The following is a 71882-nucleotide window of genomic DNA, read 5'->3' as shown; positions in this document are numbered from 1 at the left end:
ATAAATCTTCTGCTGTTAATTTGCCACTTTTAAAACTTCTATCAGATTTAGGTCAAAGGGAAGTTTTTTTTAATTATAATTCAGACCACTTCGATAAAATAATATAAATTCATAGCTCTACCACAGCAGGTCATTAGGTGTGTTCCAGAGCTGTCGTATAAGTTGCAGCAAGGATTCTGAAAAAACTACAGTGCTCAGAGTTGTAGTGGACAGGGGGCTGCAAGACAGGAAAATAAAAAAGTAAAACTTACCTGGTTCTAAAGCGTATCAGTGATAAAAACGAGCATTTTCTTTTCTTGTCTTTTCCTGAGATTCAGTTTTGCACTTGGAAATTGCAGCTATACAGAAAATCTTACAAATATTTACTGACTCCAATACCAACAAAAAAAAGGTTGGTGAAAAACTGGATCCTGAAGATATGAAAAGGACTGCTATGATCCTGTATCTGAGTTGGGGCTAGATTTTGATAGCAATATCTATAGTGCAATTATGTTACAACACATTTTACCTCCCAGTGGTTTTCACTGAGTACAGATCAAGATAAAGAATGAGGATGGTGAAGTTACTGCGGTAAGCTTGTTTGAAGGGGGTGTAAAGGAACAAGGATGTGATTGCACCACCTCTTTCTCAATTAGCATTTTTCTCCAGAAACGGGTGAGAGCGTGATGTGCTCTTAAAGTGTAGCTTGGAAACCAAACTACCTCATGCTTTTCTGGAGTCTGGTATGGTGCTGCATCATCAAGAGCCCAGTGCGCCGGAGCCCAATGCTTTCACAGGTATGCTTCTGCTCTCTGTCTTGCTTCCCTGAGCAAGAAGGGCAACGTGAGATTGCTCTTTCCATTTTACAGGGACTCTGAATTGGAGATGGCTGAACAAAATATGTGTATGCATATATACAGTGAGTCAAATAGCTACATCAATGCAAATGCAGTTTTCCATAGCTGCTGGGCATACAAGAATGTATGGAGTTCTATATTTCAAGGTGTCTTTTCTCTTGAATTGGAATCAAGAAGATGGGACAAAAATCTGCCTAAACTGTTCCTTCTGAAGTAATGGAGGAAGATACATTTTGTGTCCATATTTTGAATATATTTTATCATCCAAGTTAATCTTAGATCAAAAAAAGGAAAAAAAAATTTGAAACAATCAAAAAAAGAACTAAAATGTATTAAGAGAAGAATCTAGTCTTTAAAAACAAACAAACAAACAACAAAAAAAACCCCAAAAAACAAAAAAACCAAAACCAATAATGCAATGAAGCTGAACAGTTATAGATGAGGAGTTGTAAGATAAAGAGTGCAGAAGCTCTAGAAGAAAATTTCTTGAGATCTGTAGCATTTTTTCTCCTTTACTCTTAAAGAATGACAAAATTAAGTATTAAGTCTTTTACATTCTGCACTCTTAGGTATACGCTATCATGGATGCATCCAACAGATGTATGGTGTTCAGAGAATACCGTAACCATGTTTGAAGTCTTGGTCTTGTATCTGGGTGGTATAAATGTTGTGATACTTTTTCACTTTAGTCCACACTCCTCCAGCAAACCTGTTGCCCAAAGCCCTAGATTAATGGCCTCAAATAGCCCTTTTCTGTAGGCATAATAACAAAAAGTAAAGCCTGTTTGTTCAGGAAATGGAGCTGGTCTTAGACCCTTCGGCTGTATCTTTACTAGTAAATTAATATGCTCAGGGATGTTTACTAGACATTAAAACCACCAAAAAGCACAGAACTGCGCACATCTCTGCTAGCAAAACCTCTGCTTCCTTCAGAGATTGCCTGTTGCAGATGGACTGTTGAACACAATAACTCCTGAAGGGTACTGAAGAGGCAGGCTGGTGGGAGCAGGGCACAAAGCATGTGGGGACCATCCTAATAGTTTGATGTTACGGATGACCATGTGCCAGTGCTATTTAATTTACTGGAAAAGCAGAGAGTATGTTGTAAAAATACAAGTCACCATCTCCCACAAATCTATATTTTTGAGCGTTGAGATGGAAAGAAGGGAGGAACTCCATCTGTGTATTACTGACATCACTTACTACTGCTAATCACATTGCTTGTTCAGATACCATGGTTTTGAGGATCGTATTTGCAGTATAGACACACAAAGTAAGTTTTTTAAATCCCCTAGTTTTATCTGTCTCCCTGTGCTTTAATTTTCATGAGTCCATGTAACACATCTTTCTGCAGTACCAACTGGACTTCTGTATAATGTAAGAAAGTTAGACTTCTTTAAATAGTCTTGCTTGCTTACCTCTCATGCCAAATTTTCAAAGGGAATAGTTTCCATTACCTCCTTCCCAAGACTTTTAGTATTCTGCTATTTTTATTAAAAAAAAACCCTTTAATTTCGCCCTAAAGAACATAGAGGAAAAGTTTTAACTGATTTATTTTTCATAGTAATAATAATAATTTTAGTAATAGGCAAAGCAGCTTATTTTTTGTGAATCTTGCCAGCAGATTTACAGCAAGGGGATGTTTTACCCAGACTTACAGATACAGTACATGCATGTAATGACATCACTGGTAATTACATAAGAGATGGTATAATATGTGCATAACAAATATTTTAATTTAGGGGAATTTGTAGAGTTTCTTTTATGAAATTAAACAATTTCATTTGTATATAGTCATAAACAGTTGTAAACAAAAAGGTAGTTATTGTAGTAGGAACTTAGGCAGCCTAACTCTCCTGGCCAATTCACTCCTTCAGTTCCCCTCTACCAGGAGAAGGAGTTTTTTAGTGAGCACTTCCTTCCAAATAATCCTTAATTGGAATCACTGATTTTGTTTGGTTGTATTTGTCATTCAGTTTGAAGTGCCAAGGGGTTTCTAGCTAGCCAGTATCTTGGTCAGTTTGCCCTTCAGCCTCTTTTACATGTTGCTTGCACAGCCCCTGTATTGAGTTTCTCCCTCTTTCTAGACTCCAGAGTCTTCCCCATCTTTTCTGTAACGTGTCTTCTCACTTGTCCAGATGGCACCTTTCTGCCTGTTCCTTAGCAGGGATTCACCCCCACGAAGCTCCTGCCCACGGGAGCTCCCTTGGGCATTTTACAGAGGTGGTCTAAGGAAGGCTTGTTATCAGGGACCCACCTCAGGCTGCACCCTACAGCCCTCTTGGTTTTACCACTGGAGGGATGGGATAATCCTGGTGCAAAGGGGATGAGTCCCATGCTCCCTTGAGGGCCCAGCTTTCCCCAGGAAAGGCTTCTTGCTTAGAGAAAGTGGCTTTCTGATTGTTGTGGTCAGCACAAGATCTCTGCACACTGAAATGTGACTTCACTTGCAATATAACTGAAAACAACTGTTAGCCAGCTATGCATAGAAAAACAGATGACCCAGTACCTCCTCTGTATGCCTTACTGTTGGGCAAGGAGTGTAGGAGTTTTTTAATGAAAGGGTATATGTGTGATTAAATTGTAAACAATTAAGAGCATGATGAGAAACAATTTCTCCCTAGTATTATACCTCACTAATTTTCATTGTATAGCATTGGCAGATGTGGCACATTGTATGAAGGAAAAAACATTGTGCTTTTCAGTGTCTCTTAGAATATTTTAAACACATACATAATAGCCATCGTAATTTGAAAAATATTTGCGGGAATCTTGCTTTTACTTAGTAAAGTAATGTGTACTTGTACCTGTGTTTTGAGAGTGTTTTGCCTATTTCTTTTGAGCCAATTTATAATAATTAGCAAGTTTATAAAAAGTATCATCATTATCTTCCAAAAAGTTCACAAAGAAACAATCATTTATATTCTGCAGACGTAGAAACTAAGGCACAGAAAAGTTAAAAAAAACTCGGCTAAAGTCTAAGGTAGGATTTCTGGCAGAAGTGAAAATCAAGACAACGCTGATTTGAAGCTATTGCATCATCTTCATAGACTGAAGTTTGTATTTCAGGGATTTCAAATTCTGAGTTATTTTCCACTTATTTACAAATACCAGGAGTTTTTAATAGCAACATGCAAAAATGCCACTATATAAGAGTATAAGTATCACTTACGTTGGGCGGGTATCCAGTAGGAAGGAACCATATATCTAAATTCCCAATTCTGAACAAATAAAAGAGGGCCTCTGAAATTTGTTCAGAGGGACCTGGAAAAGAGCATAACATAGCTCCAGGAAGACAAGTCTGAGAAAATATTTCATTTGCACTTGACCCTATTCACAGCCTTTCATACCATTAATTTCTTTGGGGTTTTTTTGTTTGTTTGGTTGGGTTTTTTTGGCAAAGTTTCAGATGACAGAAGCACGCAACAGATAAGAGAAACCTCTGCTGCCCATTTTTGTCCATGAAGGGAAAAATAGAGAAAGAGGAGCAGCTGAGAAAAAGGTAGATTTTACTCTCTAACTTTTTGCATTTAACCTTCTTAGAATACTAGAGCTCTGCTGGGGCATTTCAGCCTGGTTTAAACACGGATGGAACTTTCTGCTAGTCAGAAAGCTGGTTTTAGTCTTGAAAATTCTTGTAGGTGAATCTTATTTTGGTCATATGTGATACAATTTTTTCTCTCTAAGGCTGATTGGTAATAAAGGTAAGGAACTGCAAAAGCTGAGCTTTTGCAGTAAAGTATCAACCTTGACAGTAGTTCTTTTTGGAGATCATGTCGCAAAACTCAGGTCATCTTTGAACTGTGAATTATATTCCATAGTGTTTAGTATATATGACAATATCTAGACTTCTAGTGGTTCTAGCAAACAGATCTAAAAAGTGGTATAGGTTTGTGTCTTTTTTTTTTGGGGGGGGGGATAGAGAGAGATTATTCTATTAATTAGATCAGTTAATATAGCTGGAAAGACACTGACAGACTCTTCTACGTGCAATTCCTTCATCAGGTCTGTCTGTGTAGAGAAACAACATGTTGGGCCAGTTTCCTAAAGTGAGCCTCTGTAGTAAATGCACATACTTTGAAGAAACATGGTAGTTTGTACGTTGTGGGCAAAACTTACAGAAAATCCTTCCAAAAATGGGTTTGTTCACTTTACTTGGATATGAAAAGTTTCTAGATGAATCTAGTTGTTAAAAAATGGGGGAAATAAAATGTCAAGTTGGTGTCAATACAGATTTTTTACAGAAAAAGGGATAACGCAAATAGATTTGGTTGTGAAATAAACCTGCATTAAAATATGAGATCTGCTCATATTTAAGTATGTGCAAGATCCTATCATCATGCTGGTCATCTGGTCTCCTTATTTCAAAATTAACATGCTCTAAGTTCACAAGTTAGCTAGGTGCATTTTAGGGAAAATACAGGAATTTCATTTTATAGAGAAAAGATAAGTAGCTTATGAAAAAATAGTAATTTAGTATTGTATGTTCAGTTCATAATTCCTTCAACTTGTTCCTTTTCATCTAAATTGTTCCTTGTGCTTAACAGTTATTATTTTGAGCTCTTTATGAAATTTAGAACAGTGGGTATTCACTTGCTGTTATTTCACTTTCCTGGATGGAACAGAGCAGAAGTTGAGTATATTTAGGATTTACTTGCTTATTATTTTAGAGAAGGTGTATAGCATGACTTTATCCTTCAACAGAACAAATGTCATGTAGACAGCATTCATTTGGGACATATTTGAAGAACAGTTGCACCCTTTTAACATCAATTCATTAGCTGGATAACTTACATGAAAGGAATACTGCTTAATGGAGATAAAGCATTAACAATAGTTTCATATAATCCTTGATTTAATACCACCTAATGTTTCTGAAACACCTTCTTAGAGATGTATGCTTTTACTGTTAAAGGGGAAAAAGCTACTAGTCAGGCTATTTTCAGTTACAACATGGGTGAAAAACTTGAAATGGAGAAGCTGTTCTTTTAAAAGCTTGATTCTTAATAGTCTTTTTACCTTCCAATTAGTATAACAAAAGAATGGCCTCTGAGTTCTTATCCTGGCTTTTCACTAGTGTCACCAAGATATTGATTCTTTCAGATAGAAACAGTCATTATCTTGAGAGAGATAAAATGATCAATTAATTTCAATAATATAGGTCAAATTTATACTTATATATAATTCAAAATTAATACCTAGATATTTCTTCAAAATATGAACTATTACCTACATCTTTATTGAAGTTTTTGCTCAGAATGCTGCTCCCATCAAAGTCAGTGCTAATTTTAATATTACAGTTCTTCAGAAAAGAATGAATCAACAAGCACGTTTTAATTTTCAGAGCTGTTTAGCACTTGTCAGTTGTATTAAAGTACACTGGACACTGAGATGCTCAGAGCTCTTGAAAAATCAAATAATTAGAGGTTATACATCCTATGATGCAAATTATAATGGTCATTTCTTTAATACAGTCAAATCCCATTGTCTTATTTGTGTAAGTAGACACATTGAAATCCTGAAGCAATTGAAAAAGTCATCTTACCTTCCTTTCCTGGAAGGGATAATAGATATAAATAGACAAGCACAGATACTTTATACTAGAGTTCATCGTGTTACTGCAAATGATAATGACTAGATGTTGCTATGTACTTTTGTATAATGCTTACATTCTTTTAATTTTGTTACTTAAAATGTTTCATATTGTGAACATGCAGCTGAAAGATATTTAAAACTTTGCAACAAGGACTGTTTATTTGAACTGTGTTTGTACTGAGGAATTCTCACTCTGTTTGGGATCTGATTGTATAAATACTCTGTTGAGAAGAACATACATTAGAATTGGGGTTTTATTATTAATATTAGGTGGCCATTTTCTTTCTAGTTTTTAAATATTGGGCTCACTGCATCTGAAGCTTTCTGGATCAAATCTGTATTAATCAGATTTTAAACCTGTTATATGAAAACTTTGATTTTTTTTTTTTTTTTTCTTTTTTTGTCCTGCTTGATTCTTTGGTTCAGATTGATTGTATATTAAGCACACTGGGTTTTTAGTACAAGGTTAAGTATTTTGTATATCTTCATGAAGTGGCACAAAAATGTGTAATAGTAAGGAATTAAATATGTTTCCATATTTTTCTTTAATATTTGCTTAATTAACTATCTGAGTGTATAATATACTCGCATAAATATATTGTATTCTACTCCTTGAACAAATGAAAGTCAAAGACATTTCAAGTGCCTGCCAAAATACGTTTTTAACTTTTGGTCTCATACTTCATCCTGTCATCCAAGTTTGCGCAGTAAATAATTTAATTTTAAATTCATTATACATTTTTCATATTAAAATGAGTTCTAAGACTTGTATTTAAATATTGATGGTTAGTATTTGGTGGGAGTTAAAATGTTTCTGATTTTATTTCTTATACCTCAGCATTTCCCATACATTTTTGTTTCATTGTATTTATTCAATGCTTTCATATACTGATACAGACAGTCCCTGAATATGGAATGAGCTATATCTCTTCACTTATCTCAGTCTGTAGTCTGATATACACGAAACTGAACCTTAAATTACATATAGTATTCAAAATACTAAATTTGGATGAAAGTGCTAAATGAGTTTTTCTTCTCTTCATCAAACTACCCAGAGGTATGTTAGTCACTCAAAACCAGCAATTCTTAGCTTTGTTCTTAAATCTCAACTGTTGTCTAAATTCTGTGTGAGTTACCCTTTGCTTATGTCACGGTTCACTGAAAGGACTTTTAAAAACATGTGTGAGCATCTGTGGCAAAAATCTTGGCCTACCTTTCCAAGTTTGCTTGACAAAAGAAAACTGTTCATATGGAGATTTTTTTTTTCTTTTCTATATTAGTTTCCAACCTAAATGTCATTATAGCCTCCTATAGTAGTTTTCCACAATAGACGTGTTCTGCTCAGCCTACCTAGTTTCAGAAACTGTTTCTGTTAAATTTAGATCACTTTAATGCTCTCACCCTCTTCTATGCTCTACATACTTCTGAAGATCCAAGTACGGTTTGGATTCAGAAGACCAAATAACATGGTTTACAACAAAAATTGCTATAAATATTGCTTCACAAATTTACCAGTCTGGATATCTTCTGTCTTTCCTCTTGTTCTTCATGACAGACAATGACTCTGTTTATGCTAGGATTTCTTAATCAGTAAAGGAAGACATATGGTTTTATCAGTGTAGTTTAATTATTCCCCACACAAGCAAAACAACCTGTATTAGTAGAAGCATTGTTTTGCTGGTATAAACTCTGTGTATACCAGGAGAACCAGCTGGTAGTTATGCTGTGCATGGCAGGAACCTCTTCACAAATCAAATTCACATGCCAGCAGGCTTAAAAATTAATTCCTTTAAACTAATCTTCACACGCTAAGAATGGTCCTGTTGACTTTGCTGGAACTGCTTGAATGCTCATGACACGTAAACTAAAGTGCACTAAGAGTAGAGCTCTTGATTTGAATTCAGTGTGAGGTTTGCCACTGATCTCAGTAAGGTAAGGATATCACCTCAGCTGTTTGCAGGGTCAAAGCCTTGCTTTTCATGAAGTGGAAATGGCATTATACCTTCTTTTATGAAATAATTAGAGAGAGATAAATCAAACCCATTTCCCATTACTAATTTCCCCAATGACTACCACAGCTTTTCCTGTGGTTACTAATATTGATGTGATTACTGTCACAGGAAGGAAATAGAAGGATCATATATGAGGCAACACAAACAGAAACCTATTAGGAGGATTGATATGGATGAATTTATAATCTCCTGCTATTTATTGTGTCTCTCTCTTGATACTCACAATATATCATCATACTGGGTGCTACTGAAAGGCATTTAAAGAACAATGCAATCATCAGGTACAGTCAACATGGGTTCATGAAGGGAGAGTCCTGTTTAACTAATTTGATATCCTTCTATGATAAGGTCACCTGCCTAATGGATGAAGGGAAGGCAGTGGATGTGTTTTTTCTGGATTTTAGTAAGGCTTTTGATACTGTTCCTCACAGCATCCTTCTGGACAAGTTGTCCAACTGTGGGATGAGCAGGTACACAGTGCGCTGGGTGAAGAACTGGCTGAAGGGCAGGGCTCAAAGGGTTGTAGTGAATGGGGCTACATCTGGCTGGCGACCAGCCACCAGCGGTGTTCCTCAGGGCTCAATCCTAGGGTCAGTTCTGTTCAAAATATTTATCAACGATCTGGATGCAGGAGTTGAATGCACCATTAGCAAGTTTGCTGATGATACCCAACTGGGAGGTGCTGTTGATTCTCTAGTGGGATCTTGGATAGATTGGAGCATTGGGTAATCATCAGTGGCATGAAATTTAACAAGACCAAATGCCAGATTCTGCACCTGGGACAGAGTAATGCTGGACACAAGTATAAATTGGGAGAGGAGTGGCTGGAGAGCAGCCCCGCAGAAAGGGATCTGGGGGTGCTGGTTGACAGCAGGCTCAATATGAGTCAGCAGTGTGCCCTGGCAGCCAGGAGGGCAAACTGCATCCTAGGGTGTGTCAAACACAGTATAACCAACTGGTCAAAAGAGATGATTATCCCTCTGTATTTAGAGTTGGTGCATCCTCACCTTGAGTATTGTGTATAGTTCTGGGCTCCACAATTGAAGAAGGATGTTAAGGTGCTTAAATGCATCCAGAGGAGGGCAACAAAGCTGGTGAAAGGGCTGGAAGGCATGTCCTATGAGGAGAGGCTAAGGACTCTGGGTTTGTCTAGTTTGGAGAAAAGGAGGCTGAGGGGTGACCTCATTGCTCTCTGCAGCTTCCTGAGGAGAAGTGGAGAGGGAGGTGCTGAGCTCTTCTCCCTGGTATCCAGTGATAGGACGCGTGGGAATGGTTCAAAGCTGGGCCAGGGGAGGTTTAGACTGGACATTAGGAAGCATTTCTTTACAGAGAGGGTGGTCAAACACTGGAACAGGCTTCCTGGAGAGGTGGTCGATGCCCCAAGCCTGTCAGTGTTTAAGAGGCATTTGGACAATGTCCTTACTAACATGCTTTAACTTTTGGTCAGCCCTGAAGTGGTCAGGCAGTTGGATTAGATGATCACTGTAGGTCCCTTCCAACTGAACTATTCTACATAATGTATTGCAAAGCCAGAAGATGATCAGAATAGTTGTGCAGAGTGGAGGCTTTAGCCATAACTCACTCAAATGAATTGAAAGATCATTTCAGATCATTAATATAGTCTTAAGTGTGTGTTGTCAGAGTGGCCTGGAGATGCTTTATTGACTCTATACACTTAGTTTTCATGCTGCTTTGGGTTCATCTCTTATTTTCCTAAATATTGTTACCAATCATATTTTAGGATTGTATATGTCACTTTGGGACTTGTATATGATCCTTTTGGTCAGAGCTTTCTTGGTATTACACGTGTTTGAAGCACTCAGCATAGTGATTCCTGGAGTCCTGAGATGTTTTTGGTAACTTTTCCTGGTTGAACAAACCTGTTGGCTTCCAGCTGCTACTGCAACATATGTATGATATGAGTTAAATTCATCAATGTGTAGGTTATAAATTACTATTTTGAAAAATATTTTAATAAAGAAACTTGAGAGTGTGGACAGTTTTGGTACTATGGTCCTAGTGACCAGAGACACATCAGACTTGGCTCCACGGCTGGCACCATGGTTCACAGTCGGGCCAGGTGGCAGAGCACTGCCCTGTCTTTCCTGTTTGTGGTTTCAGGTTTGGCAACAGACTGTGAAAATAACCTAGTGGTATAGGGTATGCTCCATCACTCTACCTGGAAAGCCTCGCTTTTGTAGCACAGGTCAAAGTAAATAAAAGGCCAAACAATTTCAGTGATGAGGTAGAGAAAGGAGATTGCAATGCAGTCAAGATTGTGATAGGCACCTAAAAAAATGCCACTGTTGTTAGGAATTGGGGTTGACTAATCAGAATTGAGCTGAAGGCAAATAAGACTATAGCACTTTCCAACGTTTTATCAATTTTTTTAAAGATTAAACTCATGTATTTTTCTACTTTCTGATTTTCTCAGTTGTTAATTTTTGCTTTCTAGTAATTTTATCAAATGATGAAAATTGGTTATTTTAAAAGCATATATATCTGCAAAATACATTAAAAAATACTACTATTTGTCAGGACTGAGACTTTTTTGTAAAAAATCAGTGCATAATTTTGGTTCCTACAATAATTTAAATCTCATAGAGGAAACAACCAATGGAAGAAAATACAGAATCAAATGCAGGCTCTAAAAACATTTGCCAGTACACTTTCTAATGGTATTTAAACATAATTTTGTATATTTAATTTTTCACATAATTAACAGCAAAATAATTTGACTTGCAATGGAAATGAGATTTCAAAATTGCAAAGTTTCTTTCAAAAAGGCACACGTTGAATAACTGCACACATGTTAAACATATTTCCACTCTTAAGTTTGTAAGTTGAAGCTATTTCTGTCAAATCAATGAAGATGCTAATTTTTTTTTTGCTTGTTTAAATGGTGGTTATAGACTCTCTTACTCGCTTCAGGCCCCGCTGTCGCCGTGATTTAATTCTGTTCCATTTGTGAGCTCTGCTCAGCGTTGCTGAGATGCAGATGACCTTCAGTCTCTGCTCTGCCTGCAGCTGCAGGCCCGTTGTACCCCCACCGCCCATGCGCCTCACTCACGGGAGCAGTGGGGCTCTCCCTGCCACCGACCAGGTTGCTCTCGAGGCCGGTGGGACCGGGGTCGCGCTCATCAGCTGTTCCTACCCACGCCCGCGGTCGGCGGCCCGCAGGGAGACCGGCACCTGGCCGTAGGCCGCGCACGGACCTTCCAGCGGCCAGCTAGGGCCTCGCGGCGCCCGCCCAGGCTGATTCGTACGACCGCGCCCTGGGCTCGCGTCTCGTTTTCAGTGACCCGTTTCGACACTACAGCGCTCAGCCCAGGCCGCAGCGGCTTGTACCACCAGCCGAGGCTGCCGCTGCTATCCGAGTGCCCGCCTCCTCCTCAGGCCGCTCTCCTGAGCGCTGGTGCCGATAAGAGTGACGCTGTAGAGTTGTGCCGCCAGCACGGCGGCGCTGGAGACTCCCGCGGGCGGGGCGCGCTCTGGGGATTCCCCCGCCGCCCCTCGCGGAACGTTCGGGATCGTTCTCGTGACGTCACGGCAGGGGGGCTCCCGCCAAGCAGGGTGGGGTCACCCCCTCGGTGGTGGCCGGGAAGCTCCGCCCCGGACGCCTGCGGGCTCGCGCGGCCGATCTTGTGAGGCTTGGGCGCGCAGAGGATTGCGGTTCGGAGCAGCGCCATTTTGGGAGTGAGAGGAGCGGGGGGTGGGGGTGTGCGCGCGCGCGCGCGCGCGTCATTCTCGCGTCCGGGGCTTCCACGGTTCTTGGGGGACGGGAGGGGGCAGCCACCACTAGGGGTAATCTGGTGGTGGAGGGCCGAGGGCGCCAGGGCCAGAGGCGTGAGAAGGGCCGCCCTGTTTCTTCCCCCGCCGCGGGGCGAGGCCCGTAATTGGGGAGGGCAAGGGGAGCTGCCCCCGGTGCAGCGGCCGGCGGTGGCTGCTGCTGCGTGGGGGTGGCGCAGCGCGGCCGGTGAGTGCCTGAACGCGGGCCGCGGCCCCCTTGGAAGTCAGGGTAAGCGCCCAGTGCGGGCCGGTGGAGCCCTTCCCGGGGCCCGCTGCGGCGCCGCAACAAAAGGTCTGGTTGAGGCCGGGAAGCTGGGGGTCTGCCTGCGCACTTCACAGGCAGGCGGCCCCGAAAGCGGCGAGGCTTCCCCAGGGCCGCGCTGGGGGGTTCCCCAGGTGGCTCCCGCCGCTCCCCTAGGCTTGTTCTGTGCTTAAGCTCGGTGCTCCTGGCCCAGGTTAGCGCCTTCCTCCCCAGGTGCTTCCTGCAGATCTATTTATCTTTCCCAATAAAATGAGACATGCTCCTTTCCGGTTGTTTTTTATTTTCGGAAATTAGAGACGGGAAAACGTTTTCGCTGATAGGCTGTGTTCTCCGTTAAATATGCCTGCTGCTTTCTCCAGAATGTGAGTGAATGTTTAACTGAGGCTTCTGTACTTGGGTTTGGCTGTCTGATTGTATGTGTATTTGCTTTTTAAGATTAAGATTTATGTACTTGTCTAACGCCAATTCAGATTTCAAAAGGGAAAACTGATTGTTCTGGTTCTTTTTCCCGTAGGCAATTTGAGTTACAAAGAGAGTCCTGGATATTTGGAGCCTTTTGCTTCAGCTGGTAGGGAGGAAAAAAGCGGGAAACCGTCCTGCACCAGTTGCTTCTTGTGAAAGGGGAGAAATATTGGACACTGATCTGGGATTATTTATCCAAGTGCTTCCTCCTGAAAAAGCTTCTGAAACAATCATTAGGCATCTGAGAAGTGAATTGGAAGTTTGAAGTCATGAGCTTTTTCTTTCTAGCAGTGCAGAGCATCTCACCCTTGGATGCTTTTGTCCACATGGCATGGATATATGGCTAAATTTATCAAATTCTGAATACTTCGGCTGCTAAGATAAAGCGCTGTTTTGCTTTTAGTTACTTTTTTTTCTTCCAAGCAACATTCTGTGTGAGTCATAGGCGTAACCAGTTTTGCTAACTGGCTCCAGGTTAAATGCAGCCTGAGTCACTGTGTAGACATTGCTGAAAAGTTTCATGGCAGATATTTTTACCCTTATTTTATTTTTTAGATTTTCTGATATACCCTTCTGTCATTTTGCAATGAAACATATTTTCTAAATGAAGTGTCTAATATAAATTTGTTTATAATTTTTTCTTTTATATTTTATTTAATATTTTGCCAATGAGCAATGTGGTGGTATCCAGATAACTGTTTACAAATGCCTCTGTTACCCGAAGCTAGGAAATGTTCCTCAGTTCAGATGTGAAATTTGGTTTTTTGGCTTCACAGTTTGTGGTGTAAAAAGTGTATTTATTTCACCTGTAGCTGATGCTTCTTATAGTGAAATGTACATGGAATAGACAAGAGAAGAAGCTGTCAGAGAGAAAAAAAAAAAAAGAGCTTAAGGCAGAGACTTGGCAAATTTTGGAAATAGCCTTGCGGAATCTGTAAGCAAGAAGGATGGGTAGCTGATTTCTGTGAGGTCAAATCTATGTCAAACAGCTACGAATGTAGTACTGATAAGAACTCTGGATATTATCTCAAGGAAAACAAACTGGAAAAATATAAGTCGTGCAGTACTAATACCTTGTGCAGTCCTCTTGGATTAGGTAAGTGTTGTAGTGTTCATAAATCAATTTACACTTGAATAAACGTTTTATCAGTGGAATGGTTAAACCAGTAACATTTACTGTCTAGAGGATGTTGAGTTGTTTTTTGTTAGGTTTTTTTTTGTTTTGGTTTGGGTTTTTTTTTGAGAACATTGAAATGAGCTTGCAGAATCTAATTTCTACTTGCCATTTTTAATTAATGGAATATTTTTAAGAATTTGAATACATGTATTGCTACAAAGAGAAATTTGTAAGTATGAGTGTGATTTTTCTGGGAGGTTAAAAAATATGTACATCTAGACTGAATCTGTAGGTAACTTATCCTTCATGTTAATACTGTAATCTCAACAATGAGCTGTTATACTTATTGAACAAGTCTGCTGGATGGCTTGTGCATCTCGGTCTTTCCATTTGCATTAGACACTTTTGCAGCATGAAGGTACTGATAATGTAGCATTGCTTTTTTTTATTTCCTCCCACTGTTCTTTGTCACTTATGGAAGCCAAATAATAATAATTTGGTAATAAATTTACCAAAATTAATTTACTGCCTGTGCAAACTGGCTTTTTAATGTGTTGATATTTTAAGCTTGGGTTCAGAGTAATTTCCTATTCTGTAATGGGAATGAATGAGTCTGATTTGAAAGTATACCATAACACCCCCCCCCCCCCCCAACCTTTTTGGAAGGATTCAAAACAAAATATAGTGGTGAACTAACCAATTGTACGTGTTGTTGTTAGATGTATTGTTGCCTCCTTCCCCCTGTAGTGGTTAAATGTTTCTGAAGATGGATATAGTTTAAATGTTGAAATTACTATATTTACAGTATATTTTTTGTAGGTTTGCTTTCAGCTGAATTACTACTGTCTCAAAGAAAATTAAGATGGACAGAACAACTTAATTCAGAAGTCAGTGGTAATTTTACGAAGTTCTCTTCCTCCCTACTCCACCTTGATTATTCATAAAGTTTTAAATAATTAAAGCATTATTGGGTAGACTGTAAACTGAGTGTCTGGTAAAGGTGACGCATTTACCTTAGTCGTGACTTTTTCAAAAAATTTTCAGAGCTTCTGCAATACTGAAGTATTACTAATAGTGTAATAGTGAGCTAATGAAAAAAATGGTTTTCTCTAAGGGCACTGTAAAGATGTTTGGGAAGATGGCTTGTGTTAAAGCCTTGTAGAAAAGTAATTTTAAGCATGTGAAACTGTGTCTAAAGATTACTGTGGTGTTGCGTTTTGTGTGTTTTTGTTGTCCATTTCCCCCCCCCCCCCGTTCCCCCCTCCTCATAACTTGTTATTTTGACCATAAATTAAAGACTTGCACCTAAATAAGTATTTTAAATTCTTAGGCTCACTGAAGTAGTTCTGTTCTGTGTGTTGTCTTGTCAGTATCTAAAAGTTAATCTACCTTCAGTATTTTGCTTTCTTTGATTGGCTTTGCTGTTTTGTTATTTTAACTTCTATTTCAATTTTGCTGTTTGAAAACATGGAAACTGTGGAACATGAATAGGAGTCTTTCTGTAATCTCTCATGGCTGTGGCTTGGGGCTCTTCTACATCGAGTCTCAGTGTGGCTGGGATTGACTGAATGAACTGAGCCACATGTAAAGGAACCAAACTAACAGAATAGAATTGTCTTCCTCATTCTTTTAGTTTGCTTGAAAACACTTGTTAAATAGGAAGAATTCAGGTGTGAGTGGCCATTTCATTAGATTTTTGTCTATTATATGGCCATAAACATAGTAATACAAGTACTTGCTTCTTAAATCATAGAAAAAGTGATGTCTGTCTTTTTTTAAGCTATTAACTTTCAGTGCTATGAGACACTTTTACCTCTTGATAAGAGGTTCTCGCTGAAATCAAGGAACTGCATTCCCTCCACTTACTATTTTGGGTGACATCTTTATCTGGACTCTTTCTCTTCTGGATGTTTTGAAGAGTTTGCTTTTTTAGCTTTATTAAATTAACTTTTTCTTTACATCTTTCTGGTTGCTGGTAGGATAATTCTTTTTTTCTTTTCACTGTGTTTGCACTTGGGAAGTGCAGTTGTTCTTATTTGTATGCATATGTATTTGACACAGATTTAGGCATGTTTTACAGCTGTGCCTTTGTACCATAAGCAAAATTCATACTTGGGTGAGGACCATTGAGGAGAAAATGCTTAGCATGCTGGTCCACTTTAATTCCTTCTTTAGGTTTTTATTTGTATAATGCTGACAGTCTGTTAAGTGGTTTGTGGACACCTATGAAGGTCCTTGCCCTGGAGGGCTTATACTTTAAGCCTTGATGTAAACATAGCTTTTGTACTGGAATAACTGTCAGCAGCTTGACTCTCTTACTGATGCGTTTATTCTGGTAGAATCCTAAAATGGGTGCATTTGTATTGAGAAATTGTCTTCAATGGAGTAGGCTGCTCTGCTGTGAAAAAACTGCTGGTGGAAGCTTTTAAGAATAAGCAGACTTTAAACTTGCAGCAAAGCTTAAGTGGAAATAAATCTGTAAAATGATATAGGGAATTTGTGTAGATATTTAGCTTCGTTAGTACTTCATAAGTTAATGTACTTTAAGCTTCCCCCCCCCCCCTCCATTCTAGTGAGATTCTTCTGTTTAAAATGTATGGATAAAACAGTTTGACAGTGATAGTTCATCAGTAACTTCTGGGGAAGTTGCTCTTAGTTTTTTATTTTTTAGTACTAGGAGTAAATTCTGTCCTGCAAGGAAAACCATTTGCAGACCTTATTATAAACGAACTTGAATGAGACTTGGCATGCTTGCTTGCTTGTTTGGGTTTTTTTTTGTTTCTGTGTGATTTTGAGCAGTAGTATTACACAGTGACTGATGATAATGCCCTATGTGGTACTATCAACTCTTCCACAATCATCATCTTTCATATTTTGGGTAAACATAGTCTGGGAAACAGCTGAAATTATATAGAATTGGTTTTCTGCTTTATATGCTCAGGATATTTTAAAACTGCCACCTTTTTCAACTGCTTTTTCTTCAGATCCTTGTGAAGACTCCAAAGTGCAAAAGCATTCCCGGTGATTTTGTTACATAATGTATGCTGAACTGGGTGGTGATGTTAGTGCACTAACACTTTGGCTTTTGGACTTTGAACCTTGCAGAGGACAGGAGATCAGTGTTTTTCCAGCTTTCTGCTAAATGGTACTGCAAGTGTAGGATTTCAAGCAGAAGGAACCTGGTTGTAGTTTACCTTCAAATATGAAGTTATTCTATGTTACAAAATAGTTAGCTTTTTTTAATTTACATTTTGGTACAGTGCAAGAAGGAAAAACTTTTTTGATAAAAGTGATGATCAAGGTATTCTAAGCGCTCTCATTAACTTTGGCTCTTTCTAAAACACTTCCTAAAAGATGTTTTGATTTTTGTGACAATAATATTTGATTCACAGAAGTGATGTAAACCCTCTTGCTTGTGAACCATATCTGTATACAGAAAGTGGTTGAGATTTTTAGAACACCGGTGTCCCACCAAGTCTGCTGACATTCTAGATCCTTATGCAAAACAAAGGTAGTGAGTGCACTTTAGTTGATTCATCCTCACGTAGGGAACTTGAGCCCTAAGTAGAAATGAAGGTGGGTTTTTCTTAGGTGTGTGTTTGCTTCTGCTAAGTCACTGTAAAGCTAGGTTTTAGGGCTGTGTCTCTACTAGAGAATGTATTGGGTTTTTATGGTTAAAAAATTGACTGTTACAGTTTGATTCCATACACTTGTATCCTGGCATGTCATAAGACTTTTGGAGGTGTTCAAATTTGACAGAGGACTTTGTCCTATCCTCAGTGTTCTGCAGGAAGCCTTAGTTCTCATACTTTTTTTTTTTTTTTTTTAAAGATGAGGCAAGAAGGTAAATTTAAAAAAATGAATGGATATTGTCTTTTATTCTTCCTCATTGTCCGTTGTTAGAATACTCATCAGAACAGTACTGTATTGGATGGTGGGGACAGTGAGACTAAAACTGGAGATTTTACTTGCTCTGCAGTAGCACAGTTGAGAAAGAAGAGTCTTCAGCTGAATTGTTTGGAACTTTTTAATGTCTGTTGAACCAGTGGGAGAGAAGACCTTTTAAAGGTTCAACTCCCTTTCCTTTTATTGGAGGTGTGAGTCTTTGACAATAAATTTTAGAGAACCAAAGAACTTGAGAGAATTACCATATCCAAACTTAACCTTGTTTGTAAATTATCATATGTCTGTAAACCCTCTTCTACATTGAAATGTAGTGGGGGGGCGACACACACATTTTCCTTTCAAAGTGTTAAAAGGTTGGTTGTAAAGATTGAAGCTTATTCTTTTGTTGTGGCTGTGCATTTACATGGAGAGAAAATAAGGGAAATAAATAATCTTTAGTTCAAGTAGTTGTCACGCTTTTGCAGCAATTTGTGATCAGTAGAAATGTTTCCATTTTCAAAAACTCCGTAAAGCTTGTGTTAGGGTTTAAATATTCTTTTCTCTTTTGTTAACATACAAATTTTGGATAGCAAAAGAACAACTTGAAATTAGCTTGTTTTGCTTTGTTCAAACTAAATGAATGACAGAGCAAGGAAGATCTCTAATAAGCTGTGTTTTTGAAGAGGAATAAAAATTGAGATGTATAGGGTTTAAATGAAAGTATTATTTAAACTTACACTTAACAACTTCAAATTAGCGCTACTCTTGACTAGAGATAACAGGGAAGGATATTTTATCACAAGAAATTTTCAGTTTAAAAGAAAATGTGGTTTTTTTGTGGCAGAAGGAAAAAACTTTTGATGGAATAGGTTATTTTAATGGCCCGCTTGGTTGAGAAAAATCCTGAACATTTCTGTTTATGAAGAAGAGAGACCATGTAGTCTGATGGTTGGGATTTGAGCATATAATTTCTTTGCCTAATTCAGAGCAAAACTTTGTAGTTCTGTGGCTGATGCTAAATAGGTGAAATAAATATTTGAAGCTGGCCCAAGATGGGAGAACTGAAGGGTCAATTTATTCTGTAGCTCCGTTATTCTAGAGTTGCTCTGTTTTAGTGAGAACTTTGCCTGCTGCTGCTGCTTCAGAAAAAAAAATTGACCTTGGCAAATAGCTTTCTCTTTTTGTTGTTGTGAAATGCAGTGCAGTTGGTATTTGACATATCTCTGATAGTGAACATTCAGTTTTAATTCCCTCAGAAAACTGTGTGCCTCCCTTCCCTTCTTGTAGATGGCTGCTCTTTTCTAAGATGTCATGCAGACTTGCTTATTGGGCTCCTCTGAAATTCATATATGCTTGGTTTGTCTTTCTGACTGAATAAGGATGTGATACACTTGCTGTAGCTCATTACCAAGGAAGCAAAGCAGCAGCAACAGACTTGAGACACTGAGTAATATATAACCTTTTATTTTTCTACTATCATAACAGCACTATATTATATTTTAATTCTGATGGCTTACAACCTTCTTTTACCCCATTTATAAATTTTATACTAAAAATTATGATGACAAGGTGAGGATGGGTTATCAAACAAGTATGTAGCTGAGGGGTGGAGTTAAGGTTCCACATGCGGTTTGTGGTATGCTGTACTTATGCTAATAATAATCTGTGAGGCATTAGGTAAAAGATCATAGGGTATGTGCCACTTAGATATGCGTACGTGTTAATTTTACTGATTTTCTGAAAATGATGTATGTGCATATATTCATATGCTTTTAACATTTATTCTGTTCATGGATTTCTCTATGCAAATCAATAGACTGAAGTTCTAAAGAGTAAAGTAAGAGGTAGGGCAGCTGCAGCGGCCTGCTGGGAGCGGGCAGCAGCGCAGCCTTTCCTGAACTCAGAGTCGGGCTGCAGCAGGGCTGCCGGGGTTGTTCAGCCTGGAGAAGAGGAGGCTGAGGGGAGCCCTCATCGCTCTCTGCAACTGCCTGAAAGGAGGCTGGAGCCGGGGGGGGTGTCGGTCTCTTCTCCCCAGTAACAAGCGATAGGACAAGAGGAAACAGCCTCAAGCTGTGCCAGGGCAGGTTTAGGTTGGATATGGGGAAAAACTTCTTCACCAAAAGGGCTGTCAGGCACTGGCACAGGCTGCCCAGGGAAAGGGGCTGAGTCCCCATCCTTGGAGGTATTTAAAAGCTGGGGAGATGTGGTGCTCAGGGACATGGTTTAGTGGTGGGCTTGGCAGTGCTGGGTTAACGGTTGGACTCGATGATCTTGAAGGTCTTTTCCAACCTAAACGATTCTGTGATTCTAAACTGGTCTTCAGGGAGTATCAAGAAATTTGAACTTGTATCTCTTTTCTAACTTTGGGAGTTCGTGTCTTGAAGCTTCCTTAATTTTTTTTTCTTTTAATAACTTTACTACTCCACTCACAAGCTTCAAGTATTTCTACCTATTTGAGTTTATATTGCCTTTTATTTTAATCTTCTTCTAACAATCTCTGAAATACCTAATGTCACAGAAACTGCTTCCTGTAAAATAATTTAGGCTATCCACAGAGTGTGAGAAGTATAGAAGTTGAAAATGCAGAACTATTTTTCCTTACCTTTAGTTTCTGGTGAGATGGGTTCAGCTGACAGGAATTTTTTTTTTTTTTTCCTAATTTTTAGCATTATTTTAAAATTTGTTAGACAAATTAGTGTAGGTAGTTCAGACAAATAGTGTTATCAAATGTATCTTGCCAACAATAATGAAATCTGTCTTAAATATTGAAGACAGCTTTCTGGGCTAGGGAAATATTTTTATTTTGTACACTGAAGAGACCTTCCTGAAGTTGGATCTGTTCAATACCAATGGGACTGTCTTTCCTCTGCCAGCTAAATACTGGTTAGACAAGTTAAACAACATGCCCTTAAAATTGGGTGGGGACGGTCTCTGATCTCACGTCCTTGTCATCTTAAAGTTCTGCTGTGCTTTTTTCTCCACCCTCAGTGGAAGAGGATCAGGTTAGGGAACACTTAAATAAGATATACATAAGTCCATAGGGCCTGACAGGATGCACCCATGAGTGCAGAGGGTCTGGCTGATGTCATTGCAAGGCCATTTTTGATTATTTTTGAGAGGTCATTGTGATTGGGAGAGGCTCTTGAGTATTAGAAGAGAGCAAATGTTAATTCTATCATCAAGAAGGGTAAGGAGGAGGAGGAGGATCCAGGGAACTACAGGTTGGTCAGCCTCACTTCAGTCCATAGGAAGGTGGTAGAGCAACTAATCCTGGAAACCATTTCCAAACACATGAAGAACAAGAAGGTGAGTGGGAGCAGTCAGCATGGCTTTATGAAGGGGATATCATGCTTAACCAAGCTAGTAGCCCTCTACAATGAGGTGACTAGTTTGGTAGATGAAGGGAGCAATGGATGTTGTTTATCTTGACTTCAGTAAGGCTTATGACACTGTCTTCTGTGACATTCTCATAGAGAAGCTGACAAAGTATGTGTTAGAGAATTGAACAATGAGGTGTATCAAAAACTGGCTGAATGGCCAGGCCCAGACCATTGGGGTTGTGATCAGTGGCACAAAGGCCATTTGAAGGAAGTCATTAGTGTTGTACCCCCAGGGTTCAATACTGGAGCCAGTGCTATTTAACAACTTCATTAATGACCTGGATGATGGGCAGAGTTTACCCTCAGCAAGTTTGCAGATAATACAAAATGGGGAGGAGTAGCTGATATACTAGATGTTTATGCTGCCATTCAGAGGAACCTGGACAGGCTGGAGAACTGGACAGAGGATCCTCATGAAGTTCAGCAAAGGGGAAAATGCAAAGTCCTGCATTTGGGGAGTAGTAGCTGCATATGTCAGTACATGCTGGGGGCTGACCAGCTGGTAAGCAGCTCTGCAGAGAAAGACATGGGGGTCCTGTTGGACAACAAGCTGACCATGAGCCAGCAATGCATCTTCACAACAAGGAAGGCCAACAGCACCCTGGGCTACATTAGGAAGAGTGTTGCCAGCAGGTTGAGGGGAGTTCATCCTTCTCTACTTAGCAGTGGTGAAGCCACATGTTGAGTGCTGTGTCCAGTTATAGGCTCCCTGGTACAAGAAAAATATGGACTTAGTGGAGTGAGTCCAGCAAAGGGCCACAAAGTTGATTAAAGGACTGGAATATCTTTCCTATGGGGAGAGGCTGATATTCTTTTTGATCTTCTAAGGAAGTACGAGTTGATTCTCAGTCTTTCAGAACACTCTATGGATGTTATATTTTAATTTTTCAGAAGATACTTTCCAGATTTAGAATTAGTAAGCCATCAAAATCATATTTTTCTCATGTAAAATTATGTGAAGGTGAAAACAATGAGGGAGACTTTGTATTTGTTAATGCTGTTGACAGGACTACAGACCGTTGAGACAAGAATAGACAAGTATGCCTTCAAAAGGATGTTACAAGGTAGCAATGTTTCATTACAAGATGATGCTTAAAGTTCATAACTCTGGGATAAACTGAAGAGTTGTGTTGTTGAGACATTCCTCCTATAATCTGTAATGGATGTGGACATGGGGAAATAAAAAGTAGGATTACATGTTTTTGCACTTGATTCTTATGAGTCACAAAATTGTTATAGTGTTTATAGTTAAATATATTAAAAATGTGATATTAAATGCATTTCTTCTAGTTAGAGCTACTTAAACCATTGAAAACAAAAATGAAAATAGTCTCAAAAAATCACAGCAGTTAAATGTGAGTGCATATTACATTACCTTATATGTCACAGTCCTTTCAGGAATCTGTACTTTAATAATCAAGCTCATTTTTCCTTATTTGACTTTTTTATAGAAAACAAAACATGGAACTGAAATTCAGAATGCTTCGACTGCAACTGCTTCCTCTGCTCTCTTGTCCCTGAAATATCCCAGATCGTTCCCCCACGGACTCTCACATCCACTTGTGCAGCCAGGGCAGAGATTCCCTTGAGAGGAATTCTCATGGGAATCACTTTTCCAACTCCTGAAGAGTATTGCACACTTCCAGAAATGCTGTTTGGCTCTTTTTAGTGTTGTGTGAGTAGACAAATAGAGGATTTCTAATGCTAGAAAGATCTGATGAATGGAAGTGAAGCAAAAAGAAATTCCGGATAAAGGATCATCTTTATAATGGAGCAGAAGTGATCACTTAATTTTTGTGTAACCAGTTTATTCCAGACCTCACTATCCTTTGTTTTCTTGATGATATGTTTAAGGCCAGGTTAGAGACATTTGTAAAGGAAATTACTATTGTTCCACTGTGTTAGTAGGAGCAGTGCAGGAGACATTATATGAATTTCTAGTATATGAAGGAAGTCAGGTTAGATCATAAGGGTTCCAGTGTTTGAGTTGGAGACTTGGGCTTTTTGTTGTTTGTTTTGTTTTAAAGCTTTGTCAGTTCTAATTGTTTCCAGCATTTTATAGATGCCTGGCATGGAAAAAAAAAAGTCTGGTCTGTCTACTTGCCTTATCTTTTTGCTCCATGGCTTTTGCCAGTACAACTGCTTCCTGGTTTAGTGTTGCAGCTAAGTGAGTTAATAAACGTACCTGATTCTGTCTGTAGTGACTCTACAGTTACCCTGTTTGTAATGAGTCTGGTATGTGCCTGCACTGTATTCCCATTTTTTTATGTGCTATGCAGAGATGTGACTTGGACTAATGGATGCTTGCTAGAATTCTGCAGTATGCTTAGCCTATAATGCGCTCTCTCATGCTTCTCTAGTGGTTAGAAACTACTGCCATGTATTGCCAGTCTGCCTATTTGGTGAAATTGTTCAGGGGTGAAGGAGGGTGAAATCTGTAACTGACATAGTTGTGGTGGCAGGAGTCCCTAATTTAGGACAAATGGTATGAGAATGAGTAAGCATCCTATGTTATTTTTTTTTTCTCCTGGTAAACGTAGGGGGGGGAAAAGAGATTTTAAAAAAAATATTTTTACTGCAAGAAACTACACAAATTTTATTAAAATGTGAGAAATTGTTTGTTAAACCTGAGATGTATTCCATAACACTGTTTTGGATATTTCGTTCAACTGGATCTCCTTGATCTATATATTTCATGCTCCTGTTTTATGTGCTAACTGCATGGAGGTTTTCAGCTTACAAACAAGCTTTGCAAACAAAAATTAAATGTTAGTCATTTTGGTTGTTTCATATTTTTTCCCAGTAATAGTGAATTAAAAGTTGCAGATAATGTGAAAATTGTAATATAAGATGAAGCTTGAAGAAGCACTTTGCTAAAGTAATCTGAAAGTAAATTAATCTGAAGGTTCATGAATACAGGGTGTTTTCTGCTTTTGTACCGTGTTGAATTCTATCTGTGTTATTGCAGGAAAAAAAAATTGATTTATATGTTGGTTGTAGTGTGTGGTCTTCACATTTAAAAACTTTGGTTTTTAAACACTATATTGATTTTAAAGTAGCAGGGGAGAGGAAAAAAAACTTGCTGGGGGAATGGTATTCTCCTATGGTTAGCACCCAAGATGGGAAAAACTGGATTAATTATTACAATGTTATCTTTGTGTACATGCATTGAGTTACATGTTAAACTCTTTAGTTACAATTATTAGTTTCTGACTTATAAGGATAATAGGAATTGATAGGTTCAAATATTTGTGTTAAGTCATAAAGTTGTTCCAGAATTTTGTTCTGATCTTCAAAACTGTGTGTCCAGCCTAAATCTGTTATGACTGGTATCTTCTTGTGATTCTTATGGTGTTTTGGATTAAGACATCTCTTGGTGGAATTTAGTCCTTCAGATGTCTATAACCACTGTTTAAATACATCTTAGGTCCTAATTTTGTGAGGCAAAGCAAGCCCAAGTAGTTTTCTTAGACTTTTCTTGTCCCTGATCACTGAAATAGTTCATTATTGCACTAAGTAAAATTTTGAATTTCTGTGTTGTTATTCTAAGTGTGATTTTTACTTGTATCTATTTCTGTGATTTAAAAAAGAAAAATGTAGTAGTGCAGGGAAAATTGACTGTACTGTTTGATTTCTTCATTTAATTTGGTAATTTTTTTGCAGAAGTCTTGACTTTGATTCATACAGTGGCTTTCTGCTTCCCTTTTCTCAGCATGTTACTTTTTCTAAAACAGAGGCAATATATTAATTTTTCCTGAATGCTCTTCAGATGAGACAAATAAGTTTGTTTAAAAAGTGAGTGTTTCCAGCTGCTTTAAAACTGGTGAAAAATACTTTCTGTCACAAAAGGACCTTATTGACTCAACCATAAAAAAACAAAACAAAAAAACCAAACAACTACCCAGCCCAACCTTTTTGGATGTTGGTTAAGCATACGTGGTGCAGTGTTCTTATTTCAGCTGCTCATGTGGCTCGAAGTGGGTGACTGAGTTATGACAAATCTCTTTACTGTACATCAGTACAGTACAGTCCTTACAGACTTCTTTCAGATATGCCTGACAAGAAGTAAAATTTAAGAACAGGTGTGTTTTTTTCTTTGCTGTAAACTATTCTGCTATCCACAACACAGCAAAAGATAAAATTTATCTGAATTTATGGGCTATGGAAGACTTTTTTTTCTGAGGTCACTACGCAGTACTTGAATCTGACACCAGAGACTATTGCTGAGATTAGACTGAATATTTTGACCAATCTGATTAAAGAAACTTAAATGTATTTGAGTGTTAATAGTATGAGGATAGCAGTATTTCAGTGTCTTTTTCTTGCCTTTCTAGAATTGTGTAGCTCTGCTTCAGTAATAGACAACCTGAACCAAATTAGCTTTTACGATACTTTTGTTAGAGAATGGTAGGTATATTTTGAGTTTGTGCTACCAGGGAACGATGAATTCATCATTCAACGATGAATTTTGGGCCTGATCTTTTGTTACCGAGAGAGTTTCTGAAAGCAGTGGAATAGCATTCAGATCTGTGGAGCTTACCTCAATAAGCTTACTTCTGATAGCTGTATTAATGCTGGGAGTACAACAGCTGTTTTATCAGTGTTAATGAACAGCGGTTGATCTGTTGTGTGGTGTGTGTATGTAAGAGAAGGCTTGCTAGCAGACAAATGAGTTCTTCATGGTCTGTCAGTATAATTAAAGCAAATTCCTGTAAATGCTTGTATGGGTGCATATTATTAACTTTCATTCTATTCAAATACTTGAAAGGAATTTTTGTTTTTAATTTATTTAAAAGTAGGATAGTCCCATGTTTGTGAAAGGCAGAAGTTTTTTTCTAAATTGTTGTTCAATGTTGCCTATTTGCCTTAGTGGCTCCTCAGTCTTTGTAAAGGTAGCTCTTGTTTGATGTATCAAGTGAATTTCTAAAGAAGTCTCTTCAGTATTTTTATTAATAACTTCAATCATGAAATGGAATGTGCACTTATTAAATTTGTAGATCTATGAATCTGAATAGAGGTTGCAAGTGCTTTGGGGGACACAATGCAGAAATGTCTCTGTTGGGGATAGCTTAAGAAGTAATGGACTTGAATAGCAGGAAAAAAGGCTTATGTCTATGACCTTATAGAAGATGCCTTTCTAGTGATGTATGAGTAGTTCAATACTGGGGCATGTTGCAGAAGAAAGTGATGGTCTCAGTTGTTGGTCTAACTTAAATTGGAAAGCAATGAAGAATCAATCAAACTGATGTTTGGCAACCAAGCTGATCACAAAGGGTTTAAGCATAGCAAATCCTGTCTGTGGCAGCAGAGTGGTCTTGCTGACATCCCATTCTCTCTTTTTGTGATCTATTTTCAATTTACCAAAAATATCTTCCTAAGACTGAAGAGTATCCTAGAGCCATTGGTTATTTGCTAGATCATCAAAACAGACCTCATGCTTGTAGTGAAAATGTTTTTATATTAAAATACATTCTGGGACAAACTTGTTGGCAACATCAGAAAGGTAGCATCTATAAGAGTATGTATGAAGCCCGGTAAAACATGGTATTGTCAACTTAAAGCTGGGTAGGCTGTGTAATCTAAAATGTAGTTTAAAAAAAAAAAGAAGATATTAATATTTGTCCTTTCCTGATCTGCTATGTGTTTCCCAATTTAATTATGGATAGGGTATTTATGCCTTTTAGAAGTTAGTGAGTAAATAAGGTTTAATAATGAAAATACTTGATTTTCCTGTGTCTAATTGCCAGGCCAATAATATGTACAATCAGATAAGAGAAAGTGTTTTCTTTACTTCAGTGGTGTGGAGATCAGTATCCTCAGTAGTTGCTTTTCTTGGTAGTCTTTAACTGTAAACCTATGAAAATGGTTCTAAAAATACATCTGTGCTTTTGTTATTGTTGTTCTTTTATCAAAATTAGTTGGAAGAATTAGGCCTAAAAGAGTTTCTTTTATGGGCTTATTGAAATTTACAGATGTTCTGCTGCTGACTTTGCACTCTGAGTATTGTTTAGTTTTGGCCCAGGCTTCTTTCTTTGTCACTTCACTATACTGTTTTGGAGGAAAGGGATTGACTCATCTGACTCAGCAGCACTATCAAAAACCTTTTTAGAGCTTTTAGTTGGAGAACTGAGAACATGGGGAAGACTTGAATCTGCTTCTAGAATAATTTTTGTGGGAAGAAATATACACCCAGTATCAGTGAGCTGTGGACAAAGTTTGGTTAAAAACACCTTTCCAATCCTTAAAAACTTGGTGATCACCAAGTCTCACCTCAGCCCTTGATTTATGTGCAAAGGTAAAAGGTAGGGATGTTAGTAAGTTAAGAATAAACGTTTTTCATGGCAGTTGGATAAATAGTAGTGTTAGGAAGCTTGACTAGTTTTCTAAAAACAGTAAGGCTAATTTGTTAAGAAATCACTTTGTTAGTGCTTTTGTTGTCCCTAATAGCTGATTCACCAATAACTTGGTAATACTTTTTGGATCCTTTGGAACGTTCTTATTTGGAACGTTCTTATTTGGAACGTTCTTTTTTGGAACGTTCTTACTTGGAACGAACCTAATCTCTCCATTTGTTTTTTAGAATGTAAGTACCTTGGTCTGAAGATGATGATGATGTTGTTGTTGTGCTGATTTTCCAGTATTGATACCTGTCTTGGTCCTTTCTAAAAATTTCATTATACTCTTGCTTGGAGATGAGAACTGTATCTGAGGGAAGGAGGAAAAAAAATATTTTTCTTGCTGTAGTCTATTCACATTTAATTTGCTATTTCTTAATTTAGCATCTCTTGTATTGGTTCATTTGTAAACATCTACCCTTTTCTGTTTCTATACCATTGCTGAACATGATTAATCAGTAAAAGTGAACTTGGTTCCTATTTAGAAAGAGAAGCCATTTTTGTGATGGTTCTGTGACTCTAGAACTTCCTTGTTTTTTTTGTTTGTGGTGTTTTGTTTTTGTTTTTTTTTTTTACTAGTCTGACATAATCAGATTCTTTAGAAAATTTCTCTGGAATTTCTTTTGAAGTTAATTTAGAAGAGAGTGTTGACTTCAGTAGAGTAATTTATAACAAGTTATTTGGGTGGCACATAGTTTTAAACTTGTCTCTATTTAATGATAGTGGATTTTGTACATCTTATAGTTTAACTTTGATATCAGAGGTACCTAAAAACTTTACTATGAGCTCACTGCATAAAAAAGAACTAGCAGCTCAACTAAGTAGTTCAGTTTAATGCTTACAGATCTGCTATACTTCCTTTTAGAAGTTGGAACATTCTCTTCTGTCACTGGAAGTCTGCATTAGTCCAGTTCAGGCCAAAATACAACAATAATTATCAGTTATCAAGTTCAGATTCTACATCTCTTACTAAAACTTACTTAAATTACAGCAGCTTTGGATTAAAGTGAACTATATCTGTGCTCACTGACTAACAGATCTGCACTCTGTTGTGCAGAGATGTGGAATATGCGTTTATTTGGGTCTCCCTGTAAAATGCATGTGGATGTTAATTATGTTTTCACTAGCTGAATTTCTAATAGTGTGTATATCCTACTTAAGATACTTTTGAGTCATTGACAATTTTGCAGTATCTAGCTGCAGAGCATGATTCACATACCCTTATAATTCAGGTAGTTTCATCTATTTCTTTCCCTTCTGTGCTATTGTTCAGCTTCAAGAAATATAGCTTGCATTATCTTGCATTCTCTTGCTTACTGAGAGATGTTTTCCCACCTGTGGAGAGAGCATGGGGTAGAAAAATACTCTTGGGTTTTATCTTAAGCCATTACCTTTTCTTGCCCATTTTCAAACTAGAGAGTTTTACTGGATTTTGGCAGTATTTCTGAACATGTAAACACTGTTTCCATTAAATCTAGAGAAAATATGGGGCTTGTGGTGGTCCTGAGCATCTAGTCTTTTATTAAGGAACTTTAATATGCCCTCTAAGATTAACTTTTAGGGACTAATTTGAAAAATCAGCTTCTTCTAGGAAGCTAATGAAATAGCTCCTGCAATCCATTCTAGATAGTACCGGAAAATATTTAAACAAGCTAATTTTGCCATAGCTTTCTGATCAGACCTTACGCAAGATGCTTCATCCCATTTATAAGAGGAAATAAAGGAGTGAATGTTACAGTTGTATTTTCATGATACCTGTGATATATCTGATTAGTGTGACACTTTGGTATTAAAGCGCAGATGTGATGCTACAAATGAGATGAGGCTAGTTAGATTCTAAAAACAGATCTGTGTGAGAAAATAATACCAGAAAACAGAAGGGAAATAATGATCAAAACACCACAAGCGTAATCCTCTTGTAAGATAAGCATCTGAAAAGTACTCATTTCTTGTTTTTTCCAATTACAGGGACTTGCCATGAGGTGCTGAAGCCTTGTTTCATTGATTCGGAGAGACTGGACCTAAATGGCGCAGCATGACTTTGCTCCAGCCTGGCTTAATTTTCCTACTCCGCCATCATCAACAAAAGTATGTTCTTTGCTGTTCTTTTGAACAGGCAGTCTCATTATTAGAGAAGTCTAAATGTCATAACCTTGATCATAGTAAAAATACAAATCTCTTTATGAATATGTGAAGGGTGATAACAGATGATATCTATCAAGTCTTGTTGTCGTGATTTAAATAGTTGGACCTTGGTTGTCAAGCTCGTACCTCCGGTAGGGGTTTTTGCTTGAGCATCTGAGTTCATGTGTTCATCTGAAGTATGTGCCTGGATACATCATCAGAGCCATTGTTGGATTAAGATTGCCTTCATCAGGAGTTTAAAATGAATTATAGTATTTTGTGCTAGAACTGAGACAGAGGCATGTGCTTAATGTTCTTGCTTCTGATTTTGCTCTGTGTCCTATACGTTTTACAGAAGCGTTATTCTGTCATCCAAGTGATTAAAAAAAATGCTTTTGAAATAGACCTTCTGAAATGGCTCTTCAGTTGCTGGTGGGATGCTTGCTACTACTGGTAGTGTGTGGTGCTTTCGAATAGTTGTGCGTTCTCGCTGTGGTTGTTTCATCTAGACTACTGTTAATCACTTGATACAATGGGACAGCTTGGAAACAAGAAATAGCAATCTCTGAATCATTACAATTTGTAAGTATTCTAGGGAGTCTTGAATATGTCTCTCTCGTATAAATGTTTCTTTTTTTTCTGGCCTGTCCTTCTATTCTTTCTTAATTTGTGTGAATGCAGAAGCAGAGGCAGCACTGGATACTTCAAACTCCTGTCATCTGTTTTATTTCCCTATTTGTAGACCTGTTGTCTTCACTATAATCTTTTGAATGCAATATCCATATCTGCAGCTATGAGAGTGGCATTGCCTTGCTTTAATGGACTTATGTAAGTTTCTTGCTGTCTTTCGTGTCCGTGGAAAATGTTTAGCCTTTATAAACTTATGGGAATGGAACTTATGGAAGACAGGGCTGGGGAGCAGAATGAAGCCCCCATAATCCAAGGGGAAATGGTTAGCAACCTGCTACACCACTTAGACACACACAAGTCTATGGGGCCAGATGGGATCCACTCAAGGGTACTGAGGGAGCTGGCAGAAGTGCTCACCAAGCCACTCTCCATCATCTATCAGCAGTCCTGGCTAACTGGGGAGGTCCCAGTCAACTGGAGGGTAGCAAATGTGATGCCCCTCTACAAGAAGGGTTGGAAGGAGGATCCAGGGAACTACAGGCCTGTCAGCCTGACCTCGATGCGGGAGAAGGTTATGGAGCAGATCATCCTGAGTGCCATCATGTGGCACGTACGGGACAACCAGGGAATCAGGCCCAGTCAGCGTGGGTTTATGAAGGGAAGATCCTGCTTGACTAACCTGGTCTCCTTCTATGACAAGGTGACCTGCTTAGTGGATGAGGGGAAGGCTGTGGATGTTGTTAACCTGGACTTTAGTAAAGCCTTTGACACCATTTCCCACAGCATTCTCCTGGAGAAACTGGCTGCTCGTGGCTTGGACGGGCGTACTCTTTGCTGGGTTAAAAACTGGCTGGATGGCTGAGCCCAGAGAATGGTGGTGAATGGAGTCAAATCCAGTTGGCGGCCAGTCACAAGTGGTGTTCCCCAGGGCTCAGTGTTGGGGCTGGTCCTGTTCAACATCTTCATTGATGATCTGGATGAGGGGATTGAGTGCACCCTCAGTAAGTTTGAGGATGACACCAAGTTGGGTGGAAGTGTTGATCTGCTTGAGGGTAGAAAGGCCCTGCAGAGGGACCTGGACAGGCTGGATCAATGGGCCGAGGCCAACTGTATGAGGTTCAACAAGGCTAAGTGCCGGGTCCTGCACTTGGGTCGCAACAACCCCATGCAACGCTACAGGCTTAGGGAAGAGTGTCTGGAGAGCTGCCTGGCAGAAAAGGACCTGGGAGTGTTGGTTGACAGCCGCCTGAACATGAGCCAGCAGTGTGCTCAGGTGGCCAAGAGGGCCAATGGCATCCTGGCTTGTGTCAGGAATAGTGTGGCCAGCAGGACCAGGGAGGTGATCGTGCCCCTGTACTTAGCACTGGTGAGGCTGCACCTCGAGTACTGTGTTCAGTTTTGGGCCCTTCACTACAAGAAGGACATCGAGGTGCTGGAGCGTGTCCAAAGAAGGGCAAGGAAGCTGGTGAAGGGTCTAGAGCACAAGTCTTATGAGGATCGGCTGAGGGAACTGCGGTTGTTTAGTCTGGAGAAGAGGAGGCCTTATTGCTCTCTACAGCTACCTGAAAGGAGGTTGTAGCGAGGTGGGGGTCAGCCTCTTCTCCCAAGTAACGAGTGATAGAACGAGAGGAAACGGCCTCAAGCTGCGCCAGGGGAAGTTTAGGTTAGATATTAGGAAAAACTTCTTCACTGAAAGGGTGGTCAAGCATTGGAACAGGCTGCCCAGGGAAGTGGTTGAGTCTTCATCCCTGGAGGTATTTAAAAGACTTGTAGACGTGTCGCTTAGGGACATGGTTTAGTGGTGAACTTGGCAGTGCTAGGTTAACGGTTGGACTTGATGATCTTAAAGGTCTTTTCCAAGCTAAATGATTCTATGATTCTGTGATTCTAAATAGGTTTGTGCTATTGTTAAATGCAGTCAGCTGTCAGTATTAGTTGCGTTCCCATTGCTTTACTTGTGTATGTCTGCACACACACGCGTACGTCTTTTAAGTCAGGTCATTGAATGTCCTTATTTATTATATTGCTCTATTCATCCTTCTTCTATGCTGATCTAGCTAGCTTCTTTGTTTAGTATAGTCTATCAGCAACTGTCAGTTGCTCTTCTGGGAACATCAGGCCTATCTGTTCCAGGATGGTTCCTGCAATCTGTTTGTTTTCATTCTACTTGATTTCTGAGATATTCAACTCTTGATCTGCTTTTTCCAATTGAAATACATTTTCAATCAGAAAAGTAATCAGAGCTTAGTTTTAATACGGTGTCACAATTGCAAACAATCTTTCTCTACATATTTCAAGAATCTGCTGGAAGAGCTTTACCTGCATACTTAAAATGTCAATATGGCAGGATAAAAATAAGTTCCAGCACTACCCTAGTACTACTTGAATATATCTGGGGTGTGGGTTGTATTTGTCGCCTCATTCCTGAATTGTGGGAAATTTAATTGCAAGCATGTGTTGTGGATCCTGTTCTCTTCCATGAGTCTTTGCCTCAAGGAATTTAGACTTTCTTTCATCTCTTCCAAAAACTCTGTAGTGGTATGCTTTCTCCATTATAGTCTTTGTGCTTCATTGTTTGAAATGCAGCTTATTTCCTTGCGTTACCTCCTCCCTCAATGATCAGTGTTCTGTGATATAGAGCACATTTGGATATTAAACACTTAAAAAGTCTTTTTGGTTCTACCGAATGTGTAGTAATTCCTAGGTTACGGAATAAGGCTAATCCTGTCATTCCTCTACAAGACAGGTCTCAAATGTTGTGCCCCCTTGCTCCCTGTCCCCTCCATTTCCTAGAACAGATGTTTATTTCTGCTTCCCATATCTCGACAAAGCAGCTGAAGAGAAGAGCAGGTAAGAGGGATGGAGATGAAGAGGGAGAATGGGGTGAGGAAGGCAAGGTATCTTATGTTTCCTGCAGAACGGAGCTGGGATGAGGCTATGGTATCAACAACATTTAGACTTGAGAAAGAGAAACTGAACCCTGCCCAGTCAGTTTTTATTTCCCTGAAAGAGGCACTTTTAGGAATTGCATCTTTACGAGTTTGGTTTCCTCAGTCCTGGGTAGCCAAGGCTTTCCATTACATAGGTAAAGGCTAGCATTAGAAAAACCTGATGCCAGGAAGCTGGGATTGTGAATAAGTTTTCTTAATGTGACTGATTAGAGATTACAGCTTGACGGAAATCCATCTCACTTATTGATGATTATTTCCTCTTAAGGATAAGCTTTTATATCATCTCCCTGTCACTTATATAGCAAAGTCTACTGAGATAGCTGGGTATCCATTGCTCAGTAGCTTTAGTTCAGGTCTGGAACTAATATATTTGCATCAGTGCAGTATTGCAGTTGAGCAGGCGGAAATGGGAGTGTGTTGTGAATAGTGAAGCCATCTTGGGATATGGATGAAACTTCTCAGAAAGGATTGCTATAAAATGTGCATGGGGAGATTACAGATAGACTGGTAAACTCAGCAGTTTTTGCAAGTTTACTGTTACTTCATGTTAAGCAATAAGACTTCTTATACTTCAGAAATCTGTGTGGCTTTCTTGGCTGGCTGAATCAAGTCAGATAATTTCTCAACTTCCAGAAATTGCCAGTAGATTTCCTGTTGATTACAAAGTTTACTGTCATCTTTGCCACAAGAGGCTTGATAGACTGATACCTCCATCGTGAGGAAAATGCAAACTGCATGATCTTTGCACGCGATTTAGAGACTTTAGGTGCATTATATTAAGTACAACTCAAACTCTCTATATAAAGTGCTGTCAGTTATAGTTTGTGAAAATGTGATTGTTCTTCAAAGTTCATACAAAAAAGAAAAGAAAGTCTGAAGGCAATATTAGAAGGTTGTCATATGTAAATGAACACATGAAGCTATCTTCTAAAATTTCATTTATGATCAACAGATCTGAAGTTTTCAGAAATTTTTGGCAGCTTATTTAAATTTTTTTTTTATAATGAATTATTTTTTTACTTAAATATTGGGATTCATTATGATAATTTGTTAACTACTTAGACCTTTTGATAATTTCTTGTGGTTTTCTGTTTTTTCTCTCTCTCCAAGTTTGTCAAGGAAATAATTCACTTCCCATATCTCAAATTGAGAGGGAAATCCCTTTTCATTTGACTTCTATACAGTTTGGAAATACATATCTATTGCTTACTTGAGTTTGAATTTTAAGCAGTGGATTTTGAACAGCACCTTGAGCTCTGCTGGGGCATTGTCAGTAGAACTTAGGTGGCATTTTTTGTGTGATTGTCTCGTGGTGGTGGGGGAGAAGGAAATAATTTTCTTCAACATATTTTCCAAAGTAGTTAAACCTTTTAATGTTGTTTCCTTTTTTTTTTTTTTTTTTCTTCTTTCTACTCACTTTGACCAGTGGCATACTTTAAATATTAATATGGGTTGTTTAGACATTAATGGATAATAACTGTTGAAATAAACTTGGGGCTTTCATTTTCAAACATGCACCATTACTGCTATGCTTTTTTTTTGTTTTGTTTTCTCCTCCTGAATGTTACTCAATCCGGAGAGGGAGTGAGCTTCAGGCAACAAAGCTGATACTTTTGGTGCAGTAAAGTTGATACTCCCTGGAATCACTAAGCTTACTTTGCTCACATAGTACATTTCCACATAGCTGTGCATTTATGCATTTGTAGCTATTATGGCTCTGGGAAGTGTTGGATCTCTTGTACATGTGCAGTATAGTGGACATATGTGCACAGTATGTGCTGGAGGGAAGGGGGCTTTGCATCTGCATCAAAGGTTGGCTGTGTGGCAGGGAGGTGCTGGGTAACACAGCTCTCTGCTATCACTCACTGGAATATGTGTGGCATGTACAACAGTAAGGCTAAGCACTGCTTTCGCAGAATGAAAATTTGTTCTTGAATTTTGAAGGTGTAACAGTGAAAGAAATGTTATAGTGTTAAAATAGTAAAGCCAGGTAGAAGTAATAGGGAAGACAGCTGCTGTAAGACATGATCTTTTTTGGTTTAATCCCCTTAGGTATGAGTTCTAGTCAGGATGTTGTTTTGATTTCTGAGTGCTATTCTCAACATAAGGTTTTGGTTTATAAAGTACTTCTTACTGGTATATTAAATATTTACTTCTTTAAAATTTCTATAATACCTACTTATAAGCTGATAGTTTGAAGTATATTTGTGAATCTGTACACTCTAGGTTTTACTTGTATTTCATAACTAGTTGCATTTGCTTTATTAAGTTATTAATGACAAGGCTAATAAACTGAGCCTTTTTTGGGTACAGCTGCCTCTGATGGAAGCAACTCTTTGCTTTCTATGCAATGCACATGTGTAGTCTCTAACCACCCAAATTAAGATCCCAGACTTCTTTCCTGCCTTCCAAACTGTGATCTCGTATCCTTTGTTACCCTTTTTTTTTTTATTTTTCCTCTTCTGCCACGTCACTTGTGCTCTGTTCTGCTGCCAAACCAAAATAAACACTTAGTTGGTTTTTTTTTTTTTTACTTTGTGTCACAAGCATGGTCCTCAGCACTGTTTCAGTGTCCTGGATCAGAAGATATAGCTTCTGCTTCTGCTAGCATGGGAGATGATGACATAACTCTGAACATATGCATACTTGAGAACTGCTGTATTGTCTGCCATTCATAGTCCTTTTAAAAATAGATTGTATATACCATGAGTAATGTACATATTACAGTTCTGATAATTCAGTTTTGTTATTAATCAGATATCTCAGGTCTACCACTTGTGCTCCTTTACAGTCATCACTGAACTTTGAGAAACATTCTGAAAATTTTTCGTGGACAGAGAATCATTATGAAGCAAATCGCAGAAGGCACAACTCTTCAGATGGGTTTGATCCTAACATTGGATGGCCTAATGGAGGTAAAATTTAGCTTTCATGGAACACTTTAAATACATTTACATTGTTGCTTTGTAGCACTTTGGCTAGAAAAAAAGTCTGATGATAATAGCTCTCCTATGCCAAATGCTGTATTCTGTAGCAGAATAGAGGTAATGGAAAGACAGATCTTCTGGGAGACAATGTGATGACTAAGGGTTGGTTAAAGTAGTGTGATTCCAGGTGTATTTCTTAAGAAGAAGGTGGTCAAGTTAATTCTCTAGCCAACAACATATAAATGAGCAGCCAGAAAAGGGGTTTGACTTCTTAATGTTGGACTACTATCCTCTTTCTTTGGCACTGTTTTGTGAGATTCTTCCCTGCTGCTTATGTGAATGAAAACTAAGTTTATTATGCTATCACATCCCAGAGTATAGAGCTGCTTGCTTAACTCCTCTACCAATTTTGCAAAAGTAGAATGTTCTTTCAAAGCTGTTAGTAATTAATTTTATTTTTTTTTAATTTAAAAATCTAAGGGCATTTTGGGAGAAAAGAGAAGAATGGCTGGCGTTCACAAGGCAGAAACGGTACAGAAAATATAAACTATCGTGGGGGATACCATGGTGGAGGTTCCCGCACTCGTACCAGCGTTTTCCACTGTGGAAAAGGCCAAGGACTGCATGAAAACAATATATCTGATAATGAAACTGGGAAAAAAGAAGACAAGGAAGTACCCAAACAGTTTGAGGCTGAGGATTTTGTAAGTTAATTGTAATTATAATAAACAAAGTTTCATTGTTTCTGCAAGTGACATTTTGTCTGTTACAAGATACTTCATGAGATTTCACCAGTTACAGATCATCATTGAGGGATCACCCTTCCCGTAGGTAAGAGGGTGTTAGTCATTTGTCCACTAACTTGTTTCTCATTTTATATCCAGTTTTTATCATTATGTTTTTATTATTGTCACTTAAGTGTTTAAGTGAAACTATAATTGGGTTCTAAATTTATTTTATAATATCTTACCACAGTTTACTGTGGCATGTGTATGTATTAAATTCTACACAAGTACCTTACTGGAAATACGAAGTACTAACAAAATGATCTTTCTGCCACTGGCCGTTTGAGGTCCCATGCTTCAACCTAAAATTGTAGGATGTAAGGGGAAGGGTGAGCTTCCTCTTTGAAGATCCATACGTCACTGTGTTTTGCTTTCTCTGGACAGTTCATATAATGGTATCGACTGCTATTTGAGATGTTTTGTTGGAGAAGAGAAACAAGTGAGCGTTGATCTATTTGGGTCGCAGGGGGAAGTGTCTAGTCTGTCTCCATTTAAAAAATCTTTGACAGCAGAGATCGTACTTCCGATATTATTGTGATTCTTTATTTCATTGGTCCCACAATTCAAGACTTATCATTATTAAAAATATAATTTAATAAATTTTCCTTTCAGCCATCTTTGAATCCTGAATATGAGAGAACACCAAACCAGAATAAGTCTTTAGCTGCAAGTGTGTGGGGTGAGTATTTTTGATGTTTCTAAATATAAAAATGTAGTGGAGATCTGAAGTTGTTTTATTTGAAACATAGGAATTTTTTTAGAATATTACAAAGATATAGATTGAAATTGAGGAAACTTCAATATTATTACAACGTAAGTATCTTTTTGTTAGAGAGGTGACACTTCTATTTGGATATCAATCTGTTGGTCTGTAGATGCAGCCACAACTAGGATTCTTTCCAAGAACAAGTATGTGTCTTTTTGTAAAGATGTCAAGAATTTATCTCCCAAGAGGAAATGTGATGAAGGTGGGTCACCTAAGCTAGTGATGCGATTGCTAGCTGAAGACTTTGTAAAAGAATGCTCCTGATTGATTAGAGCTGTTGGAAGATCTTGGAGAGAAACCTAGGAGGGCTGGGAAGAGCAGGTTAGTTTGCAGAGATTTAAGGTTGCTTCCTGGAAGCAAATGTCTTAAGCTGTTGGTTGTGTTTATGAATTACTTGTAAGAAAGCCAATCCTGAGAGCGGGCCTTTAACTGAACTGTAGTCTGGGTTTGTTTACTCGTCTCCACCTGATAAATTTGGCTACCGCTTTACAGTTCTGTGGGCTTTAAGTAGTGAATTGTTCACTCTAAGAAGGGGTGGTAGCTTTAGACTGCACAGGTTTTAAAGTAATAAACTTACTCAAAATAAGAATCTTTCTCTTTGAGGAAATAAGTTTAATTAAACATAAAAGCTACAACTTAAACTGTTGTTAATACTGAGGTCTGAAACTTGTTGCTCATTTTAAATGGTACTTTAATTTGCTGATTCTTTTTCTCATACTTCCCCAGTATGTTTTGCATTCTTAGTTAACACTAGGTGTAGGCCAACCCCTCAATATAAATATCTAACTGCTAAGAACTTCTGCAGGAGCCTAAACAATTGGATTGCTTTCCATTTTTGTGTATTTAGCAGCTTTCATGTGAAAGTCATGAAATATAGTTATCTTTCAATAAAAGAGTAACAATAGCCAAATTTTTTTCCTAACCAAGTTGTGGAAAATTATATAGCAACTTGAGTGTTTTACAACCTTTGCAGCACTCTGGCTGTGGCTGCTGCATGATGTGGCTCAATTTGATCAGAAGGAGGGCAAGTTTTCCAGGCTTTCTAGGTATCGCTCTTCACAAGCAAAGGAAGGAACAGTTCTGTTAGGTACATAGATCTGTAAGCTGCAGCAGCTTGTTACAGCTTACAGCTTGGTATCTTACTTTTTTACAGCTCTGCTATTGCAAGCCTTGTTTTGTAATTGAAAAACTGAAATTAAGGCTATTCTTATTCCCTGTTAAAGGAAACTTAATATTCAGGACAAGAGAAATGTTACCATCCCCTTCTAATGACTGTTAAAAACGTATGCTTCTGTTACATTCCATTTTACCTTGTGTAAATGGGATGGGAGCATGTGAGTATTATGAAGTTTTTTCATAAAGTTTAATGAGAGCTAAGCATACAGTTATCACAAATGTTTTGTAACATCTACCTGCTAAACAAAGCTAAGATCACTTACACTTTAAAGATAGATTATTTTTTTTTTTTTTTTTTAAATGTAGGATATGGAGGCTCTGCCTGTGAAGTAGAAATGCTTGCAGAGAGAGGAGATAATCTTGGAAAAGGTTGTTAATGCAGCATTGTAATGCATGTGCAAAAAAATAAAGTGTTTTTTTCACTTTTTGAAAACTTTAGAACTGTTTTTAATAGGTGTTCTTTCAAACTGTGTTAAATGTCAGTTACTTAGTATGACAGCTGACTACGTCTCCAATTAGTGGTCTCTTGAACCTGGAAATGGTGTAAGCTTCAGATGTTCTATTATGCCCATCTGAGGCATAGAGATAGAGAAACTGGTCATTACCATGGTCTACCGTAGTATGCATCTCTTCTCTCATGTTTATAGAGCCTTGGTGTGGAACATTTGGCTCTAAAAAGAGTTGTTAATAAATATATGAGTAATTCTTTAGTAACCTTAAAGGGAAATATGAAAACCATAATCTCTTTTGAAGATTAGGTACCTATTAACAACTAAGAGTATTTGGATTTTGGATTTGCAAACAAGAACTGTGTAGCTAGCTTCTTTGACTGAAGGATATCTTTTATTTTCCAAAAGTAAAATTCCTGCATTGCCAAGTGAAATATTTTATAAAAGGTGGTTGCGGAAAATGGAACAGGTTTGTACAGTGTGTTATTTGTGGAACTAATACTGGACCAAGTTCCCGATTTACGCCTATTTGTTCTGGACCATGTGGCTATCCAGTACCCTATGAACTAGGAACTTAAGAATGTATACACATGCATGCGCGCGTGTGTGTATATATACACACACACACACACACTCTCTCTCTCTTTTTTTTTTCTTTTTTTCCTCCCCCAGAGTACCCTTTGAATCCTAAATCTAGATCTCCAAGAATGCTGGTCATTAAAAAGGGCAGTACAAAAGAACTGCAAATATCTGGATTCCCTGTAGTAGGAAGTCTTCATTCACAGCCAGTAAAGAATGGAACTGGCACAAGCGTTTATAAAGGATTAGTCCCTAAACCTGCTACTCCACCTGCAAAGGTGAGTCTTGGATACTGGTGGCATGAACAACATGCTGAAAAAAATCATGCTCTAATTCTGAAAGTGCTTATTTCACCCCTGAGGATACTGTTCCTGGAGTATTATGCTTTCAAATCTTGCTAAGTGCAGAACACCCCAAAAGTGAACGGAAACACTTTTTCTCATTTTTCTTTTAAAACTATACTGTAATTGGATCTCTTTGTTTCTCATTTACCTTTGAGAAGTGCATGAGCTGTCCAAGGGAGAGTGAAAAGTATGTTTTTAACTTACAGAATAGCAATGCCTTTTGTATATATGTTTTTAACAGAAAAATAGATACCTAGTGGAGAGCTATAGTTGGCATAAAAGTACCTCCAGAATTTCTCCCAATTGTTGATATAGACATGCTTAGTGTCATTCTGGTCCCTCTCCATATGCAACTTTCCATGTTCATCTTTTGATTTTGTTTCAGGAATTTTGTGCTCCTGAGAGCATCTAATGGAGCTGTTCTTAACTCTCTTAACATACTACATTAAAAACACTACTTTCAGCTGTTGAAGACTCATATTTTGATTCTTAATACCTCAAATATGAGGGTCTTAATAGTTTGTAAATTTAACTCTGTATAAAAAAGTGTAAACAGTATTTGTGAGAGAGGATGAATTGCTCATAAACAGTCTCTTTTCCACAATAAAACAGGTATTTGCTCTAAATTATGGTTGTAGTTATTTGCTTTTGCTTAATCATTTTTCTAAATATTCCTGAAAATAATCCTATTATAGTTAATGACTCTCTAAGTTTTTAAATTTTTGTTTAGCCTACACAGTGGAAAAGCCAAGCAAAAGAAAATAAACTTGGGAATCCATTTTCTCATGAATCTGCATATGGTATTGGCAATTTCAGTCCTTTCAAATCAACTGCCAAGGCATTTACTGTATCACAGAATTCAGTGAATGAGGTAAAGCAATGTCTGTAGTTTTTATCAAATCTATCAAATTTTAAATTTGTTTGGTTAGATAACTGGATCAGTAAGTTTTATGCAGAACTGTATTAAATAAGTTTATTTTTGTGGAAGTTAGTGTGGGAGAGAGAAATATGGAAGGTACATCACTGGCCTTTAAGTACTGCAATATTTCCTTTGTAAGTTTGATTTGGAGTAAAAATGGTGCATTAGGAAGTATAACCTGGTAGGTTTAAACTTCAAAACTGCTAATAGTGTGATACAGTGGACCTTCTGAAGTGTTTGTTAGCAGGGCTCTATAAGCCTTCATCTCTGGGGTTACATGTAAGAACTATATATACTGAAATACAAATATCTTCCCTCTGCTTTTGACTGTGGATATACATGAAACCTGAAACTACAAGTGCCTGTGAGTCGTCGTCTTTCATTCAAAGTTTTCTAAATGAATAAACTTCTAATATTCTTTCTTTTTTTCTGACCACCCCCCCCCCACACACACATACATTAGTGTAATCGGTCGAATTCGTCATCCCCTATTGACAAAGTTGGTCAGCCTCGTTTAACAAAATTGACAAGAATGCGGACTGATAAGAAGAGTGAATTTTTGAAAGCATTGAAACAAGATAGAGTGGAAGAGGAACGTGAAGACGAGAATCATGCTGGGCAAGAGAAGGTAGTTTTTGTTCATACCTATTGTAGATCCAGCAGTAACAGTTCTCAGACTGAACATAAACTACTTTTGGTTGTAAACAGCTGTTAAGTCATGGTCTTGATCTCTAAATGAAGGAAAGGAATTACCTTTTGATGAATTTTAAAAATTTGCTCCAAGTACTACTCTTTCTCCAGTGCTTCTTAATAGTTTCCTTTTTCTTTCTGCAGTATCTGCTTATACATGTTAGAGACAGATGTGCCTGAGTTATTAGCAACAATAAAAAGAATAAATAAGCTCAGTACACTAACCTAATCTTTGTGGAGGGCAGTGTTTTGCACCTTGGCTGTTAGTTATCCTACAAAACAATTAATGGAAAAAACTTGGTTCTGCTTCTCAAACCATTTCCTCTCTAATTCGAGTGTTTAGATAGCCAGAAGTTCTCTGTTCTTGGTCTAGTCATAGGGGCAGTAGTTTGATTTATGCATATATAAAAAAAATGGATTTACTTCCTAATTGAGAACTTGGAGGTCTATACTGTATATAATATGTATCAGTTTTCTTTCAATCAGGATCAGTTTATGCAGTGCTTAGCTGGCACCTGAGAATATTTGTGTCAGTGCTACCAGCCACCAACAAGCCATATCATAGTTATCATATGCAGTCCAAGTGAAGATAAGTAATGTATTATTCAGGATGAGGCAATTAAAAGCCTATGTTTGCTGTAAATGAGTGGTTTAAAGTGTAAACAAAAAAAAGGGCACAAATTACAAATCAGCCAGACAAATAAAATGAGTGGTTTTGAGGAAGGGTTATTCAGAGACGTGAAAAAAGAAACAGTGCCAGTGTGCATTGCTCATAAAAGATGGACTTTTCTGACCCTGTTCCTATTTTGGGTAAAATAAAATTTGCTGTAATGGGACTGTACAACTTAGCTGTATGTGTCAGTTGGGAAAGGTCTGCATCTTTCCATTAGGCATTTTATGGCTGAGCATCCCGAGATGGGTGTTGGGGGTAATGCTGTTCATGTGTGTTTAAGAAATACACAAAATTTTGATTTGATTAAAAAGATCTTGGGAAGCACTGTCTTGAGCTTCAGAATTCTGAACGTGAATTTGGTGGGAATTTCTGTTCCTGAAATTGTCTTGAGTTCTTAATATCTTCATGATACTTATGTCAAATGCATTTTGTTGTCCCATTGTACGCAGCTGATTTTCAGAAGCAGTGTGTTGGGGGGGGGGGGAGGTTTTTAGTAGTGAAAATTGTAATGTCCTTGGACAGGTGTATGTAACATGTAGCCTGGAGTATTTGTTGGTAAGCGCATGTGTCCCCTGCCCTTGCTGTTTCACTAACAGGTGTGAAAAGATGTTAAATCATTAACTAATAGTTGTCCTACTTCCAACATTCATTTTAATGATCATCAGTAGAAGACATGGTGTGCAACTGAGTGGATAGGGAGATAACCACACAACAGACTTTTATAACGTGATCCTGTTGATGGAATTTTAAGGCCTGCAGCAACAGATTTCACCTCTGAAATAATGAGGCAAATCATAATTAGCAGCTGAATCGTGCTTGGAAGAAGCTATTTTGCCCTAATATATTAAAATTGTTTAATATTTTTATGAATTTTCTTTGATAATATGAGATGCATTTTTCAGGTGGTATGATTTAACAGGTGAATATATGTTTACTGGGGTACTTGTTCTTAAGAAATTCTTGCTGAGCATTCTAAAATTTCTGGAGGCAGACAATGCTGTGAGCGGGAGGGGAATGATGATGGATGGTCTTGATCGTGGACTCTGAAGTATGATTTTGTACAAGTGCAGAACTGGCTGATTGAGCAGTTGCCTCCTGCTATGGATAATGCTTAAATGACAAGTTTAGGGATTTTGTTGTCAAAAGGATGTTAGCTAAATAATGTTCATACTCTCCTCTGTTTTTACAGTTGGTAAGACTTCTGAGGCTATTTGGCTCGTTCCTAAATAAGAATTACAAGTTGCTGAATGAGTAGAATTAAAATAAACATCTCTGGTTTATAGGATTAAAGAGCTTTTAATATTTGAGTGAACCTGAACAGTCTGCTTTCTAAATAAACTTTCTTCCTAGTTCTTATTTCATGGCTAGTAAGTTATAGTTGCAGTAACAACAGCCTGAGAAGCTCTGTGATGTGTGCATGTGTGTAGGGGAAGCTTTTGTTTGAATTTAAAGAGCAGTATCCAATCTTTCTGAACTTGTGGCAGATGAATTTGCTGGTTGAGGTAAGTTGGCTGTGACCTGCCCCTTAAACTAAGCAAACTTGAGAACTCTCTTGCTTTCAAACTTCTCCTGACATGCATGGCTCTGATATTTAATTAGGAACCTTGTTTGTAAGTTCAACAGATAACGTATTTAAGCTGCCTTTCATACTTACAGAAATAAGAAGTTTGAATTTTAAGATATGTTAGTATCCAGATATTGCAAACTCTAGAAGTATGAACAGAATTACCCCTGAAGTAGTATAGAGCGTCTCCATTTAAACTTAATTTAAATAAACAGAATCACTGAATTGCAGCACTTGCAGACATTTACTTGTGAATGGAATTTACTTTTAAACTTTTTAATATATAATTATTTTTAACAGGACGATGAGTCCTTTAACTTGCATAACAGCAACAGTCCTCATCATGAGAGAGTTATAAACCGAAACTTTGAAAATGAAATTCCGCAAGAGAATGGCAATGCTCCAATTACATCTCAACAGATCATTCGATCTTCAACTTTCCCTCAGGCAGATGTTCTTTCAAGCTCACTTGAGGCAGAGCATAGGTATGTACTTTATTATAATATAAAGAGTGTTCCTTCATGGTAAGTGAGCATGTCTTAAATTCTTACTAGTTCAGAAGTCAGAATCTGAAAACTGAGAACACATAAAATGTTTAACGAGTACTGTCAAAGTCTAACTTTTAGACATGTACTAATTTAACATGGAATATACTTTGTTTCTACTAGGCTTGTGTACTGATATCTTAAACTTGCTTTACTAAAAATTTTATATATTTCATTATAAAGAAATAAAGCAAATTACATAGTGACTTCATCTCTCTGATTTTGGTCTGCATGTCTAGGAAAAACAATGCATGTAATTTCTATTTGTATTAATAATCCTTTAAATGCTGCATCTTATGTAAAACTCCAGTGAGTTTTTCCTTGTTGTTAAAGAAACTAATTATTTCTGTAACTGACTAGTTGACGCTGTCAATGATATCATATTGAGAATGATACTGCTGGGAAATCACAACTCAGTCTGGAGGTGAGCTTGTCATGAGCTCTGTTAAATTCTTACTGTTTCTGGCAACTATAGAAATGTAGTGATAATTAGATAGATTTTTTATTTTTTTTTTTTTTTTTTGAAGTGATAGATTCTATGTATACATTGGACTAGAGAACTTTTGTAGTACCTGCAGAGGAAACTTTCGTGACCTCTTAGACCTCATGAGTATGAAAAGTGAAATACACCCTGCTATGTTCCTTTTTTTTCCACCATTGGCTATGGCGACAGAAATCTTTGGCCACTAGAGGCTGATGATGATTTTTTTTTTTTTTTTTTTTTTTTTTTTTTGACTAGAAGATAGGAGTCAAATCTAACTCTCATTTGTCAATTCAAGTGACTTTGAATGGCCTTCATAGGGTTTCTGGGCAAGCATCTATCCTTGTGGTATCCCAGAGAAGATGCTGTGTCTCTGTACTGTACCAGCCCTTTGTCCGAGACCTCTGCATGCATGTAGACAAATGTTATGGTAAGCCTTTTTGTGGTAAATTGGACTTGAAGTGACCAGCTTAACTCACAGGATACTTGTGCGTACCTAATAACTGTATAGGCACGTCTTGTACAAAAATATATCTTGGGCTTACTTTCTGCTGGGGGAGTTTCCAACGTGCAGTGATTATGTACTCGTCCTGTTGGTGTCAAGTTTGCTAATCTGAAGCTTAATTTTTTTATGTAGTTCACACTTTTAACCATTCTAGAAGCCTAATGTTGCTTTAAAGGGACAGTGGTCCTGCTAACTTTAGATGATATTGCTTAAAAATTAATTAGCTATTGCCCTAAATTTTATTTATGTTAACAGGAGCTATGTAACTATTCACTTTACCGTACATAATACTGTTAACATCTTAGCTTGCCTGCAGTAAAATTTTCTGACTCAAATTACTGTTGCTAAAAATATAATTATCATTGAACTGCTTTTGGCATTGCATAATGGTGAGTCTTTTTCTGTATGTGTATACAAATGCACGTATTCTTTTAAAAGAGAGTAGTTTTGGATGACTTGCATATTATTTCTGTTGCTTCCTGAGGATTTCACTGTTCCTGGCTGTCACATTGTCCAGTTTGGTTAAAACACTACAGAGGATGTAATTTCCATTTCTGTTATTATTCTGTTAACTTTTTTAAACAATCTCAATAGTGCTGTTTCCCCCCCCCCCCCCATCCCAGGCTATTATAATGGTTTTAACAACAGTCATTGGTGTCATTGGTAGCCCACAGTGACACATCCAGTGCATGCCCATTGTATTGGGACCTAGAATTTTTGGTAGGGAAGGTTATGTTGAAGGGCATTTCTTGCTGACATCTGGCTAAATGGAATACCTGGCAAATGACATCAACTGTGAGTTCATTTAACTTCCCTGTTTCAGTATATTCACTGTTCTTCAGCTCTAAGTGTCAGTTTCTTGTGTCAGTTCTGGCATATACTTTAGAAACCTCTCTATTTTTTTTGAAATAGCTTTAATCTCCTTTAACATTTAAGGTCAACAGGTGTGTGGTTTGCCTGAAGAAGGTGCTAATCCTTTTGGCAAAAGCTTTGCAGCAAGAGAACTTACTATCTTCATTGTTAAATGTCACAGTGTCTTCACCCTCAGATAAACTGTGTTTTCACAGCGTCTTCACTCCTAAAACCACTTTCTTCCTGCTCAGATACCGCTGTCCCACTTTTGGCACCAGCTAAAACACTTTTATTATTGCATTTTTGGACATCTCGAGCTTAGTCACGAGAGGAATTTGTCTCCATTTCTTTTCCTCCCCTCATCCCAAAACTCACTCCTAGTTGTAGTCTGTCTGTGCTGGAATATCAGCATCTGCTGTCAGGTGAGACTCAATTGCAAAGAAGCCTGTCCTGGCTCTGACATTAGCATGTGCTAGAAAAAAGAAACTGTATGAGGCTGTTGCATCCTGAATTGTGGTTCTGTCACTGAGGATCAATGCAGCTTCTCCCATGTGCATTGTCTCCATCTCCAAACTTGATGCAGAAGATACTGTGGGTCTGAGGTGAGGAACCATCTCTGATGTTGATTCTCATGGAGGGACACCACCAGCATTCCTACACTGCTGCTCCACCAGAGCAGTTATGCAAAGGAGATACATTCTTTTCCACCTGACAGAGATTTCTTGTCTTAAAATGAAGGTACAGTTACTTAGATTCTGCTTTCTTCCTGCTTGAACTTTAGGAATATGATGAATATCATAGTGTAGCCAGGGTCACTTGATTTGTACTAAAGTCATTTGCCTTTGATAACTTCTTACACAAATATATTGATGATGGAGTTCTGTCCTGGTTTTGGTTGGGATAGAGTTAATTTTCTTCCTAGTAGCTGGAATAGTGCTGTGTTTTGGATTTAGGATGAGAACAGTGTTGATAGCAACAACTAAAACATCAGTGTGTTAAGTAGTGCTTACACTGGTCAAGGACTTTTCAGCTTCCCATGCTCTGCCAGGTGCGTAAGAAGCTGGGAGGGGGCACAGCCAGGACAGCTGACCCAGACTGGCCAAAGGGCTATTCCATACCATCTGACATCATGCTCAGTATATAAACTGGAGGGAGTTGGCTGGGGGGCAGCGATTGCTGCTCTGGGACTGGCTGGATGTCAGTCGGTGGGTGGTGAGCAGTTGCATCACTTGTTTTTCCTGGGTTTTGTTCCTCTCTTTGTTGTTTTCCTTTTCACTACAATTTTATTATTATTATTATTTCATTTTATTTCAATTATTAAACTTCTTATCTCAACCCACAAGTTTTCTGACTTTTGCCCTTCCGATTCTCTCCCCCATCGCACTGGGAGGGGGAGTGAGCAGCTGTGTGGTGCTTAGTTGCTGGCTGGGGTTAAACTATGACAAGGTCACAGCTTAATGGGCTGTAAAGTCTATAGTCCCAACACCAGATATGCTTTTAAGAGAAATCCTATGCATCAACAGCTGAACTTGCATATGATCCAAATTCTGTTCTCTTTTGCTTTTGCTTTCTTTATTGCTGTAGTCCTGGAGAGCAGCCATCCAATTGAAACAGAATATGAAAAACTGTCAGATTTTTGTAGGCTGGTAATAAAGATCCTGAAGTGAGATAATATGAAATTTGGCTTTTGTGTCCTTATGTTCACTGGATTGGCAGAGAAAGCAGGGTCTATTTTGTATGTGAAACCTGATGGCAGGAAATGTAATATTTGGTATATGCAAGTGATGGTGTGGATATATGCTTGAAATTAAGAATGTGTTCTATAGATAAAGTATTACTGTTTAATTTTTGCAACATTTGAAATTAAACACGTAGTAAAACAGGATCATCTGTGAAGGACCTGAGAACTTCTCAACTTCTGTGCTTTATCTTTTGTAAGGCTTTTAACCTACTTTTATGTAAGAGTTTGTTTAAAAAAAAAAAATGGACTGATTAATCCATTTATTACAGATCTTTACACACCTGCATAGGCAGAGCTTGAAATATCTGAGTGTGTGTAGCAAATTCCTTAATGTTGTCCTTTTTATTTTAAAGGTTGTTAAAGGAAATGGGCTGGCAGGAAGACAGTGAAAATGATGAAACATGTGCTCCACTAACAGAGGATGAGATGAGGGAATTCCAAGTCATTAGTGAACAGGTAATGCTAAGTTAATGTTCCATTATGAACTTGTAGGTGGCTACTCTAAATGCCTACCTTTGAGGGGGATCTCCAGTAATTTTGATGGTTAGGGATGCTGCCATTTCAGTATCCTTTTTCTTTCCCCTCTCTTGCTTCCTTGTGCTTTCAGAAGAATAGTTGCTTTAAAAAGATAGGGGACCAGTGCTTATTGTAGGTAAGGCCTATTCTCAAAATATTAGGGGAAGGGTAGGGGAGTGGTTCTGAGTAGTTTCAGCATTGCTGGTAGTAGAATTGCACAGGCTTTCCAGGTCCTCAGCTTAGCCTGAGGAAAGGGAATTTTCTTTCAAGGTTTTTATGCAGCTTCCTTGGCTTTCCAAAATCTGAATTTTCTCTGTTGGAAATTGAGGGACACTTAATTCACTAGTAACAAAGTCTGAAAAGGCAATCTAGACTCGAATTATTTTTTTTTTTTTTTTTTTTTTTTTAAATTATGAGTGTTTTATATACCTGATGGGGTCAGTGAGGGAGGGGCTGGAAGGGAGAATCCTGCATAATGTTAAATCTGAACATTTGATATTTCCATAAGTCTAGCCATACAGATGCTAATTAGAGCATTTGAAATATTAAACTCTTAAATGCTTGGCTTATTGCCTAGCTTCTGCACTATGTGTGGAAATGCAGTAATTTCTTTCTTGTAGAATAAGTTGTTTCCTTCTCTCCACTGTCTTTGACTTTCCAACTGCATCAGGTAGACAGACTGGGATACCCATTCCTCCCTGCTGCTTCTCTTCCTGGACCCTTCCTCACTGCAGACCCTGCCCTTCTTAGCACAGGTGTTTGCAGCAGACTGGAAAAAGGGATGCATCACAGGAGAGACCATGTGGGAGGGATCACTGGGGCAAGATGTCTGAGGAAGTGGGTGAGAAGAGGGTAAGCTCTTATTCACTGCAGGAGCTTAGTTTAGCACAGTTGGAGGTTCTTGGATGCAGGTGGCTGGCCCAGAAGTGAAGGCTCTTGGGTGAATTTTCCTTTGTGTGTATATATAAAATAGGTCATGCAGTGGATCTAATGTAGCCCATAGATGATGTAGAGAATGCTGAAATGCAATAGATTGTTGTGTTTAGCTTTTTCTTTCTCTGAATACATCTTGTTTTCTCATTTCAGTTACAAAAAAATGGCCTTCGGAAAAATGGCATTTTGAAAAATGGCCTCATCTGTGATTTTAAATTTAGCCCCTGGAAAAACAGCACTTTCAAACCTGCTCTGGAGAATGAGGATTCTGAGACAAGCAGTAGTGATACATCAGATGATGATGATGTGTGAAGATTTCTGTAACATCTGTAGAAGCTTGTTTTGTTCTCATGAAAATTTGGGGATGTGTTGTCCAAAAAAATTTTCTAATTTATGTAGTAACATACTCCATTAGAGGAAGAATGATGGGACTTCTCTCTGAAGAAAGCAAGGAATGTTGTGTTGAACATAACTATAATTTCTTTGCAAACAGATGTTGTAGAGGACTTGGGTTGACCCAGCATTGACTTTCTTCATCACTGCAGCATTTCTGACTAGCAATGTGACAATGTAACAAATCACTTTCTCATTTAATAATAAAAACATAAAGAATTGTGTAATGTCTTGCAAAGCTTCTGTCTTAATATGTCCAAGTCTATTAGGGGAAAAAAAAAAAGGGCAGCTTGACACACTGTTTTGCTTGCCAAGTCATTTCTTTCTTACAATGGAAATCCTTGAGTCCACTTTGTACGCAAAAAGGGCGATGTAGCATGTTGGCTAAAATGAGTAAAGTGTACTAAAACTCTTTTCCTTAATTGAGCTGTTGTACTGTTCTGCTTCTTCCACACAACTGTTGTTTAGCCATTTGTAGTGTAGTCATTGTTATTAACAGGAAAAAAAACCTGATGTTTCGGTTCCAAATTTCTAGAACTAACCTTTAAATTGAAACCTTTATGTGGGGTATTGCAAGACCCAGTATTCTCACAGTGAACACATTTCTTGTAGGAAAATAAGCACTTTGATTTTTGCTATTCACATGAAGAAAAAATAATTACACTGACTGGATTTGTCCACTACATGGAAAATAAACTGATTTAGAGTATTGTCTCAGTGCATAGCATCAAGGGTATTGTTTTAAAATCTAGTAAGTTTTTTGTTTGCATTTATATTAAATGTACTCTGGCAGCAGTGACTGCTTTTCAGAATGAGTTAAAAATATTTTTATCACCAGGTCTTGCTTTTATAGCAGCAGAAGTATATCTATGCAATAAGTATATGTTTTGCTTACTTTGTGTCAAACTTTTTCTTTATAATCACACATTTAAAAACTAATATTATTTATAGTTTTATTTGGTTCATTTTAGTTCTCTAAATATTTTCCACAGGGTTGTACAAACTATGTAGCATTAATTCATGAGCACAACTGCTCTTGGTGATGTCGTATACATTTATAACATAGCTTATATATAGAAATTCCTCCTTCAAAATATTTTTGAATTGCACTACTTCTTATAGTAAGTAATTTGCAATTTAAAGCTCTAAAGCAAAAATATTTATAAAGCTGAGATTTTGTCCATGTTTAACTTCTTTAGGAAAAGACATTTTTTTATAAGGTGGCATCTAACAATTTTGGGCCAAAGGTGGTGTGTGGTTTTTGGGTTGTTTGTGGGGTTTTTTGTTTGTTTTTGTTTTTTGGATTTTTTTTTGCCTTTTTTTTTTTTTGGCGGGTGGGGTGGATGGGTTGGTGTTTGTGTGTTTTCTTTTGTGGTTTTTTTGGGGGGTTGTGGTTTGGTGTGGTGTTTTTTGTGTTTTGGTTTTTTTTTTTTTTTAGTTTAAACAGGTTTCTATTCAAGAGGTCAGGGTTTTTTTCCTGGAACAGGCATGCAAACGTTGGTGTAGTTAATTCTGGCACAATGTATTGAAATATGCTGTTTTCTTGTCTAAATTTAAGAGGATAAAAATCTTTTTTTTTTTTTTTAAGAGAAAACTGCTGTATTGGTAATGAAGTATTTCCTATTTGTATACCTTACCTTTCTCTTTCCCCTCTCCTGCAGTGTGTGGGGTTTCTTGTTTTGTTTTTTGTTTTTTTTTGGTGTTTTTACTAACTTCAACACCTTGGTGTAGTTTATTCTCTTTTTGGTTGTCGTATCCTATCAGCAGGATCTTCTGCCTATTGTAGTTACTTAGTGGTATGTGAATACGCTATTTTTACTACTAAGTGAAAACTTATTTTGCCTTGGTATTTCTCAAAGCGGGACATAGGTTGTGTGTTTGTGTTTTGGTTTTTTTTTTTCTCCTCTGTCTTCAGTTTAGTGACAAGTGTCACCTCTGTAACTAACCCTTTGGGAAGATACTATAATTATAGAAGAATTGTGTTATACTAAATGTATAGACTTGGGAAATTTACAGGTTGTCATTGAGAAAATTTTCTTTAGAGAAAGTAGAAATAATAGTTATACTTGGTACTTTTGTTTTTCTAGTTTACATCCTGAAACTGGTAACAGAAGCACAGGTCACAATGAGTTGTGAGCAAAGGAAGTAACAGGACTTGAGTAGTGGTTTTGCTTCGTAGAACGAAACACCTTTACAGCCTTTGTAACTTTGTTTTCTATGAGTGTGACTTCTTGTGGCTGCTTCCCTTGTATCTGCTGTGTTGTCCGTTCTGGCTCTATACACTCAGCGTAATTACTCTGTACTCATACTACACTGTGTTTGCATTTCTGAAGTCTTATTGTGTTTGATATGGTGATTTGATGATGTGCAGATGCATAACCTTAACCAACTGATGCTTGTGGATTCAGTTCTAGTCCTATACAGTGGTCCATTCTGACCCTTCATACTAGTTCGGAAACTGGTGTCAAAGGTCTGCATAGCCCTTAGCTTAAATGGTTATCTGCCTGCTCTGTTACTTAATAAATACAATCTGTTTTATTTATGATGGGGACCTCAACTTTAGTGTTTCTTCTTTAAAGAATGTCTGTTCTTCACTAAATACATTTAAACTGCTGTCTGCTAGAAACTGGAAGGATAGCTTAGTCAAGGATGTCTTTGTTTTTCCCTGTTTTCTATATGCTGCTAGGCAGTGGTTGAGACAGTTTGCTGCATGGAACTTTTGGTCTGATTAAGGATTATTGCTGTTGTGCACCAAGAATTACTGGCTCATTGGAATGATAAATGTGCTGACTAGCTCATCAGCTTTCCTCGTGCTGTTATTCATAGTCATTAGTGAGCTTTATTGCAAATTGAATGAGGTTTGTTTCATTCCCTGGATCTTGCTCTTCAGCCTTCCCTAGAGGTAGCTGGCAATGCATTTGCTAGACTGGCACTGGCAGTGATTTCTGAGGCAGTCTGGCTGTGTGAAGCATAGGTGTGTATTGAAAACTTTCTTCTGTCTCGGGAGGTTTGTGCTTCTTCAGAGATTTGAAAGCAACTTCTAGGGTCTGTCTCTGTGTGTTGTCATCTAGGAAAGACCTTCAGACAGACTAAAGAAAAAGTTCATACCTTTGACCAGTTGGTCAATAGAATGTACTGCTCTGTTACTAAATTCAGTGCCTACCAAAGCCTGCTTCCATTGCATTCTCTTGTGCAAATCTGATCATCTGATGGAGATGTGAGATCTTACAGGGTCTATAGTGGCATGCGTTTCTTAAATCCCTATGAAGATACCTGAGAGTATGCTTGCTATTTAGGCTTCATGCTGTATACATCTTCCTTGGACATCCTCTTAGTATGTAGCTATTTATTCCCCTGGCAATAGCATGATTCCTATAGAGGAATTATGTTCCATACTTGTGGGGCAAATGCTTATTTACTTTCTTATCCTATCCAGGTCAAAGATACAGCTTTGAAGTGGAAGAGAATATTTTTGGCAACTGGTATGATTGCTAATTTCCAGAGAAGCATCTCCACATCAGGCTGATGGAGCTTGGGTCAATATGAGAAAACTTGAGTTCCCCTTAGGAGGTGTGGGGATGTACCTGGTTCAGGTGGTACTAAGCAAGGCACTACAGAGGTTTCACCCTGGGAAGCAAAGGAGTGCAAACTCCTTCCACTCTGCCAGGAAGCAGTCAGACTTGAGAACTGATGCAACAAATTCTAAATGCTTGAAAGATGAACTTGGAGCAGCCTGGTGGCCTGAGCTATTGCATTTTGGTAGACTACCAGGCTGGCTGTGTGCTGTCCTGAATTATCATCTAAGTCTACAGATTCTGAAACAGGCCTCTTTGCATCAGGTACCAAAAGACAGTTCCTGACCTGTATGCTCACAGTTAGGTCAAGGGAGGTGATGTAGCTTTTTCCTCCAATCTGTTACTCAGTATAGCCAATGGCAGGAAATGATGTGCAGCTTTGATTCTGCTTATTCTAGTATGGTGGCTTTGGTACAGTAGCTTCCTTTTCTTATTCCTTCTTCTCTGTGATAGCTTGGTGTCTGGGAGCTCTGTGCTATCCTAATCTTTGCATCTTCCATCTCACATTGCTTCCTGTTGCAAGACTGCTGAAGTGGAAACCTCTTTAGCAAGTTATGGAGCATCCTATCTGAGCTTGTGTGTCTGCATTCTTGCAATCTCCAGCTTTATTTACACCTTCACCAAATGCTACACTACCGGAGTAGCCTTTAGAGCCAAACTCTCACATGATAGAGCAGTCCTGCAGTTGCTGTTTGTGTGAAGGACTCTGCGTTGTTCCTCTAGCTGTGGTTATATGGTATTTCTTCTTGAAGTTACCCAGAGAAAATACACACACATAAAATCACTCAAAGAAAAGAGTTTCTTATGAGCAGGTTCTTTAAGAAGTGTTATCTTACGTGCATGTTCATCTTCTGTCTTCCTTCTGTTCTTCGGTGTCTGCAGTTAGCTGTTGATTTAGGATTCTGCATTTGGGGAAACAATTGGAAAGGTGTAAGTTGTAGTCTTGCCCTATGTACAGATGAAAAATGATCTAGCTTTGAGTCATCTGGCATACATGTGCACAAATGCATGCGCACACACAATTTGAATGTAATAGAAGGGAACATGGTAGAATTGTTAGCAATAACTTACTTTCTATGCTTGCTATTTGTACCTGTTGGTGTTATTGGTGGTTCTTGTCATGAGTATTGTGTGTTTTCCTACCCAGGATATCCAGAACTTTATATCCAGGCTCAAGGGCCTCTTCATCAATTATCAGGTTTGCTTATTTTCCTGTAACATTGCTTTAGGTAACAAGAGATACTGTTTGAATGGATAATGTTTGAAATAAGCTGGTCTGTAAGGAATTGACATGTACTGTAAGCAGCCTACTGAATTAAGCTGCTGTTTATGCTAAGCTATAAACACTTCATTACCAAAAGCTGGGAAATACTTTGTCTACATTGGAAAGCTATTTCAAAAAGAATCTTGAGTATGAATGTAAAGTATGCAGATATTTTACTTAGTCTTCACATGAGTATTTCTCTGCTCTGATTTTTTTTGTTGTTGTTCCCCTCCAAAGTGTGTGTGTGCACAAATAATCTTTGTACAGAATAAGAATATTTTCTTAGTTCAGGTGAATGAATTAGTGTGGTGGGTTGACCTTGGCTGGCCACCAGGTGCCCATTCCCCCTCCTCAGCAGGACAGGAGGGAGAAAATAAGATGAAGAACTCATGGGTCAAGATAAAAGCAGTTTAATGAAGAAAAAGCAAAGGCTGCATGCAGAAGCAAAGGAAAACAAAAAAACCAAATATTATCCTCTACTTCCCATCAGCAGGTGATGTCCAGCCGCTTCCTGGGAAGAAGGGCCTCAGTATGTGTAGCAGTTGCTCCAGAAGACAAACACCTTAACAAATGCCTCTCCCTCCTCTTCCTTTCCCTTAGTTTTTATTGCTGAGTGGATGTCATATGGTATGGAGTATCCCTTTGGTCAGTTTGGGTCAGCTGTCCTGGGTATGTCCCCTCCCAAGCTCTTGCCCACCCCCAGCCTACTGGCCTTTGGGGGTGAGGGGGGGATGTTGGAGAGGCAGCTTTGATGCTTTGCCAGCACTGCTCAGCAGTAGCCAAAACACTGGTGTGTTATCAACACCTTTCTAGCTACCAATACAAAGCACAGCACTATGAGGGCTGCTACGGGGAAAGTTAACTCCATCCCAGCCAGATCCACTACACTCTACACCCCTTATTCCATACCATTTGCGTCATGCTCAGGTCCCACATAATTTGATCATGGAATCATAGAACATCTCAAGTTGGAAGGGACCCATAAGGACCACCAAGTCCAACTCCCTGCTCCTTGCAGGACTACCTAACACTAAACCATATGACTAAGAGCGTCATCCAGACACTCCTTGAACTCTGACAGGCTTGGTACCATCCCCACTTGCCTGGGGAGCCTGTTCCAGTGACCGACCATCCTCTCAGTGAAGAACCTTTTCCTAATGTCCAATCTGAACTTCCCCTGACGCAGCTTCATTCCATTTCCTCATGTCCTATCGCTGCTTACCAGAGAGAGGAGATCAGCACCTCCACTTCTGCTGCCCCCCTTGAAGTTGTAGACTGTGATGAGGTCACCCCTCAGCCTTCTCTTCTCCAAGCTGAACAAACCAAGTGACCTCAGCCGCTCCTTGTAAGTCTTGCCCTCGAGACCTTTCACCATCTTGGTCACCCTCCTCTGGACACACGCTAATAGTTTGATGTCCTCCTTATATTGAGGCACCCAAAACTGCACACAGTACTCAAGGTGGGGCCGCACCAGTGCAGCGTAGAGTGGGACAATCCCTCAACCAGCTAGCTATGCTGTGCTTGATGCACCCAGGACACAGTTGGCCCTTTTGGCTGCCAGGGCACACTGTTGACTCACATTCAACTTGCCATCAACCCAAACCCCCAGATCTCTTTCGAGGGGCTGCTCTCCAGCTTCTCGTCCCCCAATTTGTACGTATAAACAGGATTACCCCATCCCAGGTGGAGAATCCGGCACTTGCTCTTGTTAAATTTCATTCTATACGGTTGGTGATTGCCCAGCTCTCTAGTCTATCCAGATCTCTCTGTAAGGCCTCGACTAGATGGGTGACCTTGTCATAAAAGGAAATTAAGTTAAACGGGATTTTCCCCTTGTGAACCCATGTTGGCTATGACCAATGACTGCATCGTCTCTCAAGTGTTTTTCAATAACACCCAGAATAACCTTCTCCATAATTTTACCAGGCACTGAAGTGAGACTGACAGGCCTGTAATTACCTGGGTCTTCCTTCTTATCCTTCTTAAAGATTGGGATAATGTTTGCCAGCTTCCAGTTGACTGGGACCTCTCCAGACTCCCAGGACTGTTGAAAAATAATGGAGAGAGGTCTCGCGATAACATTGGCCAGCTCTTTCAGTACCCTGGGATGAATCCCATCAGGCCCCATAGACTTATGTGCATCCAGCTGGAGCAGCAAGTCTCGAACAAGTTCAGAGTCAGCTGGGAGTTTATCATCCCCCCAGTCATGGTCTTCCAACACAGGGCTCTGGGGGTCCCAGGGCCCATCATTGGTGTTAAAGACAGAGGTGAAGAAGGCATTAAATGTCTCTACTTTGTCTCCGTCCCTATTTGTGAGGTGACCAACCTCATCAAGTAATGGACCAATGTTCTCTCTGATTCTTCTTTTCCTATTAACATATTTTAAAAAGCCCTTGTTGTCCTTTACAGTGCTGGCCAGCTTGAACTCTAATCAAGCTTTGGCCATATGAATTTTCTCCCTATAGTGGTGAATGGCATTGCTCTAGTCCTCTCATGTCACCTGTCCTTGCTTCCAATGTCCATATGCTTTCCTTTTCTGCCTAAGCTCTAGAAGGAGATCCCTGCTCAGCCAAGCCAGCCTTCTGCCCCACTTGCTTGACTTCTGACACTTTGGAATTGCCTGCTCCTGCGCCCTTAAGAGATTGCTCTTAAAAAGCGACCAGCATTCATGGACCCCAATACCTTCAAAAACAGATTCCCAGGGGACCTTACAAACTAGCTCCTTCAGCAGCCCTAAGTCTGCTCTCCCCCTATCCAGGGTTGATGTTTTGCTGGCAGTTTTTCTCCTATGGCAATGATTTGAAACTCAACTGCTTCTTGGTCACTGTGACCAAGACAGTCACCAATCACCACTTTGCCCACGAGTCACTCTCTGTTTACAAACAGCAAATCTAAGAGGGCACCTTTCCTAGTCAGCTCCCTTAGTACCTGCACCAAGAAGTTATCTTCAATGTGCTTCAGGAATTTCCTGGACCTGTTTGTGTCCGCTGTATGATATTCCCAGTTGATGTCTGGGAAGTTAAAATCACCCATAAGGACAAGGGCAGCTGATCTAGAGATATCCCTTAATTCCTTATAGAATAATTCATCGGTGTCATCATCCTGGCTGGGTGGTCAATAGTAGACTCCCACAACAACATCCACTTTATTTGCTTTCTCTTTCATTCTTACCCAGAGGCTCTCAACCATGTCATCACCAACTGCAAGTGCCATACACTCCACCCCCTCCCTTACAGTGTCATACCCCTGCCTCGCCTGCTGTGCCTATCCCTCCTGAAGAGCCTATAACCATCCATCATGGCACCCCAGTCACAGGACTCAGCCCACCAGGTTTCACTTATGCCAATGATGATGTGGCTCTGGGACTGGGCCAAAGCTTCTAGCTCCTCTTGTTTATTCCTTATGCTGCGTGTATTAGTACAGGGACATTTCAAACGTGCTCCAGTATACTCAGAACATCATGGAGCAGACTGAAGGACCTCGCTAGCACACCATCCCTCAAACATTGGTGTGCCACCCCCAGGCTTATCACTAGCGAGCCTGGTTTTATCCCTTTCCCCCTTCAAATCTAGTTTGAAGCTCTTTCAATGAGCCCTGCTAACTCTTGTGCAAAGATCCTTTTCCCCCTTTGAGACAGGTGTACCTCATCTGTCGCTATCAGGCCTGGTGTCGTATAAACTGACCTGTGATCAAAAAAACCCAAAATTCTGCCAGCGACACCAGTCACGGAACCAGGTATTGATACATTTATACATCTTCTAACCATCCCATTGTATCTAATTCTCATTACTGAAATCCCTTCTTACCAACACTTACAACTTAAACTACATGCTTAAACTATCTTTATACCCAACATACAGATTTATACATTCTTATTAACTACTCTCCCCCTGTCCCTTAACAGATAGATATTACTTTCCCATTCCGTGGGTTTCTGCCACTCCCCCAAATGTTCATAAGAACAGGCTATGACTTGGGCCCCATCTGTCAAGATGGGTGCTCAGGACAGGAGAAGCAGCATGTTCGATTGTTGGGCACCAACACTGGCTTGGTTTGGGTCATCATTGCACTTGCCCGGTTCCTTGCAAAGCTCACTCTGTCGGTTCAGGTTGTTCCTGCTACATTACTTCCTACAACATACAACTCACATCACAGATTATTTTTTTCCCCCAAGGTTAATCCTCCTTGAGGCACACACCGGGGCTCCCCATCCTTCTGCGTTACCCACCAAGTACGCCCAGGTCCTTGAGCAAAGACAATCCCATGAATGGGTTTGCCTTTTCCTATGGGAGAAGCAATCCACACCACCTTCCCCAGCCACTTCCCTATGTGCACTACAGGGACCTTATCTCCTCCCACAGTATGTAGGGTTTTGTTTGGGCAGGACTGGGACGGTTAGCAGATCCTCTGGTGTTAACCAGTAAAGTGGCTTCTGCTAAATTTATATCCCAGTGCTTCTATGCCCCAGTGCCCAACGCTCTCAACATAGTCTTTAACAGTCCGTTATATATCTCTCAATCTTTCCAGAGTCTTGTGGGTGATAGGGGATGTGATGCACTCACTCAATGCCGTGTTTCTTTGCCCAGGAGTTTATGAGGTTATTTCAGAAATGAGTCCTATTGTGTGACTCAATTCTTTCTGAGGTACCACATTGCCACAAAATTTGCCTTTCAAGGCCTAAGATGGTGTTTTGGGCAGTGGCATGGTTTACAGAGTATGTTTCTAGCCAACCAGTAATTGCTTCCACCATGGTGAGTATGTAGCGCTTGCCTTGGCGTGCTCGTGGCAGTGGTCCAATACAGTCAAATTTGCTAGGCCTCGCCATATTGAAAACCCAGCCACTGCCCTCTGTTCCAAGGAGACTTTACTCATGTGGCTTGCTTGATTGCAGCACGTTTCACATTCATGAGTGACCTGTGTGATGGCCTCCATGGTCAGGTCCACCCCTTGATCACGAGCCCATCTGTATGTTGCATTTCTCCCTAGATGTCCTGATGTTTCGTGGGCCCACCGAGCTACAAATAGCTCACCCTTATGCTCCCAGTCCAGGTCCACCTGAGACATTTCAATTTTGGCAGCCTTGGTCTACCTGTTCATTGTTTCGATGTTCCTCAGTGGCGTGGCTTTTGGGCATGTGAGCATCTACATGATGTACCTTTAGAGTGATGTTTTCTACCCGGGTAGCGATGTCTTGCCACAATGCAGCAGCCCAGATGGGTTTACCTCTGCGCTGCCAATTGGTCTTCTTCCACTGCTGTAGCCACCCCCATAGGGCATTAGCTACCATCCAGGAGTCAGTAGAGAGTACTGGCCATTTTTCTCGTTCAGCAATCTCTAGGGCTAGTTGGATGGCTTTCACTTCTGCAAACTGACTTGACACACCACCTTCAGTGGCTTCAATGACTCGTCATTGTGGGACTCCACACAGCAGCTTTCCACTTCCGATGATTTCCTACAACACGACAGGATCCATCAGTAAACAAAGTATAACGCCTTTCATCTTCTGATAACTCATTATGTGGTGGTGCCTCTTGGGCATGAGCCACCTCCTCAGGCGATGCTCCAAAATCTCTGCCTTCTGGCCAGTCCATGATCTCTTCCAGGATTCCTGGGCAGCTGGGTTTCCCCAGATGAGCTCGTTGCATGATCAATGCTACCCACTACTACTCCATGTAGCGCTAGTTGCGTGATGTGTAGAGGGGATGTTTCCTTTGCACATCCAGTTGTCCTGGTTTCAGCTGGGATAGAGTTAATTTTCTTCCTAGTAGCTGGTCTAGTGCTGTGTTTTGGATTTAGGATGAGAATAATGGTGATAACACACTGATATTTTAGTTGTTGCTAAGTAGTGCTTACACCAGTCAAGGACTTTTCAGCTTCCCATGCTCTGCCGGGTGCACAAGAAGCTGGGAGGGGGCACAGCCAGGACAGCTGACCCACATTGGCCAAAGGGCCATTCCATACCATCTGACGTCATGCTCAGTATATAAACTGGGGGGTGTGGCAATTAATCACGGACTCCGCATATGAGTTTAGGCGAAGACAAGCGAAGACACTTTATTTTTACAATCTATCCCTTTTATAATATGATCTAGTGTTCATGAGCAAGCAAAACTTATTTCATTGGTTACTGTCTTGCGTCCACGCGTCTCTTCAGCGTTACTTATTGGTTCTTCAAGTTGGTGCACGCGAATTCCTCTTTCAGGGATGTATCCAATCTCATCCTTATTTTTCTGCCTCTAAGTTTCACAAACTTGTTTGTAACAAGCCTCAAGGGCACAGCTGCATCTCGTCAAACACTATCTCATTTATTCCCACAGGGGGGAGTTGGCCAGGGGCAGCGATCACTGCTCGGGGATGTGCTGGGCATCGGTTGGCGCGTGGTGAGCAATTGTATAGTGTATCACTTGCTTTGTATATTATTATTGTAGTATTATTATTTTTATTATTATTATTGCTACTACTACTATTACTACTATTCTATTTTATTTTACTTCAATTATTAAGATGTTCTTATCTCAACCCACGAGTTTCCTGACTTTTACCCTTCCGATTCTCTCCCCCATCCCACTGGTGGGGGGGGGGAGTGAGCGAGCGGCTGTGTGGTGCTTAGTTGCTGGCTGGGGTTAAACCACGACACCAGTGTAGCATGGGCAATCACGGTGCGAAGAGGAGATATGCTTCTGTACCAACCACTTCTGAAGTGCCTCGAACCCCTTCATATGCTGCTAGTATCTCTTTTTCAGTCGGGGTGTAGTGGGCTTCTGATCCTCGATACTCCCGGCTCCAAAACCCTAATGGTTGACCCCGGGTTTCTCCTTATGTTTTCTGCCAGAGGCTCCAGGTGAGACCATACTCCCTGGCTGCAGTGTAGAGTACATTTTGCACAGCTGGTCCTTTATGGACAGGCCCAAGAGCTACCACATGAGCTATCCCCTGTTTGATCTGCTCAAAGGCTTGTTGTTGCTCAAGGCCCCACTCAAAATAGTTCTTCTTTCAGGTTACTTGATAGAGAGGGCTCACAAACTGACTATAACCTGGAATATGCATTCTCCAGAATCCCACAAGGCCTAGGAAAGCTTGTGTTTCCTTCTTGTTAGCTGGTGGAGACATAGTTGCTATCTTATTGATCACATCCATAGGCACATGACGATGTCCATCCTGCCATTTTATGCCCAAGAACTGAATCTCCTGTGCAGGTCCCTTGACCTTGCTTCTTTTTATGGAAAAAACAGCTTTCAGGAGAATCTGAATCACTCTTTTTCCCTTCTCAAACACTTCTTCTGCCTTGCTTCCCCACATAATGATGTCATCGATGTATTGTAGATGTTCAGGGGCATCACCCTGTTCCAGTGCAGTTTGGATTAGTCCATGACAAATGGTAGGGCTGTGTTTCCACCCCTAGGGCAGTCGATTTCAGGTGTATTGGACACCCCTCCACGTGAAAGCAAACTGTGGCCTGCACTCTGCTGCCAAAGGGATTGAAAAAAATGCATTGGCAATGTCAATTGTAGTATACCACTTGGCTGCCTTTGACTCCAATTCGTATTGGAGCTCTAGCATGGAATCACAGAATCATTTAGGTTAGAAAAGACCCTTAAGATCATCAAGTCCAACCATTAACCTAACACTACCAAGTCCACCACTAAACCATGTCCCTAAGCACCACATCTACCCATCTTTTAAATACCTCCAGGGATGGGGACTCAACCACTTCCCTGGGCAGCCTGTTCCAGTGCCTGACTACCCTTTCAGTGAAGAAATTTTTCCTAATATCCAATCTAAACCTCCCCTGGCACAAATTAAGGCCGTTTCCTCTCATCCTATTGCTTGTTACTAGGGAGAAGAGACCGACCCCCACCTCACTACAACCTCCTTTCAGGTAGTTGTAGAGAGGCCTCCCCTCAGCCTCCTCTTCTCCAGACTAAACAACCCCAGCTCCCTCAGCCGCTCCTTATAAGATTTGTGCTCTAGATCCTTCACCAGCTTCATTGCCCTTCTTTGGACATGCTCCAGCACCTCAATGTCCTTCTTGAAGTGAGGGGCCCAAAACCGAACACAGTACTTGAGGTGCGGCCTCTGGTACAGCAGCACTCAGTGGTGACGTGACTTCGTTCAGGCCACGATAGTCTACTGTTAACCTCTACCCTCTGTCAGACTTTTGCACTGGCCATATGGGACTATTAAAGGGTGAGCGAGTCTTGCTGATCACTCCTTGGCTCTCCAATTGGTGAATCAGCTCATGGACTGGACAGGAGCCAGAGAGTCTCGGTTCATGCAATATTGCTGCTGGTGCAGTGTCCTGGTAGCAATTGACACCTTCTTCAACTCGCAGAAATCCCACAACAAAGGGATGTTCCGAGAGGCCAGGCAGGGTAGATAACTGTTTGATCTTCTCTGTGTTCACAGTGGCTACACCAAAAGCCCATCAGTACCCTTTTGGGTCTTTGAAATACCCTCTCCTGAGGTAGTCTATGACAAGGATACAAGGGGCCTCTGGGCCAGTCACAATAGGGTGCTTCTGCCACTTGTCCCCTGTTAAGCTCACCTCAGCCTCCAATACAAACAATTGTTGGGATCCCTCTGTCACTCCACAGATCCAGATGGGTTCTGTGCCCCTATAGCCCAATGGCACCAGCGTACACTGTACAGCAGTGTCTACCAAAGCCTTATACTTCTGTGGGTCTGATGTGCCAGGTCATCGAATCCACACAGTCCAGTATACCTGGTCATCCCTTTCCTCCTCCTGGCCGAAGGCAGGGACCCTCTATTCCTGTTCCTGGTCACTGTCTGACCCTTGCAGTGCCAGACCAGAAGTCCCCTCACCAGGATCAAGGGAGGTGATCTCAGTCCTTCTATGTCTGGGAGATTGCTGATTGCCTTCTTGTGTCTCTACAGCAGCTAAGCTGACAGCCTTCTTGGGTGGCCCCTTCTTAACAGCTGTCTTCCCTCTCAGTTCACATGCACAGGCTTCCAGCTTAAAGGTGGGGTCACCATCCCACTTCCTCATGTCCTCTCCCTGGTCATGCAGGAAGAAACAGAGCATGGCATGTGCCTGGGGCTCCTTTTCCCTCTGACCGGGGCAGGAGAGGACTGACAGCCAAGGCACTGGCCTGTAGGGATGAGGAGGGACAGAGATTTTCTTCAAAGTTTTGGAACCAGGAAGATGCTCTCTCCACAGTTGGTGTATCCGGGCAATACATTGTTGCCAAGCTGTTAGAATATGACGCTGGGGCATTTTGAATCACCTTCCTCCACATGGCCTGTGTGCACAGGACATCCTCTGGATCTTTGGAGACCTCATCATTGTCTAGATCACTGTAGATGACTTCCAGAACCGCTAATTCTCTCAGGTACTGGATGCCTTCATCTGCGGTAGTCCACTTTCCTGGGGAGTTCACAAGATCTTCCTTGAATGGATATCTTGCCCTCACACTTGACAGGAGCCATCTCCAGAGGCTGCAAATTGCTGCCTCTTTTCCAGTTCCTCTGTCAATTCCCCAGTTTCTAGCAAGGGATCCCAGCTGTTGGGCTTCCTTACCTTCCAATTGCTGACTGTCAGCCCTGTTATCCCAGCATCGGAGCAGCCAGGCAGCAATCCGCTCACCTGGCTGGCAGCTGTCATCTTTCCGCATGTCTCGAAGTTCTGATGAGGTCAGGGACTGGGTAGTTTCTGCTTCCTGTCTGATTTCTCTCACTCCTTCCTCCAATTTCTTTGCTGAAGGACCGGCTTCTTGATCAAACCCTTCCTCTTCTTCCTCCTCCCTTAGTAATCAATGATATGGACCTGTTGACCTCCTTGTCCACTGTTTCTTTTTCACTACTGGGGCAATTACTGTAGTTGTTGTTGTTTGGGTCCCTATCTCAACCATGGTGTCCTCAGATGCAGTTTGGGTCCCTATCTCAGTCAAGGTATTCTCAGAGGTGGTTTGGGTCCCTGCCTTAACCACAGTCCTCTGATAGTACTGAACTGTGGCTCGGTAGGCACAGGCCAAGCCCCAGTGCAGTGCTAGAAGCCGCTGGTTTTCATTGGGGTAGGCAAGGCACCCTTCTATCAGGTGGCACATCAGTTTGCCAGGGTTACTTGCCTGTTCAGGTGTAAAGTCCCAGGCTATGGGAGGTGATAACCACCCTAGGCACCTGCCCAAATCCTTCCACACACCCTGCCACACAGGGACCAGCTGCCTCAGGGCACATTTCAGTATCGCCTCACCCCAAAGTTGTCTTTTACACCAGGACGACACCAGATTCCACAAACCCCATAATATGCCAACACTGTTAATTAGTAGTATTAAACAGCTCACGTAAGGGTGAACAAGGACCTCGGGAGCCTGCATAATAAAACCACCCACATCAGTCCCGGGTAGGAAGAGGGAGATGTATTCCCTCATCCTCTCCACAAGATAGCTCCCCCAGCACAATAAGGGCATCAATGCCAGGGCAAAGTGCACAGCCATTGTTTGTACTAACATGTTCCCAAGCTCAGCAAAATAAAGAGATAAGCAGTGCAGCCGGGAAACTCCGTGACCCGCACAGAAGCTTGCCACTTAATAACTACTATAGCTATAGCATGCTTAATACAAAACTGCCGCTGTCTTGTGCCCCACATTGGGTGCCAAAAAAGGACTGTGGTGGATTGACCTTGGCTGGCCACCAGGTCCCAACCAAGCTGCTCTATCACTCCCCTCCTCAGGACAGGGAGGGGAGAAAATAAGATGGAAAAGAACTCGTGGGTCAAGATAAAGGCAGTTTAATAATGAAAAAGCAAAGGCCGCATGCGGAAGCAAAGGAAAACAAAAGATTTTATTCTCTACTTCCCATCAGCAGGTGATGTCCAGCCACTTCCTGGGAAGTAGGGCTTCAGTATGCATAGCAGTTGCTCTGGAAGACAAATGCCTTAATAACGAATGCACCCCCCCCCCCTCCTCCTTTCTCTTAGCTTTTATTGCTGAGCAGACATCATATGGTATGGAGTATCCCTTTGGTCAGTTTGGGTCAGCTGTCCTGGCTATGTCCCTTCCCAAGCTCTTGCCCACCCCCAGCCTACTGGCCTTTGGGGGTGAGGGGGGATGCTGGAGAGACAGCCTTGATGCTGTGGGAGCACTGCTCAGCAGTAGCCAAAACACTGGTGTGTTATCAACACCTTTCTAGCTACCAATACAAAGCACAGCACTATGAGGGCTGCTACGGGGAAAGTTAACTCCATCCCAGCCAGACCCAATACAATTAATTGTTCTGAAAATGCAATGTGGAAATATGTTAATGTTCTAGTTAAACTATAAATTAGTATAATTTCATTTGTAGTCTTTTTTTTTTGATGAAACTGCTCAAAAATGAACACGTTGCACGTGGAACTGGTGATACTGTCTGTGGTTATGGTTATCTGATGCTTCCACTACAAGGATCTGTTTTTAGTCTCTTAACTGCCAAATACTTAACTTTGTGGTACCAGTTTTCCCTGGCTGACTAGGTCACTGGGGACACAGCTGTAGGGTGGCAGAGCCCAGCAGGCAGGCTGAAGGCAGCTGAAAGTGGAGAGAACTCAATGGCAAAAGAGGGAAAATAAATGTTAGTGGCAAGAATAAATGGGAGCAAACAAGATGAGGCACAAGCTCATCATTTTGAAAATTAAGGTCTGCGATATGTTTCCATCCAGATTCCATAGCTGAAAACAAGAGTCTTGTCTTCTGATGCCAGCAAAGTGTTCCTCCCTGTGTTTTAGTGGCTAGTCTTGTGTTAGAAGGTTACAGCCAACTTTTGCTGCACATGATGATCTCAAATTATGCAACTGCATTGTAAGAAAGTCAAAATCTTAGATGGTTCATGTAGAGGTTTGGTGTGGTTCTCTTATTTCTTGTCTGTATTTTTTATATGTTTTTACTTTATGTTAAGAGAACATAAAGCTGGTCAGGACATGCCAGGTTTAAGAATAAGCAAGCAAGATATTGATTTTAGTGGATGTTTCTGAAAATTTTTATCTTAATCTTGGTGACTTATTTGCTCTGAGAAAATGGACCATACTGTGGGCTAACCACAAGGATATGAAGGTAAGTTAATGTTGGTGAAGGGCTCAATACGAGAGTACCAGAGGCACACTCAGGAGGAGAGGGAGTAGTTCTGTATTTTGTGTACTGTGTGGATAATGTGTTAAGTAGGTAAAAACAAAATACTGAGTAAGGCAGATGTCCTGTCAGGTGAACAGTATGTGCTCATGCAATTAAAGGCTAATGAGTAACACATGCCTGCAAGGGCTTGAAGGTTGCACAGGCTTGTGTTTCCTGGCCTTCAGGCAGGTTCTGTATTTCTCATCTTGCTTGACCTTAATTTTCTTTTAATACCTTTCTCTTATTGCTTAACAAGGGTGATCCTGATATTAGAATAGTTTCCTGTTGTATGAAGGGGAAAATTAAGATCAAAAAATGGATTAGAAAAAAAGAGATGGAGCTTCTATAAAATTTTTAGGAGCAAGCACACTCTTGTGGGTGAGGATGAGGGCATCCTCCAAGTAAACCAGGGTCTAGAAGTGCCCTTACCTAATGGGTGCATCATTGCTAGAGGAGGGCAGGAGGGGGGAAAGGCCAGAGCTCTCCAAGGAGGTGAGGCTGGTACTTGACTGAAATGAAATAGAATGTTCAGCCTGGCTTAACTCATGCATTGGTCAAAACTGGGCAGCTACAGCGTAGGTTAAATCTGCATTTTTCTTCAGCAAATTTTTTTTTGCCTGTTTGGCTGCTGTTAGTCTTCTGAAAGGCAGATGGTCTCACCTTTGAATTTTTGGCAGATTTTGTGGTGCAGAAGCAGCGAGTCAGTAGCAAAAGAACAGGCCCAGAAGCTGCCCCACTTGGGCTCAGGGAGCAGGACTCACTGGCTTCTTCCCCTGGATACCTGATAACAGGTAGTGATTACAGCTGGAGCTGACTTCAAGGAGTGAGGGTGGAGAGGTATGGATGGAGCAGAAACTGCTGTAATATAGAGCAAAAACCAATTTCTAAAGAAATAGTAAGAACAAACAGTGAAGAGGACTATAAAGAGGTATGGTTCATGGGGCCGGGCAGTGGAAGAGCTTAGTGTTTAGCAGAAACAGCTGAGGAAAATGAAGGATGGGTAACTTGGCTCTGCTGAATATAGAGGCTTTGGCAGTGCTACAGCTGCTGATTAGGAGCTGCTTGTTATCTCCCAGGTGGGTCTAGGCTGTCTGGTTGTGCTGGAGCAAATCAGCTTCTGGTGGAGAGCTGTGAGGGTGGCTGGCAAGGAGGGTAGCAGGTCCTGGTGCTGTGCTGGCTATACAGCAATGTGTGCTGTATGGGCAGGGGGCTCAGCAGGGTTTGGATGGGGAAGAAACATCTCTGGGGGAGGAAAAGTTGCAAGGAGGAGGACAGATGGAAAGCAGTGGCTTACAGCTCTGGGCTGAGCTGGAGGGCTTCACAGCACAGTTGGTACCTGGTGCAGGCAATGAAGACCTGCAAACCTGGGTCTGGCACTGTGCTGCCTGCAAGCTGGTAAGTACAGGATCAGAGTTGCTGTCCAAGTGCTTTAATGGTGTTTAAAGCCCTGTCAAAGAGCAAACACAGAAGCAAGCGGAGGAAATGGGGGTGAAATAGTTCTGGCTGGGCAGTGTCTCAAGGAGGTGTGTGGACAGGGAACATGTGGGAAGGCAGCGTGCTCAGAGTTAAGCAGAGGAGCCCAGTTCTGCAACTGTTTCAGTGTAAATTGTTTAAGAAAAAAACCCAATAAACCCCCCTGTCTCTGCTATGTGAGACAACTGTGTTAGGATTTGCCAAACCAAGACATACTGACTTTATTATCCAATAAGTAGAAAGCCTCAGTGAAGAAGAAACCTTTTTTGATTACCTTTGAAACAGTGGTAATCTTGGCAGAGCTGTGGGGTGACAAGGGACAAATAGTGTTGTTGACTTTATTGGGGGTGAGGGAGAGGAACTGGTGTGGAGGAGTGGATGGTGAGTGGGGTGAGCCTGTGCTGCGTGGGGAGTGTGAGTGGACTAAGGAAGGGTTTTTCATAATGTCTGCTCACGTTAGGGGTGCCTGGCAGCAGTGATATGCTGACTGCTGTCATCGTCATGTACTGATGTATGTGGAGTTAATGGTTATGTTTACGGCTGATTTTCCTGGCCGTTAATGGCATGGGGAATAACGGCTTGGCTTGGAGTGCAGGGAGGGGTCTCTGGGCCTCGCTGTGTGGGTATCCAGCTGTCCTCTCTGCTCTTGAGGAAGTTCTCATTCCCAGGAACTTCTTCAGCGTGAGCCTGGTCCTCCTGCAAAGCTCTTCTGTGACTGGCACCTGGATGGTATTATATCCCCTTCCCTCCCCATTCTGCAAGAAAGCTTGACCGTGCAGGGACAGACAGGTCATTTTATCTTTGGCTTACTTTGGCAAAATCCTAGGGTAACATCAGTCCTTGACCAGGCCAGGGCTGTGCTGGTGACCTTCCCCTTCCAGCTGCTTGGCCAGGGCCTCTGCATGGTGGTCCCTCAAGGGTGCTTTCTGTACCTTATCTCTATGCAAAGTGATGGAAGTCTGGGCTTTGGGGGAGCTCCAGTGACTCCAGGGAGAAAAGACCCTCGTGTGGTCAGAGAGAACAGAGGTGAGCTGTTGATGCTCATTCCTGAAGTATCTGATCCCCAAGAGGAAGAAGCTGCTCAGTGTTTGTTGTCCTGGTTTCAGCTGGGATAGAGTTAATTTTCTTCCTAGTAGCTGGTATAGTGCTGTGTTTTGGATTTAGGATGAGAATAATGGTGATAACACACTGATGTTTTAGTTGTTGCTAAGTAGTGCTTACACTAAGTCAAGGACTTTTCAGCTTCCCATGCTCTGCCTGGTGCACAAGAAGCTGGGAGGGGGCACAGCTAGGACAGCTGACCCAGACTGGCCAAAGGGCTATTCCATACCATATGATGTCATGCCCAGTATATAAACTGGGGGAGTTGGCTGGGGGGCGGCGATCACTGCTTGGGGACGTGCTGGGCATTGGTTGGCGGGTGGTGAGCAATTGTATAGTGTATCACTTCCTTTGTATATTATTATTGTATTATTATTTTATTATTATTACTACTACTACCATTCTATTTCATTTTACTTCAATTGTTAAACTGTTCTTATCTCAACCCACGAGTTTCCTGACTTTCAGCCTTCCGATTCTCTCCCCCATCCTACTGGTAGGGTGGAGTGAGTGAGCGGCTGTGTGGTGCTTAGTTGCTGCCTGGGGTTAAACCACGACAGTTGTGTAGCCCAGACCTCAGAGCAGTTGGCACCGAGGATCTAAAATACCAGTGTGACGAAGAAAAGTGAATGGCTCCATGCGGTGTGGAAGCAGTCTTACTTAGCCAAGAGAACAAGCTTCCCAATCAATGGTCTGGTTTCTGTTTTCTTACTTTTAACTAGTATATTCTGACCGTTTCACTCTTTGCTTCCTATTCCTAGTTATTAACTTGTTATTTTGTGTGTGTCTCCATCTTTCACAATCTGTGGGTTCTGATAATTGCCTCTGGCTGTTGCAGATCTTCACTGTATAACATCTCTAAGGTATAACCTACTCTGCCCATTTATCTCAGGGTTTTTTCACTGGGGCTCTTCTTATCCACCCAGCTCTCAAGTCAGCAGCATCATCTCTGGCCTCTGCATGGTGCTGCCCCACTTGTCTCAGGGTGATGCTGCACAGGTTCTTCTCCTGTCTTTGATCCTCTCTGGCTCCTTCCATGTATCTCCTGCCACTGATTATGTCAAACATGCTTTTGAGTCCCCTGTAACATAGACACTACCACCCAATGTGTCACTTTTCTCTTGACTTCGAGAGGAGGGCATCTGCCTTTGGCCATTGATGCTGGATTGTGTCATCCATGCGGTCAGTTTCAAAAAGGGCATCCTTTTACTTTCTTCCATGCTGTCTCTGGAGGTCAGTGAAATTTCATTGTTATCTTCCTTCCTAGAGATGGTGTCTGACAAACACCCACATCCACCAAACCTTCCAAAATGAAATGAAGCAAAATGAGGAGCCTTGACAAGTCAGGCTGCTCTGGTCTCTGCCTGGCTCTCAGACTGTATTGCATGTGAATTCCCTCTGCTCTCCCATTGGTCTCTCTCTTGTAAGCAGTTTTTTCCAGTGTCTGTATGTTGTCTGGTATATTAAGGTTCTGGCCCTGGACCTACAGCTTCTAACAAGTACAGTAACAGATAATGGATGCTGAGGCTGATAAGAACAATATTGCAACAGTTGAAATTTCTTCCGGAAATTTTCAAAACAATAGGATGTCCTATATTGTCTACTGTAGTGCTGCTGGAGGACACTGGCATCCTGTTAGCTCACATCTAGGTATGTATTAACTGGGTCATATCAATGTCCCTTGAGCAGAAGGGAGGTTTCTAGATGTGGTCGTCGTGCCTGTGGGCTCCATGAACCAGAAGAGGGTGCTGGAGATCTTTGGTTGCGTCTGATCTCTGCTCCTGCTCTACTCATAGATTTTGTGTAACTGTTATTTTGGTTAATGTTTTTGTGGTTTTGTTTTTCTAAACTAGTGTAAGAATTCTAGTTTTGATACTTTACTGTGCCAGCCCCTAAATGCAGAGACAATTGTACTGTTCATAGAACTGTTCTACTTCGGTAAAATTTATGACTATATATGACTGATATAACTGCCTATTGCAGATTGAAGTTCGGCTAGAGATGTTCTTAAGCAGAACAGCCTGCATGTATAGATATATCGTAAATCAAGGAGGGAAAGACAGTCTGTTATGTTTTTAGTTACACAAAAACG

At 40.2% G+C, this 71882-nt stretch overlaps 1 protein-coding gene across 24 annotated transcripts; it reads left to right on the top strand.

Moving 5' to 3' along the window:
- The first annotated feature begins 11935 nt into the window (after nucleotides 1-11935).
- LOC104019255 (vasculin) lies at nucleotides 11936-50514 on the top strand. Of its 24 annotated transcripts, none has more exons than XR_015705818.1 (15): nucleotides 12002-12139; nucleotides 13009-14052; nucleotides 14893-14960; nucleotides 29702-29821; nucleotides 36230-36353; nucleotides 36846-37069; nucleotides 37763-37829; nucleotides 39399-39461; nucleotides 40214-40398; nucleotides 41195-41335; nucleotides 41847-42011; nucleotides 44611-44795; nucleotides 45657-45766; nucleotides 48788-48890; nucleotides 50037-50055. XR_015705818.1 is itself a non-coding variant. In XM_087762479.1 (15 exons), the coding sequence occupies exons 5-15, from the start codon at nucleotides 29759-29761 to the stop codon at nucleotides 50193-50195; spliced, it is 1479 nt and encodes a 492-aa protein (XP_087618605.1). In that variant the 5' UTR covers nucleotides 12002-12139; nucleotides 13009-14052; nucleotides 14893-14960; nucleotides 22790-23013; nucleotides 29702-29758; the 3' UTR covers nucleotides 50196-50514. The 24 variants fall into 24 exon arrangements, 23 of the variants coding, with proteins under 23 accessions (XP_087618601.1, XP_087618603.1, XP_087618605.1 ...); XM_087762479.1 differs by lacking the exon at nucleotides 45657-45766 and adding an exon at nucleotides 22790-23013 and having other exon boundaries at nucleotides 50037-50514; XM_087762480.1 differs by lacking the exon at nucleotides 45657-45766 and adding an exon at nucleotides 22790-23013 and having other exon boundaries at nucleotides 14893-14967; nucleotides 50037-50514.
- The last annotated feature ends 21368 nt before the right edge of the window (nucleotides 50515-71882 follow it).

The sequence above is a fragment of the Nipponia nippon genome, unplaced genomic scaffold, assembly GCF_047370975.1.
Source record: "Nipponia nippon isolate SJK-2023a ecotype South Korea unplaced genomic scaffold, ASM4737097v1 scaffold_26, whole genome shotgun sequence".
Lineage (NCBI taxonomy): Eukaryota > Metazoa > Chordata > Aves > Pelecaniformes > Threskiornithidae > Nipponia > Nipponia nippon.
This window is presented reverse-complemented; position numbering and strand designations above follow the sequence as displayed.

Coding starts and splice junctions, on each gene's coding strand:
- LOC104019255 (XM_087762475.1), top strand. CDS start 29,759: ATGGCGCAGCATGACTTTGCTCCAGCCTGGCTTAATTTTCCTACTCCG. Junction 29,822..36,229: donor CTCCGCCATCATCAACAAAA/GTATGTTCTTTG, acceptor GCTCCTTTACAG/TCATCACTGAACTTTGAGAA. Junction 41,336..41,846: donor CACAGAATTCAGTGAATGAG/GTAAAGCAATGT, acceptor CACATACATTAG/TGTAATCGGTCGAATTCGTC.